The 72,089-nt window shown below is 38.2% G+C and overlaps 1 protein-coding gene across 3 annotated transcripts; it reads left to right on the top strand.

The window, feature by feature from the left end:
- Nucleotides 1–28,249: 28,249 nt before the first annotated feature.
- CXXC4 (CXXC finger protein 4) lies at nt 28,250–56,224 on the top strand. Of its 3 annotated transcripts, none has more exons than XR_008716794.1 (3): nt 28,250–28,675; nt 29,275–29,350; nt 52,449–56,224. XR_008716794.1 is itself a non-coding variant. In XM_055587864.1 (2 exons), the coding sequence occupies exons 1-2, from the start codon at nt 32,062–32,064 to the stop codon at nt 52,491–52,493; spliced, it is 1,119 nt and encodes a 372-aa protein (XP_055443839.1). In that variant the 3' UTR covers nt 52,494–56,224. The 3 variants fall into 3 exon arrangements, 1 of the variants encoding a protein (XP_055443839.1); XR_008716793.1 differs by lacking the exon at nt 28,250–28,675 and adding an exon at nt 28,741–29,151; XM_055587864.1 differs by lacking the exons at nt 28,250–28,675; nt 29,275–29,350 and adding an exon at nt 32,062–33,135.
- The last annotated feature ends 15,865 nt before the right edge of the window (nt 56,225–72,089 follow it).

Below are 72,089 nucleotides of genomic sequence, written 5' to 3'. Positions count from 1 at the left end.
TAAGTGGCAAGAAGCAAGAAAAGGAGAAAAAACAGATGAGAATTGAGAAGAAAGTAGTGGCTTGTTCTTAGAGGGTCTTCTATTTCACCTTCTGGCCTTTCTTCTCTTGATCTCTTCAATCAAGCCTCTTCAGTTTTCTTGTCATTTTCATTCCCTTCTTAACTAAGTTTATAGACCTTGTAGGTCATATTCACTGCTTCTACTTCCTCAGCCCACTTCAATCTAGAACCTAGCCCTATCACTCCACTGACATTATCATCATCAACATCACCAACCAATTCTAATAGTCACATCTAATGAACACTTGTCAGTCCACAGTCTTCTGGAACTCTTGGCATGATTTTGCTATATTACTAGCCTTTTGGAAAGTAACTTCCTTCTTGATTTTGATTATGTTTTTCACTTTCATGGCTTTATTTTTATCTCTCTGGACCTTCCTTTCCCATCTCTTTCAAGAGATTTTAATTCTTTGCTATCTCTTAAATATGTGATTCTGTCCTTGAATCTTTCCTTCCTTCATTCTGATTCTCTCATCTTCAAAAATAACAACAGGCATCCACTATGTACTTATGACTCTCGAATCTAAAATGTATCTGTCGACCACATCTCTCTACTTAAAACTTCCATCTCCCCACTGGACTAAGTTTTATAAGAGCCAAGTCATATCTTTCTTGTTCACTCCTTTAACAGCTGTCTAACTATGGTGGATAGCACTTCTCTCCTCAATTCTTGGCCCCTTGCTGTATTCACACCCATGTGACTTTACATTCCCTCCTATAGAGATAGGATTCTTTCCCCAACAGATTGATATAAGATTTGGCCAAATGACTTGGTTTGGTCAATGTAGTACAGGCCAGGTGACACTATGTCAGTTCCAAACCTAGTCATAAGAAATGCCATGCCATCATTAAGAAGTCCACAAACAATAAATACTGGGGGTGGTGTAGAAGAGGGAACCATCCTACACTGTTGGTGGGAATATAAGTTGATACAGCTGCTATGGAAAACAATATGAAGGTTCCTTAAAAAAACTAAAATTAGAGCTACCACATGAGGAGGGCATGGCAACCCACTCAGGTATTCTTGCCCGGAGAATCCCCTTTGACAGAGGAGCCTGGCAGGCCCTGGTCCATGGGGTCGCAATGAGTCAGACATGACTGAGCAACTAAGCACAGCACCACACAGAGCTACCATATGATCCTGCACTCCCACTCCTGGGCATATACCCAGACAAAACTATAATCTGAAAAGATACATGCACCCCTATGTTCATAGAAGCACTATTTGCAATAGTCAAGACATGGAAACAACCTAAATGTCCATAGACAGATGAATGGAAGCTGTGGTACATATATATATACAATGGAATATTACTCAGCTATTAACAGGAGTGAAGTAATGCCATTTGCAGCAATAGGGATGGATCTAGAGATTATCATACAAAGCAAAGTAAGTCAGAAAGAGAAAGACAAATGCCATATGATATTACTTCTATGTTGAATATAAAATATGACACAAATGAACTTATCTATGAAACAGAAACAGGTTCACAGACAGAGAACAGACATGCAGTTGCCAATGGGGGAGGGATGAATTGAGAGTTTGGGATTAGTAGATGCAAACTGTTACATGTAGAAGGTATAAACAAGGCCTTACTGTATAGCACAGGAAACTGTATTCAATATACTGTAATAGCCATAAATGGAAAAATTATGAAAAAAGGAGATGTATATGTGTGTGTATATATATATATATATATATATATGAATCACTTTGCTATGCATTAGAAATGAATTCAACATTATAAATCAACTATATTTCAATAAAATAGATTAAAAAAAGAAGTGTCATGTGTTCCTATCCTCCCCTCTGGAGGACTCTGTCATGAAAAGAGCTTCCACTGAGAAATTGGTGCCCCTTCAGCCTGAAGCCCAGAATAACTCTGATGGAAGAGAACCAGCCAAGCAATCCCTTAGGTTTGCCGAGTGAAACAGACCAGCTCCAATCAATCCACAGTTTTGTGAATGAGATGATAAAGGAATATTTTTAAGCTGCTGAATTTAAGTGACTTGTTATGTAGTATCTTTGTAATGATACCCAACAGATATACTAGCTACAATTCAACCCTTGTGATGGAAAGTTAGGGAACATAGGAATAGATGTAGATAGACTTACAGATTTAATGCTGTGGTATTGGAGTTTTTGCCATACTACTTTTATTTCCTTAATGGAGAATGAGATACAACTACTTGAGAAGTGGACTGGGTGCAGAAGGAAGAATGAGAAAAAACTGAAATTATAAAATAAAAATCTTAAGCATAGGGAAGTGGAATATGAGAAAAGGAAATTGGTTGGTTCTTCAGGCAGTCCAGCACTTTTATTCATAAGTTTACTAGCCATGCAAATTTTGACTTTTGTGACTCATATTTTTGTGTGAATTTCTACTTAGTCTTAAAAATATGAGTTTTAATTTTCTTTTGAATTTGTGTTTTTCATAAGCCAGGGTATGATGCTTTGGCATGTTTTTAATAAGTATTTTTCCATTCAGGAGGTCACCTTATAAATATTTTGTTTATAATTTGGGGCACAGAGAATATTTTATTTTTATGCCATAATGTTTTATTTGATTGGTGAAATCTGTCGGTCATTTCCTTGGTTTTAGTGTTCATGCTTCTATTGAAATTTTATAGAAAGTTCAAGAAAATAAAGTTTATTTATTTATTTTTTTTTTAGAGCCAGATGTCATCATTTTCATATGATGAATTTCATTCAGAAAGATGCGGTCTAGAAAGGTTAGAACACTGACTCAGCAAGTGGTACAGCCTAGGGCAGAGAGCAGTTCTGCTTGACTCGTGGGCAGCTTATGATATTAACTGATTGTTCCAATCCCATCTCTTTTGACCATTTATAACATTCCAAAGCTAGGGACCCTCAAATTTCACCTATGCTTCACATGACATTGAGATGATGAGAACAGAAATCTACTTTGCTCTCTGGATAATCTAGAGGAGTAGGCTTTTTGGGTCTTTTCTGGTGCTGCCAAACTTCAATTCTTGTTTATGACACCTGTGTCTCTACAAGTGTCTCATGGCTTTTTTAAAAGTTGAATTTCAAACTGCACCTAAGATACTGGGCTTTTGTTTGAACATGGGATGGGTTTCAAATACTATTAAAAGTTTAAAGCATAACAATATAGTTATCTGCTGTAACATGATTTAATATTTTTGGCAGTATTAATAAAATTCTATGCAGTTTCTGCTTTTGAAGGGAATCTTTCCTATACAATAGTATTTTACTTCAGTTGCTAGTGCAAAGAGGGAGCAAAAAGGAAAATAATTTTTGAGAATTTTAACATGTAAACACTATCACAGAGATGTTGGAACATGGTCCTAGGAACATAGAGGCACCTTATCTGTATGGATTTCAAAATAAGAAATTCCCCTCAATATCTTTCCTAGATAAAATTTATTCAGATATTAAGTAAAATTTCTAATAAGTAGTCACTTTGCATTAAGATCTTTAAAAGAACTGCTGAATCAGATGTTGTAAAGAAAAATTTTGTATTCAAATTTGGACATTGAAAAGATGAGGGAATCTTTCTAAATGTTATTTTCCACAAATCCGCCCCAATGCTAGTCAGCAAAATTATGTTGCAGCCATTAATCCAGACAGGTATAACTTTTTCCACATGATGATGTGAATGTCTAAACCACCACCCCACTAACAAGAGCACAGTAACACTTTTACAAAGACATAAAAATATTTTCAGCTGGCAGAAGTTCTTACCAGGTTAGGAGATTTTCACTAGTCCTGCTATTTACATTGTGATCATGACTATGCATCTCTTAGCCATCAGTATGGGCCATCCTAGTGGCTCAGTTGTAAAAGAATCTGCCTGCAATGGAGGACACCAAAGACTGAAAAATCCCCTGGGTCAGGAAAATCTCCTGGAGGAGGAAATGGCAACCCACTCCAGTATTCTTGCCTGAAAAAAATCCCATAGACAGAGGAGTCTGGTGGGCTACAGTCCATGGGGTCACAAAGAGCTGGACATGACTAAGTGACTAAGCCACCACCAGCAGCAGCTATCAGTATCTGTAGCTTGAGAATACTCAATATCATCCCCGTGGATTATATCTTTTTATTAAAACTCTCCTCAGAGAATTTGTCTTTTAGTAAACATAGCCTGTCTTAGTCTTTGCCAATTTGCATAATGAGTTGTGTGCAGGTATCTGTATGCTTGCGTGCATGTGTAGACCTGTGGCCCAGTGAGCTTTGTGCTCTGAGTCTGAGCAGCTTGTTTTTCTTGGTTGTGTATATTTTCTAGGAAACAAGAGTCCTTGGCTGATGAGAACTATATCTTAGAAGGGAGCAAGTCCCTATCAGCTAGGTTTTTGGTTTTATGTGCGGTTTTTGTTTTGTTTTGTTTTGTTTTTTTTTGTCCAATTTTCCATAGCAAGGAAGAGTTGTGGCTTTCCATTTCTGATATTGAATAGAACAGCTGAAACACTTCAGAATGTACTTATGTAGCCAGAGTTAGAGGTTATGGGTGAAGGAATCACTGCTATGTTATGGATTAAGTCCAGCCAGGTAACATGTAAAGCAGTGAGGCTATAATTAGCTTGGCAGCATATCTGCATCTATATTATCATATTTCTCAGCTGGGGTGTCAATAACATTGCATGTAAACAGATTCTTTATTGGACTGGATTTTTAGGAATACACACAGGATAGTTACATCCTTGGTCACTGCCAACAATATGCAAGTTATGCACCTCAGTCACTCTGATGATCTGAAATGCCCGCCCCCCATCTTAACTCACACACCTTTTCAGACGTTTCAAAGAGCAACAGGTGACACCCTAGACTGCAAACCACTAAATAAAAGATTTCATATAGATGTTATCGATACATTTAATACAATTTTCTAAATTTTCCTAAAATGTTATATTTTCTATTCTTCCTGAAGTGTAGGGCAGTTTTTGGTCCATAATGTTTCACAAAGCACTGTATCCAAATGGGCTTTTGTTGTTTGCTCAACAAAAAAAAAGTGTGGATTCCATCTAGGATTCTCTTTCTGCTGCCACAAACTTTGGGTAGAGATTTAGAGAGACATCTCTAAAAGAGAATTCTTTGTGCCTCTCTTGAGTTTCTCTTGGAGATTCTCTGCTTCCTCCACTCTCTCAACTGCTTTGCAACTCAGGGTTTAAATGCCTAGTCTCCAACAGGTGAGAGACTAGTTGAGTTGAGTCACCTTTCACCTGAGGAAGAGATGAAAGGTCCTGAGTGATGTTCTGTGTACCTGGATTAGTAGTGTTGCTAGGCAGGGTGGAAGAAATAATCCATGGAGAAGTAAAAAACAGAGGAAATAAAAATCAAGAATAAAATGTTGCTAAGTAGAGAATATGTAGCCCAGTGGGAGGGGAGGTGGATTTGAACTATTTGCACTACGTAGCAGAGCTGCATATTACCTGTAAGGCAAATCAGGGTCATCTGGGATGAAAAGAAGTATCCTGCTCTCTGTACAGTACTGAGGAAGGCTCACAGGCACCCCCAGCTAAGGAAAACAGCACTGATGCAGGGAACACAGGGGGAATTACATGGATTGATTCCATGCTGAGGCTTCTGCAATGGCTCTAGTTCAGGTCTGACCTGACTTCTTGAACCCATAGTGGATTTTGTTTTTATTTCTGTTTTGAAACTGTCTGACTCAGTTTAGCAAGTCCATAAACTTGTTCTATCCACTTCTGCTTTTGCATATGGGCAATGAACTACACTCATGACTTGAGACAGACAGGGAACCTGAAGTTTTAGAATAATGTGTGTATGTTAGTCGCTTAGTCATGTCTGACTGAGCCATCCCATTGACTGTAGACCACCAGGCTCCTCTGCCCATTAGAAAAATGTAAATGCATCTAATTAGATATCACAAAGGTCATATGAAATAGTATTCTTTAGTTTCATACAACAGAATAAAGCTGTACTTCTTTCAGAATAAATAACTTTAAGAAAAAATATGAGTATAGCATTTCAACACACACACACCTGCATGGAAATCCAAAAATATGAAGAAAACAAGTATAATGACTTATAGACCATCTTCTCTGTGTCAAGTACTTTATCAGACAATGAACTTATAGAATCTTTAGTTCTGTAAAGATTCAGTTCAGTTCAGTCGCTCAGTCATGTCCAACTCTTTGTGACCCCATGAATCGCAGCACGCCAGGCCTCCCTGTCCATCACCAACTCCTGGAGTTCACTCAAACTCACGTCCATTGAGTTGGTGATGCCATCCAGCCATCTCATCCTTTGTCGTCCCCTTTTCCTCCTGCCCCCAGTCCCTCCCAGCATCAGAGTCTTTTCCAATGAGTCAACTCTTCGCATGAGGTGGCCAAAGTACTGGAGTTTCAGCTTTATCATTCCTTCCTTAAGCATCATTCCTTCCAAAGAACACCCAGGGCTGATCTCCTTTAAAATGGACTGGTTGGATCTCCTTGCAGTCCAAGGGACTCTCAGGAGTCTTCTCCAACACCACAGTTCAAAAGCATCAATTCTTCAGCACTCAGCTTTCTTCACAGTCCAACTCTCACATCCATACATGACCACTGGAAAAACCATAGCCTTGACTAGACGGACCTTTGTTGGCAAAGTAATGTCTCTGCTTTTGAATATGCTATCTAGGTTGGTCATAACTTTCCTTCCAAGGAGTAAGCGTCTTTTAATTTCATGGTTGCAGTCACCATCTGCAGTGATTTTGGAGCCCCAAAAAATAAAGTCTGACACTGTTTCCACTATTTCCCCATCTATTTCCCATGAAGTGGTGGGACCGGATGCCATGATCTTCGTTTTCTGAATGTTGAGCTTTAAGCCAACTTATTCACTCTCCTCTTTCACTTTCATCAAGAGGCTTTTTAGTTCCTCTTCCCTTTCTGCCATAAGGGTGGTGTCATCTGCATATCTGAGGTTATTGATATTTCTCCCGGAAATCTTGATTCCAGCTTGTGCTTCTTCCAGCCCAGCGTTTCTCATGATGTACTCTGCATATAAGTTAAATACAGATCACTAAAGTCCCGTAAGGTGAGTACATTTTACAAATGAGGAAACTGAATTGGAGAGAGTTTGAGTTACTTGGATATTGGACATGCAATATTTTGTACAGCCAAGATTTCAACCTAGTCTGTAATTTCAAAATTTATAGATTTTGATATTATTTTCAGTGCATGAGATTAGATTACTACAGGAGTAAAGGCAGTATTGTTACTTTTTGGGAAGTGATTTATCCCAGCCAAAGAAGAATATTGATAGTACTGTTTTCAGACATTTTTCCAAGTTCAAAAAAGAATGACTGAGAAGTTATGGAGAACTTTGATTCCATAGCTATCAGCCATAAATTCTTTAAATTATTGATAATATTGGGCTCTGAGAAAATAGATAAAGACATAAGTAGACTACTGTGGGCTTCATTAAGCAAATAAAGGAGAGCTGATTAGTGAAAGAAAGCAATAGGAACTTTGCAAGTAGTCACATAATTTTGAGTTTAAATTGGTTTGTGACAAGGGCATTTATTTCAGAACTTATCATGTGGTTAAGAATAAACTTTGGAAACTAGAATGTTCCCTTTTATGGAAAGTTGAACAAATTGTGATACATGAAAACCCTGGAAAATTATATAGTCATTCAAAAGAAAGCATTAGATCTATGTCAATTGTCTGGGACAGAGTCCATGATTATAGTGAGGGAGAAAAGCAAGACACAGAGATGAATACATAATGTGATCCATGACTCAGGTTGGATTCTCCAGGAAGCAGAAACTGAGATGGACTTAATGACTCTAGGATATTTATTAGGGAGTGTTTTAGAATCCACACTCATCGGCATGGAAAAAACCAAGACTGGGCAGAGGGTGAAAATCAGCTGTGAAATGGGCCTGATGAGAATCTTGGCTGACCCAAGGAGATCGTCTAGGGATAAAGTGGGCCATTAGAATAATGTCCCTGATCTGGGACAAAATGGCCAGGAAGTCGTACTGTGACCTGGATCAGGCACTTACTTGATGTGGGCTGCTCAGAAAATAGTGTGATCTTGGGTGAGGTGTTCTCTGAAGCTAAGACAATCCCTGAAGACAAGGAGAGCTGAAGGCTGCTGACAGCACCCTGGGTTCTAGGGCTTCCCATCACAATACCTGAAGCAAATTATGCCCAGACTCAAAAGGGGCAAATGCATTTGTAAATGATTATATAAGCATGGGGAAAAGTAAACCTTGGTGATGGGGAAAGTAATTGGGCTGAGGGTAGTGTAAGGAATCAAAACAAAACAAAAGGTAAAAATATTAATAACAAAAAGGTAAATCTTATTTAGGTAAAATTAAAAATATATTCATATAGTTCTGAGAAAGAAATATTAAAGAATGGCCATTTGATAATGTTTATCTAGGTTGTAATATTACCTGTCCATTGTACATCTCTATACCATTTAAGTAAAATTATTTAGAAAATTTGAAAAATTATGACGCTATTAAAAATTGATAGCAAATTATATCATTACTAGATATTCTTTTTTTTTTTTTTAAGGAGTATTCTTAAAATTTGTATTATAAAAAGCAGAAAGGAATTTCAGAAAGCATTTTTTTTTATATAGCTAATAATAGAACCAACTTATAGGTACTCTAAAAGAAAATGCAGGCAGGCAATATCACTTTGGTATTTTTGTACTGCTATACCTATACAATGTATATTTTTAATTTAATGTTTGTATTTAAAAATAAGTTCTTTTCATGAAATGTAGAAGTTCTTTCTCTCTTCCCCCACATCCCACTCCTTTATTAAGTTATTTTTTCTGGCATTTGCATCTGCATATCTAAATATCAATAATATTCTTACATTGCTACTGCTACTTTTTCATTTTTCAGAAATTATCTATTGTCTTTTCATAGACAAGATATGGGAGGGAGGAGGGTTCAGGATGGGGAACACATGTATACCTGTGGCGGATTCATTTTGAAAAATAAAATAAAATTAAAAAATATATATATATATATACTAAAATGGGAGGGTCAAGGAAAGAGAACTTGGCATGCTTGTTATGGGCACAATACAGTCAGGGAGAAAGAGAACTAAATAGATATTCTTAAAATAAGATCTTAAATAGAGTTTGAGACTTTTAGGTCATGTAGAAAGATGTTCTAAAACAAGATGATTTTTGACACATCAAAATTATAAAACCAGTCATAACCTCCAAAAGTTAAAGTTAATAAATTAAATCTTCATATATAGCTTGCATTTATTCAAATATTTCTTGGGGACTTTCAATAAACCAGGATCTGTTCTAGGATATTGGATTATACCTGAAAAGAATGCAAACAAAAATTCCTGCTCATGTGGCTTTCACATTCTATAGGAGAGAAAGAAAAAAAAATAAGCAATAAGAACAATAAATGAGTAAATTCTATGATAGGTTTACAGTTGTTGAAGGCCAGTTCACAGGGAAACAGACTGTCAGACTTTGAAATTTGCATTCAGGAATGTTTTGGAGAATGCTCTTGGGAAGAACAGCTAAGATGAGAGGAAGGAAATAGACCCAAGTAACCCAAAGTGACCTATTGGCAGCCAGACTTTCACTCTCACTGTGACTCCTGCTGGAAGTGTTCCCATCTGGCAGCAAGTCCACTAGGCTAGTAGAAGCTATGGCTGAAGTCCCTTCAGACTCTATGTCTTGATTCAGAAAAGGAGAGTTATCACAGCGCTGAACCAAGACTGTGAGACTATCCTGTTGCCCATTTGAAGTGAATACAAGTGGTTTCCTGCTCGCTTTTCTGAGGAGGTGGGAATAAAAGCTCTCTGGCCAGACCACTTACTCTATATCATGTACCTGAGGCAATGTGACCCAGTTCTGGCAAATATACTACATCTAGCAAAGCAGATGCACTTGGTATTTCTAGGCTGAGTTTTCAATAAGTGGCCCACTCTAAACCAGGATCCATCTGGGTTTTGTAGGGACCCAGCTGGTGAATTAAATGGAACTATGAGATGGATCACTAATCCTGAATCCGTTATATCTTTAATAAAGGCAATAATATTTGCTTATTTTCCCCTGGTTTCAATATAATATATCCAGATACATCTGAAGGGCATGATTCAGAGACTTTGCCTTTGCATCGCCCACTTCGAATGTTCTTGACCTAAAAGTCAAACAGCCAGTACGAGGTATTTTCAAACGCTATGTATGTCCATTTCAACTGTGCGTTCAGAGGCCAAGTGAGTATGAAAACCCACTGGTCCCAGTGAACTCTGTGTGAGTCATGCCTGGGGCTTGTCTCCATTGATTAAGTCCCCTACTTCTGCCCTGAACTGAAGGGCCTTAATGATGCTGTGGGCCTCCAGGTAGCTATGTCAACTTGGAACCTGTGTCAAGAGATCTTGAAAGATTTGGACTTTCTTCCTCACTCCAGTGTAAAGTTACTCAAGCAAATGTCAAGGTCCCCTTGGAAGCTACTAGGATAATCATTACTATATGGGGACTGGGTACCCTTTCCATGGTGTTAACAGTTTCTTCCTTCTACAGTACATGTCTCTCCTTCAATTAAAAATTTCTAGGTCTATATTAATGCATATAGACTTCCCTGGTGGCTCAGATGGTAAAGCGTCTGTCTACAATGCAGGAGACTAGGGTTCAATTCCTGGGTCGGGAAGATCCCCTGGAGAAGGAAACGGCAATCCACTCCAGTACTATTGCCTGGAAAATCCCACGGACAGAGGAGCCTGGTAGGCTACAGTCCATGGGATTGCAAAGAGTCGGACACGACTGAGAGACTTCACTTTCACTTCATGGAATCTTGGGCTTCCCTGGTGGCTCAGTCAGTAAAGAATCTCCCTGCAATCCAGGGACACAGGTTCAATCCTTGGGTCAGGAAGATCCCCTGGAGAAGGAAATGACAACCCATTCCAGTATTCTTGCCTGGGAAATCCCATGGACACAGAAGCCTGGTGGGCTACAGTCCATGGAGTCTCAAGAGTTGGACACAACTTAGTGACTAAATCACCACCACCACCATGTGGAATCTTGAAAAATGGTACTGTGCTAAGTCACTCAATTGTGTCTGAATCTTTGCAACCCCATGGACTGTAGCCCTCTAGGATCCTCTGTCCATGGAGATTCTCCAGGAAAGGATACTGGAGTGGGTTTCAATGCCCTTCTCCAGGGGATCTTCCTGACGAACCCAGGTCTCTTGCATTGCAGGCAGATTCTTTACCATCTAAGCCACCAGGAAAAGCCAGGAAAAATGGTACAGACGAACTTATTTGTAGGGCAGGAATAGAGATGTAGACATAGAGAAAGAATGTGTGGTGGACATGGAGGGGAAGAGGAGGGTGGGATGAATGGGGAAATTGGGATTGACATATATACACTGCTGCTATTGCTGCTAAGTCGCTTCAGTCATGTCTGACTCTGTGCGACCCCATAGATGGCAGCCCACCAGGCTTCCTCGTCCCTGGGATTCTCCAGGCAAGACCACTGGAGTGGGTTGCCAAAATAGATAGCTAGTGGGAAGCTGCTATAAAGTACACGTGAACTCAGCTCAGTGCTTTCTGATGACCTACATGAGTGAAATTGAGGGGCAGGGGGAAGGAGGGAGATCCAAGAGAGAGGGGATATATGTACACATATAGCTGATTCACTTCATTGTACAGCAGCGACTAACACAACATTGTAAAACAATTATACTGCAATAAAAAGCAAAAATTTAATTAAAAATAAAAAAATTCTAGGTCTGAAAACTGAGTCACGTCTGGAATCTGGGTAGGAAAAAGATTGAAACTTTTTTTATTAGATTAACTGCCTACAGGCTTCTGATCATCCATCCTTTATTTTTATCGTGCAGCTTGAGCACAACCTTTGTTGGCTGCCCACATAGAACCATCTCTCTAGCTCTCTGCAGGTCCTCTTCTGGCCTCCGCTCCCATGTTTATGTTCATTACAGTAATTGCCCTAATGGGCACACTGCCACCTTGCCTCTATTAACTAGAGATCCTAGGAGTCCACTGCTGTCAGGGAGCCCAATTATTAGCGGTTATCTCCTAGTGTTATCCCTACCCTCTAGAGAACATCTCAGTAACGCTTATACTCCTCTCACTACCATATTGCTTATTCCTTTGGTAAGTGGAATTTTCTCTCTTGGAACATAGTAGTCTGGTAGGTTTTCTGACCTACTCAGTGTATCCACTCAGGCATGCCTATCTCTGTGAGCTCTTTGATCCCTCTGCAGCTCTAAGCCACAGCAGTTCTAGCACTTCTGCCTCACAGAGTATATAGTCCACCACCTTCTCTAAGCTGTGAGGCATGACCCTGTTTGCCCTCCTCCCAGGGTTTTGCATGGGTTTTAAGTCCTGTAACCTAAGAAAGTGCTCTCACATCAAAAAACTCTCATATCTGACATCCTTAGAATGCAATCCCATGTACACTCTCCTGGATCCAGCCAGTACAGATTGGCTAGCTCTTCCTTCAGCTTGCAGTCCCATTGATACCTTAGAATATTCAGCACTTCCCCAGATGAGTTAGTTGGTGATGTGACCACAGTTGTTGGCTTAGACCAGGAGAGAGGGAGGGAGAGAAATAGAGGCATATCTTGAGAAAAGCACATTGTCTTGCAGAAAAGACACCTCACGCAAAGGTAATCTAGCCTATTAATTAACAAGGAGAAGTGTCTTACTTTGATGGTCTCAGAGGGTTCAGGAGTATCTGGAGATTTAATGTGTAGAAGTTCTGCAACCCAGACATCACATCCCAGTTTTCAGAGTTCTACTACTTCCCAACCAGGGACCTGACTTTGCCACAGCAGACCTCCTAGAGTAGAGTATTATACTTTCTGAAGAGCTCTGTGTGTTCAGTTGCTTGGTCATGTCCAACTCTTTGTGACTCTGCAGACTGTAGCCCAGCAGGCTCCTCCATCCATGGAATTCTCCAAGCAAGAATACTGGAGTGGGTTTCCATGTCCTCCTCCAGGGGATCTACCTGACCCAGGGATCAAACCTGTATCTCTTACATCTGCTGCATTGGGAAGTGGATTCTTTACCAATAGTGCCACCTGGGAAGGCATCACCAACTCAATGGACATGAGTTTGGGTAGACTCCGGGAGTTGGTGATGGACAGGGAGGCCTGGCATGCTGCAGTCCATAGGGTCTCAAAGAGTTGGACACCACTGAGTGACTGAACTGAACTGAAGTGCCACCTGGGAAGCTCCCTGACCCCACCAAAAAAAAAGCTCTACTCCTTTTTAATGAAGATATAATACTGAGTCATCAGCTTTCACTCTCTGCTGGCTGCAGGGGATGAATTATAAATTGATAGTAGACTGCAAGAGAGAAGGAGGCAAGGAAAAGGCCAGTCATGAGGGTCTCTAGGTGAGACATGCTGATGGTATGAACCAGAGTGTTAGTGGTTAAGGTGCTAAGATCTGATTCTTGATATATTTTGATAATGGGGCAAATAGGATTGGCTAATGATTAGATGTGGATTGTGAGAGATAAAGAAGAGTCAAGAATGACACTAACATCTCTGACATGAGTAACTACAGTGATGTAATTGCCGTTAATTGAGGGTCAGTTTTGGCGGCGTTATGAAGAAAAGTGTTCAATTTAAAATAATTTCAATGCAATTTTCAGGTTGTTACATGTAACAGTTCAGATAGGAGATCTATATATTGGAGTCTTTAGAATACAGATGTAATTTAAAACCGTGAGATTATATATACTATCAGGTATATAGACAGCTAGTGGGAAGCCATTGCAGAGCACAGGGAGCTCAGCTCGGTGCTCTGTGATAACCTAGAGGAGAGGTATGGGGGGCTGGTGGGAGGGAGGTACTTGAGGGAGGGGACTTATATAATACATACAGCAGAAACTAACACAACATTGTAAAGAAATTACACTCCAATTTAAGAAAGAACATATTTAAAAAATAAAATCATAATATTGGGTGAGAACTGTAAGGGAGATGAACTTTGGATTACTGCAGTGTTAAGAGGTTAATAATGCAGGAGGTAAACCAGGAATATGGTTTCCTAAAAGCTGTGTGAAGAAAATGCCAAACGCTGCTGATGGGTCAAATAAAAGTAAAGCTGAAAACTTCGGATTTAACAAGGTGCAAGACATTAGAAATCTTGACAAGAGCCTAGTTGGATTGCAGTCAGTTCAGTAGATAAAAAGGATATTGTGACATTGCATATACACCATTCTTTCAAGAAATCTTTCTGTCAAAGGAAAGAATAAACTCCAGGTTGGCAGGGAGAGTGGAATTATATCTACAGATAGATATAGATGGATATCAATGAGTTCTGATAAGGAGATGAGTGTATGGACATACACAAAGGTTAGAATCTACGGACCGCTCTTCATCTTAATGGAAGTGTGGGGACCTTCATCAAGAGATGACCTAACTGCATAGTTATCCATGTAACCATAGAGTTTTTTATTTTTTCTTAATGGCCAAAAGTCCTTCCTACTAATTTATTGGCTTCTGTAAGGGGTAAACTCAAATACATAGCAGGCACCTCTAGTTTCTGTTTCTCCACATAAAATAAATGATAATTTCCCATAAATAATCAAATAACCAAAGTTTTGGCACATATATCGGCAGAAGTCGATCATGAGGTTGTACTCCGAGCAGTAATAGTAATGGAAGCATGCCATCTCTTCCCAAACCAATTAGTGGTGAAAATAAAACTGCTCTGACTACAACCCTAGGATTGCCCCTGGCAGCTTCTTTCAAGGCTTTCTGGACCTTTCAGCATCATTATTTCTGTGGACCACTCAGCAGTTTAGGAATACCCTTCCTTTTGGGAATTCCTGTCACTATCTCCCTTTCTGATATCTCTTTCTGAGTCACCTTCCTTGTCTTCTGAAGCTCATCTGTCCCTTAAATAGACTGTAGGCATCCCTAAAATTTTCTACTAGATCTCATTCCTATTTTATTCTGTGACAGGGATCTGAATCTTAAATGCCCTCAAGGGACAGAATGTGTCTCCTTCCTCCAAATCATCTTCTCCAACATACATCAGAGGGACTTCTTCAAAACCCAAAAAACTGATAGTAAACATCCCATATTCAAAACACCGAATGACCTCTTTTTACTACTAAGCAGTCTTTTTTTACTTAGCATAAGGTTGAACATTGTGTGCAAATTTGACTCTTTTTCTTCTTGGGTCTCATTTTCCATCACTTTTTGTCTTCTTAGGGAACCCTTAGCTGGAGCCACATTTATTAACACATCAACTGTGAGTTCTGATATATACTTGTGTTCCTTTGCTTCCCAATATTCTTTCTCCTCTTCTTCTAGTCAGTCCAGTTCAAAGAAGCCTTCTTTTGTGAGGTCTTTCTGAGAAGCATCTCAATCTTCAAATTGCCCAGTCTTCCCTGTTTGCTGTCATGACACGGTGTGTATGCGTGTTAGTAACTCAGTAGTGTCTGACTCTCTGCGACCCTATGGACTGTAGCCCACCAGGCTCCTCTGTCCATGGGATTTTTTTCAGGCAAGAATACTGGAGTGGGTTGCCATGCCCTCCTCCAGGGAATCTTCCTGACCCAGAGATTGAACCCACATCTCCTGTGTCCCCTGTGTTAGCAGGTGGATTCTTTACCAGCTTAGCCACTGGGACACTTTGTTTAACATACTTCCAATATAGATATTTTCATAGTCTGTTTTTGTGTTACACTTTACCTATTCATTTAAATTCTTCTTGTTAAAAAAGAAGTGAGATAATTGTCATTAAATCTGTGTGTGTATGTATGTGTATGTGTGTGTTTTCCCTGTCTGAGTACTCTCTATTAGATTATTAACTTCTCCAGGGCAGTTTTTTATTCTCTCAGTACTTCATACTGTGCTATGAATATATCTGGTGTTAAAGAAATGTTTACTCAATTAAAATATGACAGGGAATAATTGAGGCTAGAAAGGAAAAGTGAATGGCCATCAGCTCAATAAGGACATGCCGCTAGAATGTGAGTTCCAGAAAAATAGGAATTTAAAACTGCTTTGTCTTTTGGGAGTGCTGTTAAAATTCATTGAATAAAAAAGACTAATATAGGAGATTTTACACTTTTATTTCAACACTTAACCTTGAACAACATACAAGAGTTATATGAAAGGTAGGGTTTGCTACAGCCCAAATCAAATGCACTTTTCAGAAATGGTGACTATTTTCTAAAGTTTTTACAGTCAACCTTAAAAAAATCTGAATATATGTAAAGGAGAAAAATGTTTTCCCAAGCACAATATTACAATAAAATAGTCATTCTTCTTTTCATCAAACTTTTAGGTTTAAAGAATGCTCCTTAATTCTATTCAATTTTTATATCAATCACTCTTGTGCTGAATATTTTTAGATGAATATGGCACTTTTGCATGGATCCATAAATAAACAAAACGTGCACAGCTTTGTTTATGTTAGGAACCTTCTGCTAAGTGTTGCTTCTATTTATTTACTTTTAAATTATGCCAGATTTTTGCAAATTTGAGTCAGTCTGGGGATCAACTTGAAATTTTAAAGACTGGCTATTTACTTTGTTTCTCATACCTCGCAAATATATTAAAGTAATAGTTTTAAGGGCCAGCAGAAGTTACAAGAGGAAATTATTCATGATGGACTTAGTTATGGAAATAGACATGATATACCATTTCTCAATTTATTTTAACTTCCTCATTCTCTTTGCTTTCTCCTCTTATCCAGAGATTTTAGCCCCATCCCTTATCTTAAGCTCAAATATTGCCTAATTTGCATGTCTAAATGCTAAGTCATTTCAGTTGTGTTTGACTCTTTGTGACCCCATGGACTGTAGCCCTCCAGGCTCCTCTGTCCATGGGATTCTCCAGGAAAGAATACTGGAGTGAGTTGCCATTTCCTCTTCCAGGGTATCTTCCTGACCCATTGAAACTGCATCTCCTACAGCTCCTGCTTTGCAGGCTTATTTTTTACTGCTGAGCCAGCTGGGAAGCCCACCTGATTTGTGTTCAGTTCAGTTCAGTTCAGTCACTCAGTCGTGTCCGACTCTTTGCGACCCCATGAATTGCAGCACGCCAGGCCTCCCTGTCCATCAGCAACTCCCGGAGTTCACTGAAAACTCATGTCCATCGAATCAGTGATGCCATCCAGCCATCGCATCCTCTGTTGTCCCCTTCTCCTCCTGCCCCCAATCCCTCCCAGCATCAGAGTCTTTTCCAATGAGTCAACTCTTCGCATGAGGTGGCCAAAGTACTGGAGTTTCAGCTTTAGCATCATTCCTTCCAAAGAAATCCCAGGGCTGATCTCCTTCAGAATGGACTGGTTGGATCTCTTTGCAGTCCAAGGGACTCTCAAGAGTCTTCTCCAACACCACAGTTCAAAAGCATCAATTCTTGGGCGCTCAGCCTTCTTTCACTGTCCAACTCTCACATCCATACATGACCACAGGAAAAACCATAGCCTTGACTAGACGAACCTTTGCTGGCAAAGTAATGTCTCTGCTTTTGAATATGCTATCTAGGTTGGTCATAACTTTACTTCCAAGGAGTAAGCGTCTTTTAATTTCCTGGCTGCAGTCACCATCTGCAGTGATTTTGGAGCCCAAAACAATAAAATCTGACACTGTTTCCACTGTTTCCCCATCTATTTCCCATGAAGTGATGGGACCGGATGCCATGATCTTCATTTTCTGAATGTTGAGCTTTAAGCCAACTTTTTCACTCTCCTCTTTCACTTTCATCAACAGGCTTTTTCGTTCCTCTTCCCTTTCTGCCATAAGGGTGGTGTCATCTGCATATTTGAGGTGATTGATATTTCTCCCGGCAATCTTGATTCCAGCTTGTGCTTCTTCCAGTCCAGTGTTTCTCATGATGTACTCTGCATATAAGTTCAATAAGCAGGGTGACAATATACAACCTTGACATACTCCTTTTCCTACTTGGAACCAGTCTGTTGTTCCATGTCCAGTTCTAACTGTTGCTTTCTGACCTGCATACAAATTTCTCAAGAGGCAGATCATCTTGAGAAGAACCTGAAGGAGTCTATTAAGGATATGTTAATAAATCAAAGCTTTACCCAAAAAGCCATGTTGCTAAAAACAAGCTCTACTTATAGACATTCATAGCTGAAATTATAATTCACTAATTCACTCATCATAAAGAGCTGGTGTCCATGAACTGACTTCTTATCATGTGTAATTTGGCATGATTCATGAGATTTAGAGCTGGTTAGCTTTTCTTAGTGGAGAAGGAAATGTCAACCCACTCTAGTAGTCTTGCCTGGAGAATCCCATGGATGGAGGAGCTTTTCTTAGAGAGCAGAAATGAGGTGATGGAGTTGTGTAGGGTAACAATAAACACTGATACTGGTCTCACCAACATTCATCTAATCCTCCTACTTCCTTCTTCCTCTTTCGTAACTGAACTACAATTATGTTCAGGTATTTCCTATCCTTCACACTGGCATGTGCTTCAGGATGATCTCATCTCTAGCTTTATGGATTATTGTTATTATTTAGTCACTAAGTTGTGTCTGACTTTTTGAAGCCCTGTGGACTGTAGCCTGCCAGGGCCCTCTGTCCATGGGATTTCCCAGATAAGAATACTGGAGTTGGTTGCCATTTCCTTCTCCAGGGGATCTTCCTGACCCCGAGATCAAACCTGCATCTCCTGCATTAGCAGGTGAATTCTTTACCACTGAGCCACCTGGGAAGTCCAGCTCTATTACCTACAAAACAAGTCAATCTCACTCTCTTTGAGAGTGGTTGATTTAAGCGTGGGCATATGGCCTAATTTTGGCTAATGAGATCTTAGTGGAAGTCAACCTTAGTGTTTCTAGGAAATTTCATCACTAGAGATAGACACACAAAAAGACAGTCATTTTCTTTCCTTGATTGCTTTCTGTGCCTGGGTATGCTGACTGGACCTGCTGTAACAGTACCTGTGAGGGAAGGCTGCCTGAGGGAAGAGCCAAGAGGATGGGAATGGCGGAGTGAAAGAGTGGGAAGAACCTACACCACCCATGACACATCGAAGCCTCAGACTGTTCCTGCCTGGAGCCTGCCCAACCTGGGACCACCTCATTCAAGCCAGTTTTGAGCCGTTTTCTATTACCTGCAGTCGGTAGAAATCTGACAACTTTCCTTCTCTTTGTGGTTAAAGAAGAAAATTATGTTTTATATGTGAAAAAGACACAGATACCCAGATTCCTTTTGGAAGTACATTAGTGGCCATAACATAACTGGAGATTAGCTTTCAATGGACATTGTTCAAGTTTTGGACACTTGAACTTTGGTAAGGAAAGAAGTGTAATCAATTACTGCAGCCATTGGGTAACAGAATTATTTCGTTTTCCCTAATGTAAGGTAGCCAACATTACAGGAATAGAATAGCTTTAAAAATAGAAACACTCAAAAGGAAATGCCATCAAATCATCATGCATTTTAAAAGAGCTAAGTTACAAATAGATTTAAAAAAAAAAACAATTGCTCTTCCTAGCAGTTCAACCATTGCAAAGTGTTAACAGCTAGCAGAAAGACACTAGGGTGTGAACAGTGGCCTCCTCTTATAAAAAGCAGGTTTTCCCAAAGAAAGAAATATAACATTATTATGACTATCCAACATACATGACTGTTTGAGTCATTTTGTTAATTTTCAATTAAATACAGCTCCTGTTTTCTGTTGCAATGAGTTAACACAATTAAAATTTTCATATTATTTTCATCCTATTTGTAAAATAGTTTATATTAGAATGTGTTTTAGGATGAAAATAGGTCCACAAAAACGGGGTAAGGATAAACTTGAATATGATTTCAAGTTTAGTCTAGATATAGTGTTATAGGATATAATTTCAAAGATCGGATGCCAGATTTTAATGCTAATTAAAGTGGCTATGACATTCACTGCTCTATTTAATTGACTTATAGCTGGGATACTGACCAGGCCATTTCTGCTCCCTAGAATGCCTTTATGCAAATGAGACCAGGACATGGCTTGGCAAGCAGAGCAATGGGCTGGATTCCAGTCCCTACTTGTCCATTTGGCCAGGCATTGTTGTGTGGTGAACAGCCAGCACAAACGTACTCGGGGGCCCTGGGTTGCAAATTCCAATGTTTAGGCGGACAAGTGTTAGATAATAAGGAGTGCAGAGAATGGGCAGACTAGAGACCCCATTTCTAATCATAGCTCCAGCTACTGTTTACAGGAGGGAAAGCAGACACAGTGTTTTCAGACCTCCCAAGTTTTGAAAGAGGCTGGAAGTCTAATTCAGTTTATTTAACACCATGGACCCAAGCAACATGTGTGTGAGGCCCAAATTGAAATTATGGACTAGATGCTTGTGACTCTGATTTGAGCACATCACCACAGCTGCTTACTCAGATTCCATGGTTATTCTGATGCTGTTGGACTTGGGAATGTGTGCGCTCTTGGAGGTGATGGTGCAAGTGAGAGATGTGGGACAGAGGTGATTTGTCATCCAAGGTAAGATTCAGGTAGGAGAGGTCATAGATATAGATATGAAGGGTGGGGGGGAAAGGTAATAAATGTGATATTAACTCTGAAGAAGAAAGGAGTGTATAAGATTAAGTACTACATGGGGAGGGGGGAGTTGTGATTTTCAGGTAGTTTGCTTTTTATAGTACTGTCCTACTAAATAGCTCCAACACGTTGCTAACATTAATTAAACCTCACAAACCCTTGAGATACGTAATTACTATAATTAAACTGATATTCCAGATCAGTAAAATGAGACTTAGAATGCCCAAGGTCATAGTGAGATTGTGTGGCCCAGTTTGGCAGACAAACTGCATATTCTTATAATGTATTACTTTCCTGGAAAGGACTTTTCTAGCTCTCTCTTTCAATCTCTCTCTCTCTCTCTCCCTGTTTAGGTTAAGAAGATATAATGATAAGATAAATAAATTTGATCACTGAGAAGTTAAACCTGCAAGTTGATTAGGGAAGCTTAAGGACAATATAAAAAAAAAAAGCCTAGATGAATGAACAATTCATAGTTCTAAACATTTATAATATGCAAATTCCAATTAATTGCATTTGTTTAAAATATTTCCATTTAAATTGCTGGTTTAGCTAAATGCATCAATAAATCAAGACATCAGGGCATGTAAAGCTTTCTTTAGTTTAGAAAAGACTGTCATTAGTTTGGAAAAAGAATACAACAGACAGACAGAAGGAACTCTTCTTGTTGCTATAACTACAGCATAACAAAGGTCAGCACTGGGGAAAATAAAAAACAATACAAAACAACAAACCTTCCTGGATTGAACATTAATAACTCAGGGATATTATCCTGAATATTTCCTCCCAACAGAGAAAGATAATAATCCCTTATGTTGAGAATAGTTAAATGAAGATAAACCAGACAATGGAAACCTACATTTTAAAAAAACCAAGCATAAAAAAATTGGTTTTGATTTGAAATCTTGAGAGCAATGTCAGAAACTTGTGCTTTTGCAAATAGGGTCATTCAGGTTACACTGGAAGTCAAAAATCTCAGGTTCAGGAGAAAAAAATAAAAATCACATTTTATGAAAAATCTTTCTTGTATTTAAAATGGCAAATCAAAAAAATTCCATTAACATTATTTAATAGAGAATAGTTTACAATAAATTTAATTTCCAAGTTGTTCGACAGAGCTAAAAAAGTATGATTTTTATAAGCCTCATTTTATGTCTCTAGAAAGTTAATTTTAGAAAGAACTTCATTATTAAAATTCTTTGAGTTTTTTGTTTGTTTTGAATAACTGGGCAAGTCCTATCTGTTAATTTGAAGATTCAGAAGCCTATTTATAAGATGCCTAGTTTCTGCATATGAATTCAGTTTCTACCTTTGAGCTCAGGAGAAGAGTGATTACCTGAGTTACTGGGTTTGGGATTTTTCCTGAGAGTACGAGAGGGACTGAGAGAGGAGATTCTGTCACTTGCTTTCCAGCGTTCTGTAAATCCCTGTCAGATAACACTTGCGTGCAGAGAGAATACCTGAAAGCACATGGAATGCCGCTGCCCCGTTCTGGACCGCGCTCTGGGAAGCAAGGACACCGCGGCAGCGCTTGTTGCCGCAGCTATAGGAAGCGTTCTCTGGTCAACTCATAACGGCCAATTTCATCAGGTTCCTAAATTATCGGAAACAATCATCTCTTATCCACTTTAAGAGATACTAATAAATTTCAAGAAAGCATACAGATGGCTCCATGCCTAAGACAAATATTCCCAGGAGAAAGGTCAGTGAAGGGTGCCTGGATACTGCCAGGCAGAGGAAAGAGAGAACCCCGCAAGAAGGAAGTTGGGGCTCAAATTGCAAATTTGTGTTTATATCTTTGAGTGTCTGGAAGCTACTCACTGTGACTTGTTTTTTGTCTTTTTTAAACCAAAATTGACCTACTATTTCGTGTGAAAAAAATCTGGAATGTTATTGCTTGGGTTTTCTAATACTCCAGTGGACAAAACATACCAAATATTTATGGAAAAATACAAGGAATCTCATATATTACAAAGATCAAGCCAAATTAAGGAGTCTTATGGAAGAAATGTTCTTCTAGAGATTTTCATTTTTAGCCTATTGTTATTTCATCTGTGTGGGTTTCTGCATTTGGGTACAACTCCTATTATCCTGCTATGCAGTATCAACCCCGTGGACTATACAGTCCATGGAATTCTCCAGGCCAGAATCCTGGAGTGGGTAGCTGTTCCCTTCTCCAAGGGATCTTCTGAACCCAGGGATTGAACCCAGGTCTCCTGCATTGCAGGCGGATTCTTTACCAGTTGAGCCACCAGGGAAGCCCAATAGTTTTATAGAAATGAGAATTTATATAATGAGAAGGAGTGAAAAAATAAGAAATGGCCTAGACCAAATTAAGTTTTGCAAAGAACAATTCTAAAAATTAACGCCCAAGTTAGTGTTTGGTACAGACTGTCCAAATTGTATGTAAAAATATGTGAATGTGTGTCCTGATTAACAGAGTTGATTAGAATATGCTGCTAATGAGGCCAAGGTAATGGGTTTAACCCTGTGAACCCATTATTTTCATTATCCTCAACAGTCACAGATTTTATCCCTAACAGTGGTCAGCCATTCCATAAATGCATCCTGTTAGTCATTAGGAGGGCAGGGCAACAGAGTATAGATAGCTTAAGACAAATTTATTATTGCTAGAAAACAGCTCAAAGTACATGACCTGTGGTTGGCAGGTTAAGAGTGCCAGCTACGAATATGAAGGTCAACACTATGATAATGATGTATAGATATTTAATTAAAAGTGAAAGAAAATAACAAGTGTGCAGAATATTGATTTTAAGGATTAATTTCATCAAATTCCCCTTTGTTGAGTCACCAAGAAAATCTCAGAAAATTTTAGTTCATTTAAGAGATTTAAAAGCATTATTTCATTATAATAGTTCATTATAAGTAAAATATATCATATAAATAATAATAACTTCATCTTAGTTTATGGTTTTTTATCAAAGAGTTTGTATGATCATGGTAAGGTGATGAACATTTTCTGGGAGAAGTGGATCTGCTAGAGTAGGCAGTTCTTGCCAGGTGTAACATGAGATGAGATTCAAAACATGGGACAAATTAAAGAAGGGTTTTGGATGCCAGTTTATTAATTTTGCATTTTCATCCTACAGACCACGGGGGAACTTACTTCCACATATTTTGTATGCTACTTTCTTCAGTGTGCTTGGCACAGAATGTAAGAACCTTCTGTGGGCCAGGTGATGTATGAGGTGGACACAAAACTGATTGTGACATCAGACACAATCACTGATGTCAAGGATCTCCATTTCTGGCAAAGAAGACGGGTCGATAAAAATCCGAGGTAGCTATAGTCAGAGAAGAATTAAAGACATTATTCCCTATTGTTTTATTGGCCTAGTCCTCCTGTGAACGTGGCAGTTATTGTATTATTATTTGCAGTATTAATTACTATGGAAAGAGGCAGCCCTCAGAGACTGTATGAACAGGAATTGGGAAGCTGGGTTCTAAGATGGGTGAGAGAGTTTCAAGCACTTTACCTAACCTGAACACTGAGTAGATTTTGTGACTAACAGGGAACACATTATTGGTGGAGGGATTAAAGCTTACCTCTGGGTTTTGAAAATATCAGTAGACAAGCTGCTAATGCCTAAGATTTATCTCCAAGTCAGTTTATTTTAGATTTATGGCATTTCCTCTGCTTGTGTTACTTCTGTTTCTTTATTCTTTAGTAAATTTTTGTTTGACTATTTTATCCATAGCTTGGCTGTCCTACAGGTATTTAAGAAAACATAGTTTGTTCATAGTTGCCAAACTTTTCCCAAAATCATTAAGACTGCTTTTAATGATAATCTCTAAGGATGGTAATCAGCAAAAAATGCTCGCAAGGGAACTGAACTCTCATGGTCGATTGAGGGTTGTGTGGGCCAACTTAACCTCTCTGATGGGTTATTCTCCTTCCAGTGTTACTCTTCTGGGAAACTGCCAGCTGTCCACCAAACTGTTTTTCTACTCCACAGTAATAGAGTTGCATCTAGGAAGTGACTGTCCAGCCCATCTCTGCAGCTAGCTGCGGCATGTGACTGGTTCTTGACAATTGTCAATGAGCCATGGTGCTGTGGGTTACTTCAAGATGAAATGCTTAAGAAGGGATCATGCCCCATTCTTGGCCTTCTGCTCATTAGATGTAGTTGATTCGTAGTCTGTCAGGGATGACAAGGTCCTGTGATGGAAGGAAACTAGATCCATGAATCAGTCATAGAGGAGAGCCATCCTCTGATCTGCAATTCCCACCCTGGATTGTGACTTAAACAACAAATATACATCTATGGCTTTTGGATTGAAACATTTTGAAATCTATTTGTTACAACAGATTACCTTTTTAGAGATTCTGGATAATGATGACAATATTGACCATGATGAAAGCAGCCATGCTTTAAATATATTTCATAGTACAGCACAAAATTTCTGCAGAGTACAGGACACATTTTCAGGTGATATGCAAGTTAATTTTTTCCCATGAAGATATCAGTGAAACACCCAAACTTCTACTGCAGATCACAAAACATACAAAGCAGAGTAAAGGCACAAACCACTTCCAAAAAACTGGAAGCTGTAGCAGACATTTTGCAGAGAAGGAACCTTAAGTTTTAGTACTTTATAGAAATGTGAATTCCAAAGAAAAGTTAATAGAGGACTAAGTGTTCTCAACAATTTACCTAAAAACTCTGACACATTTTTCTGAAGAATACAAAAAAGAATGTGGAGTAATATGAGAAATGGCAGATACGCAAGTGCTAAAACTAGCGTATATAAACAATAAAGAATATAAGATATTCTAGACCAGAAGAGAAATGTTGCCCTTTATCACATTTGGCTAAAGTCGCTCAGTCATGTCTGACTCTTTGCGACCCCATGGACTATATATTCCATGGAAATCTCCAGGCCAGAATACTGGAGTGGGTAGCCTTTCCCTTCCAGGGGATATTTCCAACCCAGGGATCAAACCCAGATCCCACATTGCAGGTGGACATTTGGCTAAGGATGTCATCAATTCCCTCAATGCTTCCTGATGGCTGCTCAGCCGTAAAGAATCAGCCTGCAATACAGGAGACGCAGGTTCTATCCCCGGATCAGGAAGATCCCCTGAAGGAGAGCATGGCAAGCCATTCCAGTTCTCTTGCCTGGAGAATCCCACAGAAAGAGGAGCCTGGTAGACTATAGTCCTTGGGGTCACAAGGAGTCAGACTTGACTGAAGCGACTGAGCACACACATGCATGTAATCAATTCCCTAGCAGGAAGGAAATGGATGTTGTATCAGAGCTAGGAGATATACTGTTTAAAATATATTCTGTATGTCATATAAATGAGGGGCTTGTGATCATAATTAAAGCTAAGGTTCTAGGATGCAGAGAGGGCTATTGGTTAATTAATTGTTAATAGTGAGACTAGCGGAGAAGGCAATGGCACCCCACTCCAGTACTCTTGCCTGGAAAATCCATGGACAGAGGAGTCTGGTAGGCTGTAGTCCGTGGGGTCGCTAAGAGTCAGACACGACTGAGCGACTTCACTTTCACTTTTCACTTTCATGCATTGGAGAAGGAAATGGCAACCCACTCCAGTGTTCTTGCCTGGAGAATCCCAGGGACGGGGGAGCCTGGTGGGCTGCCGTCTATGGGATCGCACAGAGTCGGACACGACTGAAGTGACTTAGCAGCAGAGCAGAGGTTATAAGCACAAAACTTTGGAGATTCAGGATTGGGTACCAATTTCAGCCTTGTTGTTGTTGTTCAGTCACTAAGTTGTGTCCAACTCTCTGTGACTGCATGGACATACTAACCTTTTGACCTGAGTTATCTGATATCTACAGGCTTATTATTTCCACTGAAAATAATAATAACTACCTCAGGGTTATTTCAAGGACAAAGTAAACTGCAAATTACTCCCTACAGTGTCTGACACAGATGGGTCATTAATAGTCACTTGTATTAATGATAAAGGCTAAGCGTTCTGAGTTTTCCCATTATAATCTAGAAAGTAAAATTCTTTGGAATTTAGAGCTTATTTTCTCTCATTTGTTTTCATTTTGAAAGAGAGCTTGAGGCATTCTGAAAAGGAAAGCAAGTTTGGCATAAGAAAGCATGATATCTTTATTTGATTTTTGTATTTTTAATTTTAATAATGTGTTGGTTTCTGCCATACAACAATGGAATCAGTCATAATTATACATATATCCCCTGTCTCTGGAGCCTCCCTCCCACCCCGCATCTCTCCAGGTCATCACAGAGCACCAGACTGGGCTCCCTGTACTATACAGCAACTTCTCACCACCTATCCATCTTAAACACATGACACTGTATATATATATTGATGCTACTTTCTCCATTCATCCCACTCTCCCACCATGTCCAAAAGTCCATTCTTTGTGTCTTGTCTCCATTCCTTCCCTGCAAATAGGTTCATCAATACCATTGTTCCAGATTCCATATACATGCAAATATAGGATGTTAGTGCATATATATGGAATCTTTGATTTTAAAAATCGTTTATTTACAAATTTCAAAACATCGATATTTTAAATATTTTGAAAAGATGTCTGAGAATCTATCATTTTTCCAGTATAATGAGTATAGGTACTCATTAAAAAGTGCCTACATTTTGCTGATACACTTACCATGATGTTCAGTTCAAAAAAAAAATCAAATGCAAAATTCTCTTCTTTGCTTTCACAAAGCATCAATAAAAGTATAAAAATGTCAATTAACTTGAATAATAATTACTAATAACCATCTAGTTATTTTGTCTATAAATACCAAGTCACTGGTTTGATTGATTTTATAGCCAAATTTATTCTATCTTTTTAAATTACAAAACATACTTGTTAATGAGTCAGAAAATAAGCTGCCCCCATTTCAGTAGTTGTCCACTCTTGGTACAGCACCTTCATTTATGTACACCACAGTTGGTAACAACTTATCAATAATCAGTCTTCCAGAGTTGGCAGAATCTTTATATGGTCAAGGTCAATCTTGAAAATTCAAACACAAAGTGCTTTAAAATATCTTTTCAGCATTTTGTTATTGTAAAAGAAACAGCTCATTATCATACTTTTCGTCTTTCTCTGAAACTATATTATTGTATTCTAGAGTACAGTTTTAATTTTAAAAGAGAACTTTATAAGATCAATTTAAATAATCTGAACTTTTTTCTTTCCTACTTTTGTACCTTGTTATCAACCATTTTTCTTTAAAACTATCCAAAAGATTCATATTTTATATGTTTCATATAAATATGAACATACTTCAGTAGTGCGATAGCATGTAGCCAGGAATATCTCATGTGCTTTAAGGCAGCAGTGAAGAAGTTAATTCATAGCTGCATTTATGAGTGAGTTTTATTTATTTTTGACCTGTGGTAAAAAGATTTATCTTTCAATTACTAAACTATTTTCCCCAAGTGTCAAGAAGTCATACTAGATTAATGTAGCTATAAAAGTAGTTTTTGTTTAAGTAAAGTTTGGAATTAAAAATAGGATAAGTTACAAATCAGATTTAATCATTGGAACAGTCAGATGGAACAGTAAAAGAATGTGGGGGATGAGGAGAGAGAGATTGATTTTGAGCTCGGTCAAGCTCACTCTTTTTTTTTTTAAACATTCTGGCATACTAATATTTAGAAGAGCTGGACAACCAGAACACCGATCCATTTTCCCTTAAAGATTTAAATGATCATGATTTTTAAAGTCTTCTTGGGTACATCAGTAGTATTATTTAAAAGCCATGCGGCAGAGTGTGAAATAAGAGTATTTTTTCAAACAAACACGACCTTTTCTGTTTCTTGTACTGCTTTCTCTACCCAGCCAGAAAACCCAGACAAGTTTATTTACACACACACCCGCACATGCACACACACACACACACACCCCCACACACACGCAGAGTGAGAGAGAGAGAGTGGCGGAAACGCCCTCTTTCCATCCCTTCCAAACAATTATCTCCGAGAGTAAAAGAAAATAATCAACAGCCCTCTGTGCTGGGCGGCTGAGCCGGAGAGCCAGGCGCGAGGAGGAAGGGCGAGCAGCAGGCGAGCCGGGAAACGTGGCTCCTCCGGCGAGGAGAGGATTTGTGAAGGGGAGCGCCGGCCCGCGTGCGCCTCTTGTTCCCCGTGTAATTTGCAGCCAATCATCAGTAGGTGTCCGCGTCCCTGCGTCCTCCTCACCTCGGCGCCGACCACCCCCGCCCCCGCCTCCGCCCCCAGCCTCCCACCTCCTCCTTCGCCTTTCTTTCCCGCTCCCCTCCCCCAGCAGCCGCACACAGGCACACACACAAACAGAGAGAGAGAAGGGGGGGGAGACGGAGAGAGGAGAGAGAAGAGACTGAGAGGAGAGAGAGAGAGAGAGAGGGGAGAGAGAGGGGGAGAGAGAGGGAGAGAGAGGAGAGACTCCCCGGCTCCCTCCCTCCCTCGCACACAGCGACTGGAGACGGACGGAGAGCAACGCGCTGGGAGAGGAGAGACCACCGAGAACAGCCCCGCGCTCTCACACATACACTCACACTCGGCTCTTTCCTCCTCCCCCCCACCTCCTCCTCCTTCCACCCCCACCACTAACACCATCTCCTCCTCCTTCTCTCTTCAACAAGAAAAAAAAAAAAGCCATTTACAGGTATATATTTTTTTTGATCCGCATATTTATTTATCCCCCCCTCCCCAACAGTTTGTTTACAAGTATTAAAGTTGTAATTGGGAGCTGCCAAGACACATCTGGATTTGTGTTTCTTTGTGTTAGGGGGTGATGTGCAACTAATTAAAGGCAGACTGGCAGCGTCTGCAAATTCTAAGGCTCCCCAAATAAAAAGAGACTGGTAAGTGATTGTTCTTTCTCTTTCTCTGGCTTTTTGCTCTTAAATGTTTGCTGTCCGTTGGGATTGTAAAAGTAGATTATTAATGCTGGACTCCAGCGATGAAAGGCGTCGCTATATTAATTTATTAATTAATCTGCACCCGCCCCTCCTCCTGAATGTTAAATATGACCTTTGATCTCTGTGTCTCTGGTAGACCAGACATACAATATTAGGCATGTACAGTCACATTGTTTAAAGGCAAAACAGGATCATGAAGTATGATGTCTAATTTAGCTTTGGAATATGACTATAGTTATTTGTGTGTGTTTTATTTTGTTTTTTAAAGAAAATCCAAACAATAGCTGTGGCTTAGGTACCTTTTTCATGCTCCAGAGATGCATTGATTAAACAATAATGACCTGGATACTGGGCACAATCATTTTCTACAGTTTCTGGTGGCATTAAACCTTGAGGGAGGAAGGGAGGGGGGTGATGGTAATAAGGAAAGCTTCTGTTTGGAGACACCACTCTAATACTCCGAAAAAGGGACATTAAATGATTTCTTTATTTGGAACAAGGTCAAAAGACTAAAATGTTGAAATTTTTCCCTCCACTCAATGCGCTGGTAGCTAATGCATGGTTGGCATAACTAGTTTTTACTGAGTAGCAGTTATTATGGTCTTGCAGTTACAATGTGATTCGCAGAAACTGAAGCTATATGCATATTCTTGCTGTGTCTTCCCCCATCACCTTCCCAGCATCAAGAATATTTAGCCAGGAGCATTTTGGGGGCACCCTTTGTATTGCCTTCAGACCTCTGAAGGGAGCAGTTTTCCCTAATGCGAAACCACAGAGGTGGTTCCTGAGTGATTAGGGACTTGCTGTGATTGAAAGATGCCTGCTAGCTTCTAATCCAGCCTGGGGTGAGGTTCCTTATCTTGATTTACTTTGCCTAATAGGGATTTGTTTACATAAACCTCTCTTTTTTTTAGGGCGCCTTCTCATCAGGACTTGAAGTTTTTGCACTTGGAGTTTGGGCATAAATGGCTCATTAATCTAATTATAAGCATAATTGCTATAATTGATATCCATTTTGAACTGAATATTTGAGACTGAGACTGCTGGGCCCCCATTTGATATTCCCTGAACTCCACATTCTAGACCAGTATGTGGGTTTCAGAAGATGTCACAAAAAGATATCTATGTCCCCCCACCTCCCCCCGCCAAAAAAAATATCTGGAAACAAAGAAACTGGTTTTTTAGGTTAATATACACTTTACATTTTTGCTTTACTTCTCAAAAGGCTCTGATGCACCTCACCCCCTGTAATAAACAACTAAAATACCTCTGCCTAAGCATAATAATGCCCTCTAAGCAAAGAGATGAATGCAAATACCCAGTTAATATTAAACTTTCCTCTTAAACAGAGCTAAAGAAAAAAACCATCTTAATGACTATTTCTTCATGGAACACCTTAAATGATGTCCTCCTACTTTTACTCAATGTAAAAATCAGTGACTGAAGACAGCCTCAAAGTCCATGCTTTCCTCTTGTCTTGGGAAGAGGCTGGAGTCTCCATTAGGAATTATTGGGAATATTCTTAAAGTGACTACAGGCACTTGGTTTGAAACCTAGGACACGGTTTGCATTATTTAAAAAAAAAATTTTTTTTTAATCTAGTCCATCTTTCTTTTCTTTCTTTCTTTTAAACAAGTAGAATACCACTCTCTTACCCCCTCCATGCCCCACCACCAAATGGCTTGTACAATTGAGACCTGTCCTTGGTCCATTGAATTAAGACCCTAACAGAGCCAGCTGTGCTGGGATTCAAACTAATGACCGCAGACACAGAAGGACACTGTGGCAGCTGGTAGTTCTTTTTTCCCTGCCTCTTTAGTTCAGATTGTATGTGGGCAGTCTCTTAGCTCTCAGTTGTATTGTGTTTGCTTACAGTTTATACTCGGATGTATTGTAGACTTTCTCAGTACTTCATTTGCTAATTTCCTGTTCCTCATAGGGCCATAGCTGTTTTCTACTTTAGAGCATTTGCATGCCCAGGCAGCACTTGTTCACACATTTCATAGTGTTTAAATGCCCTCTGCTTATAGGTAGTATCGCCCTCCCACCCCTGATTTGCATGTCTTTAGCACTCCAATTGCCCTTTTCCCTCGGCATTTGTCACCCCCGTCTTTCCTCTACCCTGGGTATCCTGGCTATTAATACATTTTCTCAGGAGGGTTATAAGAATAGGGGGGAGGAGCCGTGGTGTGCTTTGGGGAGGGAGGGATCGGGGTTGGGAGCGTGGGGGAAGGATGGGAATGAGGGGGGGGGTGTCACGTCTTGATGATTGTTATGCAAACGACCTGACGAAGAATGTGGGAGCTTTCTGTGTCGGCGGTGGGGTAGTGAGGGAGGCTGTTTATTTTTTTATCTTTTTCCTCGTGCAGCTCGTTGGAATGACTTTCTTTATTTTAGTTGTAACAGTTGGAGGATAATGCAAAGGAAGACGCTGCCTGGGAATTCACCGTCTGTGGAAATGCGCCCCAGAGAGGAATAAAGCAGTCCTCACCTTGCTCTCCCCACCTGGACCCACTTTCCCCTCCCGCCTCGGCCCCCACCCCAACATCACCATCACCCCCTTCCCTCCCCCCCACCTCCCCCCCTTCCCCACCCAGGTGTCGGACCAGACGGTCCCCACTTCCACCCTGCACCCCTTCTTTCCCCCTTGCACCATGAACACCAATGTCTGCGTGGAGCCCGGGCCGAGCCCGGAGGCCCCGGGCTTGCCCAAGGAAAGCCACCTGCCCGAGGGGTCCCTGAACAGCCTTGTGGATTACAACTCGGAGATGGAGCGCTACCGCTCCTTTGCCACCTCCTTCTACAAGACCAACGGGGGCGCCTTCCCGCAGGCCGCCAAGATCGCGCGCATCACCACCCCCATCTTCCCCAGCAGCGCCGCTGCTGCCGCGGCCGCCGCGCGCATCGGCATGTCCCCCTGGAACTGCGACAACGCGGCCACCGCCGCCGCCGCCACCGCCATGCTCTGGGGCAGCGGCGGGGGCGGGGGCGGCGGCGGGGGAGGCGGCGGCGGCGGTGGGGGCGGCGGCGGGGGCGGTGGGGGCGGCAGGAAATCCTCCGCCGCCGCTGCCTCCTCCTCCGCCTCCTCCTCGGCGATCCTCCCCGCCGGCGGTGGCGGTGGCGGTGGCGGCGGCGGTGGTGGCGGCAGCGGCGGCGGTGGCGGCGGCAGGACCAGCATGCACCACCGAAACGACTCCCAGAGGCTGGGGAAAGCTGGCTGCCCGCCAGAGCCATCGTTGCAAATGGCAAATACTAATTTCCTCTCCACCTTATCCCCTGAACACTGCAGACCTTTGGCGGGGGAATGCATGAACAAGCTCAAATGCGGCGCTGCTGAAGCAGAGATAATGAATCTCCCCGAGCGCGTGGGGACTTTTTCCGCTATCCCGGCTTTAGGGGGCATCTCATTACCTCCAGGGGTCATCGTCATGACAGCCCTTCACTCCCCCGCAGCAGCCTCAGCAGCCGTCACAGACAGTGCGTTTCAAATTGCCAACCTGGCAGACTGCCCGCAGAACCATTCCTCCTCCTCCTCGTCATCCTCAGGGGGAGCTGGCGGAGCCAACCCGGCCAAGAAGAAGAGGAAAAGGTGTGGGGTCTGCGTGCCCTGCAAGAGGCTCATCAACTGTGGCGTCTGCAGCAGTTGCAGGAACCGCAAAACGGGACACCAGATCTGCAAATTTAGGAAATGTGAAGAGCTAAAGAAAAAACCTGGCACTTCGCTAGAGGTCAGAGGAGATGATTTCTTGTTTCCCAGTCTCCCCCCTTCCCTCCTCACTCCCCTCTCCTCTCCCCTCCAGGGCTTCTTGTCTGGCTTCAAGATGCAGTCCCCTTTCCCTGAAGCTTCATTCAGGTTGTAAGATACAGTTGGTGGTGGTTTGCGGAGGGCATGGCCTCTCCTCGTCCCCTCCCCACCTGCACTTCGCCTGGAACCGCCCTCCAGATGCGGAAGGGCGCCCCCTCCTTTTTTTTTTTTTTTAGCTCTAGGAGGAAAACTAATGTAATTGGTTTCAAAAATTAGAAGTTTCACATTCAATATGGTCAAAAATTACCCTCAGTGGTTTAAAATGCCCCCTTCCCTCTTATTATTATTTTTAAAAGCATCTCTGCCCAAAGGGTCGGATACATCACATTCTATATACTTATACTGGGCAAGAGAGACCTATTAGTGACCCAGTTGTAACTGAGGACACAGTTTGTGGCACACAAGCCTACATTCCCTTTTACACTCACACACACACACACACACACACACAAACACACACAGAGTGATCATTGAAACTAACATGCATGAATTCAAAAGGGGATTTTCTACACTCTTCTAATTTTTTTTCCTTACCATGACAAAATTTTTCTGTTTTCCATTTTATTTTCTGCATAGTTGGTATTTTTTCAGAAAGGGGAAATAGTAGAGAAAACTGAACACCACTTGCAGTTTTTTTAAGGAGAGATGACAATTTGTAGCAGGTGAGATGGTAATTTTATTTAAGAATTATTTTATTTACATAGTTTAGAAACTAAGGATTCCTAAAACTCAGTTACAAAAAATATAAACTTGGGGTTCTGTGTTTAACAAAGTAACCACTATGTGGTCACAAAATCGTTCTACACATCAAGCACTGTTTTGGTTGATACACTATATGGTCAATGACAGTTTCTTTTCCTATGTGTGCTTAAAACAATGTACAGATAATCACTAAAGTACTTGTTAAATTAGGCTTTCGGTTATGTTAAACAAAAAGATTGATGTATTTGGTGGAAATTTCATACAGTGACCTGATCACAACAAAAGGGAGAAAACGGAAAATCAGAAGTAAATGGCTTTGGTGATATACTTAGTAATGAAATATGGACAGATAATCATATTTAGCCTCTTGATATAATGCACAGAGTTGATGGCTAAATGCTCATATATAGGTGATGGATTTAGCATTAGGGAATATTCTATGGGCTGGACTGTAGGCTGAGAGTGGTTCTCACAAGTTCTCATCAGAGGGAAACCTGCATAGGAGTTTTCTCCAAGAAGGACTGGCCTTTGAAAGGAGACTTAAAGATCTTTGCAGGTTTGGATGTAAATAAGATACAGATTTTTTTAAGTTTTATTGATATAAATCAAAGCAAATAGCACTTTGTAATTCTCCTCAAACAAATATATGTTGATATCATCATTGATTATGATCAATTCCATCAAAATATTGCATTTATTCCTCCTTATAAGAGAACCCATGTCTGCTGAAAGTTTGACTTTATTCTAGGGTGGTTTATTACATTGCCTTTGGCAACTCTTCTTAAGCAAAGATAGTAGCAATCATAAAGACATGGATCATGTGTTTTCTTAGGTGGAAAAAATTTGTTTTTAGCTTTGAAATATCTTCTCTGGATTAATTTATTATAACTTCTTAAGGTCTCCAAGGCCCATGGGAAATTAAAATTCAGTTCATACTTAAATCTTCTGTTAATGCTTAGTCGATGAGCACTACCTGGCTTTAATTTTTTTACCCTTGAACTATAGCATCTAGAGTTATAGAATCTAGAATTATAGATTTGCTGTGGTTAAGTGGACTTCATCTTTAGCTAGACCTATGTACTGCCTGCATTCCAATTTATTGTATGTAGTAGGTAGGACCACTGAATAATTCTGATTTATTTAGGAAGCAACCTCTCTGAACAAGTTTAATGTGAATACCGGTAGGTTTTCTGCACAAGTTTCTATACTGGTTTATTAGTCTAAACAAACTTCGTAAGTTTCTTTTTTCTTCCTTTTGATAGCTTTCGCAAAAACTTCTTGTGATCTTTACGTTCCTTAGCTTTTTTTTTAATCACAAAATTCCATAGTATTACCTTTTCTTCTTTTTAAAAATTCACATGGAAAAAGTTTCTATTGATCTTCGGAAAGTGGGAGGTAGTTGAGAGGGGAAACATACTTCTCTCTTTGTAGAGCTCTCTGAAGATGTTCTCCTACCTATATACCCTTTCCTACCAGAGAATTGTTCTTGGTTCAAGGCTAAGATTATTAGTGGAATGCAATTTGGCAGAAAGAAAGCAAAAAAAAAAATTAATGGGCTAAGATTCTATCTAGGTCACTTTTAAAAGGAAAGGCAGCATGATTGCCTCAAGCACATGTGTAACCACACAGTTACGGTTGTAGGAAACCAGCTGGAAGCATGTCAGAGTGGCAGGGTTTACAGGACTGAACCAGAGCTGAAACAGTGGTTGCAGGATGGTGCAAAGTCCCCCTGCTGACCTGCCTCCCTCTCTAATTTGGTTTCTGTAACTTATCATCATCTGTGGAGATGTTTTAGATGTCAGATAGACTCCGGAGCTGAGGATAGTAATTTGGAGATTCATTATGGATATTACCTGTGGATTTCAGGTGTAAGTTCAGTAGCTAATATTTATTGGCTTTAAATTAATATCTGGACTATAGTCATTGCTGATACTAGTACTTATCACTTCAAGTCCCACATGCTCTTCTTTCCTTTGACTTATTCTCATGCCAAGGACTGGAGGCATAATCAGATTTTCAGGGTGAGTAAACTGAAATTAAGACAGATTCACATGGGTGTGTTGGGCCTCTTGCCCACATTTTTTAAAGCCTCCTCTCTGGCATTCCTTTTAAAATTGCTTTACTTATTTCCACATTTTCCTGATAAGTCTCAGGTGAAGGGCATCTTAATTCCTTAAAAATTTATTTACAAAATCACTGCTTTATAGTATTTCATATGATAAAAATGCACATAAAATAAATTTAGCTTTTTGGTGTTATTGTGATCTATATAGTTGCGTATAACACTCTTCGTTCAATCAATTGCTGTACTAAAAAATTATCACTGATTATTCAAAGCAGTCATGCTGTATGCCCTTGTGTGGCAAAACTTCTCTTAAAAGCTTGTATCCTAAATGGTTAATATTAAGTTCTCAAATATTTTTTAAAACTTATATATCATGATAAGTTCTATGATAGACCTTTGTCTCATACAAAAGTAATCTCATACAAAGGTATTCCTTTAGTTTTCATATTCACAGCAGTTACATTTCTTATACTAAGATCTAACTTTTAAAAATCTCTCAGCCTAATCTTACTCAAGGGAGAAAGTCGTCCCGTGGGCCACCCCAGCCTCTCTTAGTCCCTGAACATTGTTCAGGTGACATGATTGATCTCCGTGGGACAGCATTAGAGACCACACAGATCTGGTTTCTCTCCCATTAGCTGATTTATGGAATTACATTAGTCAGCAGGGCCTCAGGAGTGTTCCCTGCCCCCACTCCTGGCTGCTGGGTACACAGCACCAAGGCCACCGCCACGGATGCTTTCCCTGAGCTGGACAAGGGACTTAGAAGAGGCATGTTAGAGTGAAAGAAGCTGGAAAGTCAGGAGCAAGACAGTCTTTTTTCCCTCTCTTTTCTTTTATCTATTTTCAATTATCTGCTGAATGTACAGGCCCTAAATTATTTCCCACAAGTCAGGTCAAGCTCCTAAGGTGGAACCCATGAACTGTAACACGCCAGGCCTGTAGGCACACACATAAAATAGTTGTGTTACTCAGATTCAGAATCTGTATGGTTAAATAGTGAAACTGGTCACCGATTAAACATGTCGTATAAGTTCTTGAAGTTGATGACCAAACAAAAACTAGAGATAAAATATGAATGTTTCATATCTTAAATTGTGATACATAGTGGTTTATCATTTTATATCATAATTCAAAAATGGGTTTTCAGATTGAAGAGTCAGAACCATGCCAGTATAAAAACAAAAATTTTTTTGATTGGAAAATGTAAATATATAACTATTAAAAGGAAAGAAGAAATTTTTCAATAAATTCAAACAAAATGATAATATATTAACACTGGAATGTAGTATAGAAACAACATAGAGAAAAGATCCAGAATTTCATAAATGTTAAGAAAAAAGCACAGAAAAGTTCAGCTTTGGCTGAAGTCAGAAAATAGATTTGTAGCCCAGGCAGCAAAGTATTATACAAGTCCAATGAGATTCTCTTTCCATCACTAGATTTAATACAAGGTAGTCAAAGTTGTTTTTAAAAGAATCACACATTTTTAAATAATTCCTAAATGAAAATAATTCCCTTTCCTATCCAAGCATCATGTAAATTCTAAGCAATCTTTTGGATGGCAATTAGGAATAGTAAAATGAAAAAAATTAAAAGCATTTGTAAATTATCCTATAAGAATGTTTGAAATTCAGTCAGCACCAAGCAAAATTTTTTAAAAATCAGAAGCCGATAAGAACAAAAACAAACTTTAGACTTTAATCATATAAAAATATTTGGATATTTTAAACAAGAATGGAAAGTGTATCTGGTGATGAAGTAGATAAAAATTACTTGATTTTTAAACTTTTTAATTAATTGATTACTGAAGCATTGTTGCATATTTTTGTTAGTCAACTGTTTTTCTGGGTGAATAGTTAAGATTTTGGCACAGTTCAGACTTACAGATTGACAAATACAGGACAATTTATAAAATAGTCTGTAAGACTGAAAATTGAAAGGTGTGTCAGAAGTGATGGGTGTTTCATCCGTATTTACTCTAGAGTACACAGTTGGAGACTGAAGATCTATGTCGGGGTGACTGTGAAGACGCTGGTAGAATATTCCTTCTGGATATAAACATAAAACATTATTGGAGTTTTCCCCAGGAATAGGTTTTAGTGTGTCTTTAAAACATCTCTTCTGAAGTAGTTGGTGCTCCTAGAACTTACTGTTCAATCTGAGTTGGTCAGATTGGTCTTGTATTAGTTTACTTTTACTAGAAAACAATTCAGTTTTTATTTTTGCTTTGGAAAAACATAACAAAATGTCCTGCTATCCAAACATTTCACAAGCTTGGATATGCTCAGTTTCTTATGTTTATTTTTATTCAAATTATACAAAATTTTAAAATAAATTCATTCATCATATATAAAAATCACTACTTAAATCAATAGGTTAAATTCAGGATTTATTGAAAGGCCCATGTAAATATGCAAGTTGGAGAAAGGACTACTTCTCTTTTAGTTTTCTCTTATTTTTAGATTAGTTTTTAAAAACTAATAATGAACCCAAAGTAATGGTAAAGTCATTTTATAAGTGTGATTTTTTTAGTCACTGATTAAAATATCAGATGATCTTGGCTGGGAAAGTAGAGCACCCTAGAAAAAGTGTTTGTTTGTTTTTTTTTTAAAACTTGTTTTTAAGAAAGTACTTTTTTGGTGGGATTGGTATAAGTTGTGAGGATTTTGTGTATATATAATTTAATTTCTTTATCTGTCCTGCAGTGCTTCTGTTCATTCTTAACATACTTTTTTCATTGAGCATTTATGCTGTTATCCTTAGCAGTTTCAAATTATTGGAGGAGGGGCACATGGGTGGTTTTATCCCTCAGTCACATCTTGTTCCATCACATGCAAACACCTGTCCTGAAATTGAATTATTCTGCAGGGTAATCGAAAAGCCTGCCTCCATCCGGCATCATATGTTTTCTGTTGTTTATTGAGTTATGTTGCACCATGCTTCAGATGCGACAGCCATTTAATAATGTTGAAGACTTAGCTCTGCAGGGGCTAAAAGGATCCCAGCAGGCTTGTTAACTTCTACTCTAAAACATTAGGAAAAATATTTTTTCCTCTGTGAAACTTTAGGGGTTTCTCTTAATTTATTTCAAGAACATGAGCATCCAAAGCCAGATATGAGAGTGAGCCTGTGAAATCTGTTTCTGTTTTTTTATATTTAACCTCTTTATTTCATGGTATGTTTCTCATTCAAAAGAAAGTGGCAAAGCAAACAACTGCTTTTTCAGAGAACTAATGACTAAAGATAAATTTCTTTGGCTGATATAAAACCAAATATAAATTCTATTTAGAAAATATACTACTAGTTTCTTGGCTTTTCATTTCTTTCATAATTAAATTTGTATTTGGGCCACATGGCCACATTTAGATGATAGGTGGTGGCAGGAGCTACCAGTTTCAGGTAACTTACCAGTGGAACAATGTTAGCTCCATCAGCATAACTTCTCTGAACATTTCCTCAACTGTGAAATGGACATAACAATATCAACCTTCATTACAACTCTTTGATACTGTATGTAGGTTCATATTCTCTGCATCCTGAAAGATGCTATATGATTTCTCATTCCTAATTTAAAGTCATCAATAAAAAGTAGAGAAGATGATTATATTTACAGATAATTCCATACACCAGCAAGTTATTTGTAGTTATCAGCAATTAAAGCCTAGATAGATTATTTTGTGATTTTGAGTTTTCTGAATATTTGTTTTAATCATGCAGTTCACCAAAGCTCTGGCTTGATTTCACTTGGAAGGGGATAAACCTGATAGACAAGTTTCCCTTGTTCTTGTACCTGTATTGTCAAAAGCCTGGGAAATCTGCACAGGTTACCTAGTGACCTTTGTCACCATGGTGACAAAGGTGAGCCAATTTAGATAATTTAGTGCTCTTCCTCCTTTCTCACCAAAGGTACACTACTACCATTAATTTCTATATCTTTTAATAAGATTGTGTGTGTGTGTGAGTGAATGTGTGTTTCACTTTACCAACTCAGTACCTTTGTTCAGCTATTATTTTCTTTATTTGGGCACACACAGGGAGATGTTCTAAATGTGCATTAGTGAGTTTAGGAAAATCATTGTAAGAAATGGTTAAATGCTTATCACAAATTCTGATTGGAGATTGTATTTAACAAATACTGAAAAATTGTAGAGTTACTCTTGTTCGGAAGATAGGGGCATGTGTGTATGTATGTGTGTGAGTGTAGGAAATTAAACAGGTAGATAAACATTTTGAGATTAAAAAATAAACTGACTGTAGAGCTTTTTCTCATATTAAGAAGAGAGCATTTATGAAATGAAAAAGTGAGCAATAATAGAAAAGCCTGGTGGTTTTCTGGGAGAAAATAATGTTAAATCCTAGAGTATTTGAAATACTATCCAAGAAAGCTTTAAAAACAAGAGAGAAAGAAATATGCAAGCAGGCTGCAATGCAGTATCTAGAAGGAGTTTTGTAAAGACAGGATATGGATGTCTGCTTTGCTTCAGCAGTTATAGAAGTTTCGCGGAGAATGGAAACTATAAAGAGGGGAAGATAATGTTTTCATATTTGACTTAGTATATTTAGTTTGGAAGTCAGAGCTAAGTCTCAAGTTCAGTGGAGTGGCAGCTGACTCAGAGACAAGGAAAAACAGATTGTGTTTTAGATGATGTTATTATATTTACTTATGCCTTTGAAACATTTGGTAGAATAATTTCAGAGTGTAAGTGAAAGAAGACATCCAAGATGGGTGGAAAATGGGATCCTATTTGGGTGTCATTTTCATCTAAATTCATGTTTCAGAGGACATTCTGGAGCAAATGAACAAAAGTGTCAAACTATCGGGGAAACTGGGCTGAAAGTGCTGTTTCTTGCTCAAGGACTTAAAAAAAAAACATAAAACCAAAAACCTCTGAATGATTGATTGTATCAAAAGGATAGAGATCAAGTAGGATGAGAGAAGAAAGGGATAAATTTATAGATCAGGAAGAGTCATGGGCATTTCTGTATAGTTCAGCAAATCTGGCAAGTTCCAGAGAAGATACATTTTCTCCAAAACTTTACAGAGTGAAAGGAGATGAAATGAATTTTTTAAAGAATAATAGACTCTATAAGTTTAATTGTGTGGAAATGATGATTTATGAGTGACAGTGAATCAGTGGCAGAAAAATAACTGCTGGGGGAAGACTTCTCTATGGTAAATGTCTTATTTATAGGTTAAATGAGATCAAGGTTGGTTTTAATGGAGTCAAAAACAAGTAAAAGAGATAAAATTCTCAGTTCTACATAGATGGATGCGAAGTGAGATGTGGAATCTTCTAACAAACCCTAAATATGTTGTATGCTCTAATTTTCACTCCTGAATAGCAAAATGGAGAACACCAGCCTTTAAAATTCCAAAGGCTATAAATATTGGATCTTCTATATAAGGCTGCTATCTATCTGTTGTTAAATGTGTTATGATGTGGAGTGGTTTTCAGTTTTCCTCATGTGATGCTCTTCACATGTATGTGTTATTTGTATGGCATGAACTTGTAGATAGCACATTGGTGGTATATGAGACCAATGTGTTGGCTTATGGCCAGGATTTTTAGAAAGTAGAATAGATTAGAGTGGAGGAGAAAATATATGAGTACATCACATGTAGTAAGAGCACATATTGTTAAGCTTCTGTTTTAATTATGTATGTACACATAAATGTGTGTGCATGTTCTAGGCTGCTGTGTGAAATGTATTTCTAACTTGGTTGCAGTCAAAAAAGTTTGAAAAACACTAGTTTAGTGACAGCAACAAGTCTACTGAACAGATATGTAGTGAAGAAAGAAATTATATTTGTAAATGGAATGATGTTAACAAGATAAAGAGTAAAATTTAAATGTGTTTCTGTAAGTAGCGTGTCTTCTCTCAGGCAGGTCTGTACATATGAGGTAGATTTATAAATTCATGGTGTATGCTTAACATATGGTAAACACTTGATAAGTTCCATTCAAAATATCTTTAGGTAGCATGAGATTGTTGGATGGCATCATCAACTCGATGGACATGAATTTGAGCAAGCTCTGGGGATTGGTGATGAACAGGGAAGCCTGGCGTGCTACAGTCCATGGGGTCACAGAGTCAGACGTGACTGAGTGACTGAACTGAACTGAGGAACTATTATTTTCTAAGATTTGTAAGCAAGCGCTGTGAAACACGTATACACATACATACACCTTGGCGTAAAGAACTCAAACTTTTCTTTGTTTCTAATTACCTTCTTAAAATACCCATGTAACTCCATAACTCTACTTCTTACTCTTTCATCCAAGACACTTAGCTTCCTAATTACGTTCTTTATTCTACGGCCACAAAATGGACACATTTCAAAGATATGATTGTACTTTTAGAAAACTCTGAATGCCATCTCACACCTATCTAAAAGCCTTGAATTCCTTGCTTCATCCTTGGCTTAGTTCTTCCCAGATCTAGATAAGAAACACACAGTGCAGTTGTGATTTCTATTTAGCTGCCTCATGTGGTTATGTGGTATAGTATTGTCTTCTATTAGTACTCCAGAATTTTTCAAGGAGTAAGAAAAGAAAAGAAATACTGGCCTTGAATATTTGAACACAGCGAGAATCTACAGTATGACTTGTTATTTCAAGTGTATTTTATAGAGTGCTGGAAACCTTTGTATGAGCTGAATAAGGGAAAGGGCCACATTGAAAGGAAGAAGTAAAGGAAGGAAGAAAAGAAGGAAGGGAGGGAGGCAGGCAGACTGTAGTGTTACAGTTTAAAGGGAACTAAGAAAGGAGCATTCTGGCAGAAAGGACTGTCATGTTCAAGGTCATCTTCTTGAGTCTGGTTTAAATAAGAAATTAGTAGAAATGGTTAATGCCTCAAACTTTTTTGAAAGATTCCACGAATTTGGCTTGGATTCACTAGAAACACTCAGCATCATTTCATTTACCTTAGTGGAAAAAATAGTTTCCTGTAAACTGACTAGATTTTTTTTTCTTCTAATTTCTCTTTAAGAGTTACTTGTTCAAGTCTGCAATTGGAAACACTGAAATGACAGGATGGGAAAACTAATGCTCAAATTGATGAAGGAGTTTAGGGAGATAGAGGCCATTCAGCATCTATAAACAACTAACTGTTCAAATTGGCAGGGTAATTTTTAAGTGATAATTCAGAGAACTTCCTGGAAAATACAGAATTGCGCATATAGAAAAGACTCCAGAAAATTGATGAAAGAATATTAATTATGTCTTATGAATCCTATGCCTGAAAAATGTTAGGCTTGTTAATTTACTCTGCTAGTTAGTTAACTATGCAATTGTGACTGTGTGCATGAAGGTGGAGCATACATGATACCATAGAAAAAGAAGTAGTACATGGAAAACCCCTGAGGAGAAATTTGACTTTTAAGGACTTGCTCAGCACAAGATGTGCTGGTACCCTGTTAGGAGAGGATGCTTAAGAGTGTGTGTCCTCTTAATGATGGAGATGACTAACTAAAATGCATTTCCAAAGAGGTAACATGTAATAAATTGATTAAATTATAATTGTTGATTATGTACCTCTTAATTTTATTATTTAAAAAGAAAATTAAGGAAAGAAACCAAAAAATTAATGTAATGTCAACTGCAGTTATTAAAAAAACTTTTTTTTAAAAGAAAAACTCCAAAAGCAACATGTGATTCTCAGAAGTATAGTTTTAACCAAGTACATTTTTTTTTGTTTATGATAACATCTAATGACTATGAAATGTTTGGCATTTTCCCTAAATTCCTCCAAGTAATTAATGGACATAAAACCTGCTTTGATTTCTAGGCTGGGTCTATCTCAGGAGTTGGGTTTTTGTCATAGAAGATTCTGAACCAAGTGAAGTTAAGTGGCTGCATTCAAAACACTACAGAAGTTAGTCTAAGCGAAAATTTCTATTAAACTTCTTTTTGGACTTTATGTAATACAGAAAAAATAATATTTCTCAAATTCCTAGATCTATAATAATCAAAGAAAGGAACTATAATTTGAATTCTTTATAGAGATTAAGTATAACTGTTGTATTTTACTTGAATGTAAGTTAGAGGCTGTCCAAATCATAACTTTTGAATTTTAAAAATCACCTCTTAATTTTTTAAGTGACCTCCCGTTTCTTCACATTTCACATGAATATTTCTTCTTTTCAGTATGAGGAGACAGTTCACTGTCTGCTTTAAAAGGAAAAACAGAATTTTTAAAAATTGCCCCAACAACTTGATCATGAAGAGAATATTGGTGGTTTTTCAATAATTAATTAGCAGTGATCTCACCTTAAACGTATTGTTGCAGTCAACAGTAATTAGTAGAGTGATTTTGAGGGCAGATAGAATCATTTAACTTGTGGCTTTGCCATATATATGAATTCATATATTCATATGTATATTCAGATTCATTTATTATATAACCATATCTATTTGGATATATATTTTTCATAAAGATGTGTCATTCTTGACAATATTGATTTTATTAACCTAATTTTCACTTTTCAAATATCAATTTTATTTTCATTTCCTTTCGTACTTCCCCCTATACGTAAGTGAAAAATAGTATCTAAAATAAATTTTCAAAAACTTCTTTTAAATTTTTGGATTTTTGAAAACGTTGCATCTTTCTGCTTATCCTGATATCATCCTATTATATTTTATTTTTATAAATCCAAGTATATTTTAATCACTAAACTACCTATGTGTAATACAATAATTTACTTATTATTGGAAGGATGTGGTTTGAAGTGTTTTTATCAAAAGTAATTGAAATATGATCCTTTACAGCTTTAATCAAGACACTTGCCTGAAGTAGTTATGTTAGATACTAGGACCAAAAGTGGGTGCATTTTTGGCCACTTGTAGGCCAGTTTGAGGAGAAGGCAATGGCACCCCACTCCAGTGCTTTTGCCTGGAAAATCCCATGGATGGAGGAGCCTGGTAGGCTGCAGTCCATGGGGTCACTAGAGTCGGACACGACTGAGGGACTTCACTTTCACTTTTCACTTTCATGCACTGGAGAAGGAAATGGCAACCCACTCCAGTGTTCTTGCCTGGAGAATCCCAGGGACAGGGGAGCCTGGTGGTCTGCCGTCTGTGGGGTCGCACAGAGTCGGACATGACTGAAGCGACTTAGCAGCAGCAGCAGCAGCAAGCCAGTTTGAATCTTGGTGTCAAACTGTTACTATTCTTCCTACCAACCCACTCTTTTCCCATACACACATCTCCCTTTCGACAGTTGTCTTTCTTACTGGTTTAACTACCAGGTTGATTTGATTTAGCACTTTTCCAACCTAGTATACAATCTCATCTTTCCATTTACAAAAGTTAGCTTAGTTTAAAGTCATGCCATTGCAGTGGTGATGGGGAGGGTGTGGTGGTCTTGTAGAAGGAAGGAAAAGGAAGAGCCCTCACATTTGCCAGGCATAGGGAGTAGCAGGAGCAATAGACCACACAGAATCAATACTAATGAAAAAGCCATCTCTGGGTTCCACCATTAATCAGAGAAATCCTAGCCACAGATGTCAATTTGGAAACCAGTAGTTTGGAATGCTCCTTATAATCATGATTAAGACCTCCAAAAATTTGGGTCATAAAAGTTATGCAGTTACTTATTTGGTGCTTTTCTCCCTTTTAAAGAGGGGTCTAATACTCCAGTTAATGGCATGTGATAGGTGTTTTAAATTTATATCTGGATCATGGCCAAGATAAGCTGTGAGTATACCAAAGATTTATACAGTTATAAGTGAATCTGAATTATAAGAAAAATTAATCTGATAGATATCACATACATTTTATAACAGGAGAAAAAGAGAAAGTAAGGAAGATGTGCTTTAAAAAATGGAAACATTGTGTACTTATATTAATCCATATATCCTAAAACATTGGAATTATTATTGAAATATTGGTATTATTATTAAGATATAAAGTTGCTTTTATTACAGTAACAGTGAATTACTGGACTGTGAGCTTATCATTTATCATAAATTACTTGTTCTCTCAAACTAACTGACCTATGCTATACTTGTGCTTGCTAATAATTCTTATAGTTATTGGATTATGATGTTTAAAATATACTATTTATAAATAGGATATAGAATAATAGTTTTGCCTAAAATGTTTGAAAGTCTCTAACATTTACTAGGTATAATTTTAGACCATATTTATTAATCATACAAATTTGTAATCACATACATGTGCATGTGTTTTCACATTCACAATATTGTACATATAAAATATATATATATGTATATATAAAACAATTTTACATTTCTCCAGTTAGGTTTTGAAATTTTGTCAGCACAAAAATTAAGAACCTATATAATTTAATATTTTAGCATTCTCTGTGAATCAAATCAGAAAAAGTAGTGTTTTTTCTTTTTTTTTTTTACCATCAGGATTTTTCCTTTTGTTCATCCATAATGCTCCAAAGTTTGTTTCATATGAAGCCAAAACAAAATATAATCAAATATCTAAAGGCAAACCATGAGCCTTAGTATTCTTTATCAAATTTATTTATGTGTTTCCTATTGCAAAATTGCAGTGATTCATTAAGGCTTTCAAGTTCTATTGCAAAGAGACAAATCGAATGCAGTAAGAGGTTCCGGCTTCAAGGACTTAGATGCTCAGAAGTTTAATAAACTTATAGTGGGGCTTCTCACAGTGAAAACGACACTTCGAAAGAGTTTAGAAGAGGCTGTGTTGGCTAACTGCAGTTCGAGATTGCTTTGTTTTTGGGTGGAAAAAGCATACTTCCCATTATTATATGGGGATCAGAAAATGATTGGATGATTTATGCTTCTTCAATTAATAATAAATGGGGAAATAGGACATTTTTGATGAATATAAGAGTAATGGTACCCCAAAATACTGACTTCAGCTTAGAATGTATTGTATTAAAGCCATCCTGTTTCACAGCAGAGTTTTGAAGGCCTGGGTGAACCACTGAGTCTTTGGATTAGAAACTACATGAATACATATTGGAAGGATATATTTAACTTTAGTTATAGAATTTGCTAATGTCTTAATTATATCTCAGTTTATAACTTTCAAGCATTATGAAGCTAATTTCAACATCGAGTTGTCTTTTATATGGTCTTTGAAAACATGTGTCTAGCTTTATTAAAAATGATTAGTTTTGTTTGGTGTCCTGAATACTGCAACAAATTTTACATACGTATCTGGCTAGACATGAATAGCCAATCCCATAAAACTCATATGTATGAATATACAGATACTCAATTTCAGCTTTTAGGAGATGAAGTTTTTATTAGAGTGAACATATTTTAAACAAGAATATGTAGATGTGTGGGGCTTCCCAAGTGGCGCTAGTAGTAAAGAACCCACCTGCCAATGCAGGTAGATGCCAGAGACAAAAGTTCAATCCCTGGGTGGGGCAGATCCCCTCGATGAGGGCATGGCAACCCATTTCAGTATTCCTGCCTGGAGAATCCCATGGACAGAGGAGCCTGGAGAGCTACAGTCCATAGGGCCACACAGAGTAGACACGCCTGAAGCGACCTCACACACTTGCTTGTACATAGATGTGTGCCCAACCTAAAGACACAACAGTTCATGTGACTGCCTCGCAAGCACCAAAAGAGAAAATTATGCTCAAATTCTTAAGGTAGCAGATTTGGGGATGTCTCTTGGTTTTTAGGTCATTTAATAGTTTTTTCATTGCTGATTTAATGAGAATCAAACTGAAATACATTTCTGCCAGAGACATATTGATAATTTTTTGTATTCAGTTTTTTAAAAGAAGTAAATGTAAAATGTACTTAGGCATGGATTACACAGTTATGTTATTCAACAATTTGCTTTTTAAAGTTACTTAGGAGGAGAACAGAAGGCATTCCTTTTTTTTTTTTAATTTCCCTGATGATCAGTGAGGAGCATCTTTTCTTCCTTTTTTTTTAAATTAATTCATTTATTTTAATTGGAGGCTAATTACTTTACAATATTGTAGTGGTTTTTGCCATACATTGACCTGAATCAGCCACGGGCGCACATGTGTTCCCCATCCTGAACCCCCCCTCCCATGTCCCTCCCCATCCCATCCCTCAGCGTCATCCCAGTGCACCAGCCCTGAACATCCTGTCTCATGCATCAAACCTGGACCGGCGATCCGCTTCACATGTGATAATATATACGATTCAACGCTACCCTCTCAAATTATCCCACTCTCGCCTTCTCCCACAGAGTCCAAAAAAGACTGTTTTTTACATCTATGTCTCTTTTGCTGTCTCGCATATAGGGTCATCGTTACCATCTTTCCTTTAAACCTGAAGGTTGTCCTGGTGTGGCGCGTGTAGGGATGAATTCCCCTTGACATACTTCACAGCAGTCCCAGAAGGAGAACTAGGGGCTGCAGGTTTCTCCCCAGGCCTCCTGGGAGCAAGGCTGCTGTTTGTCAGTGTTGGCACCTGTGTGAGCCGTGAAGGCTGCTGATCAACTCAATTCTATTTGTTACCTCCCTGCTCCCTTCTCTTCCTGGGGAATCTGGCTTCTCTGTTACTCCCAATAAGGGATAACGATTTCCTGCAAGCATCACTGAGATCCAGAAAGTCACTGTAATCTCATCAACTGTCTGACTCCCCCACTGGGACTCTTGAATTTATATAACCCGATGGGAGCTGGTCAGGGTGCTTAATCGCCCACATTGCTGTGCTGAGTCCCCCAGTCATTTAAAATAGAAATCCTCTCATAAAGATGACCTCATTATGGCCCCAAATTAGGACAGACTTCATCAGAACCCATAGTTAAACCCAGTATTTTACCTGTGAAAACAGTTTACTACCCTGTCCTGGCTGAAAAAAATTCAGCCCAGGCCATAAGGAATTTTCCAATGATCCCAGTGAAGATTGGGTAGGAGGCTGGATATACATCCAGTCTTTTTGCATGGCCTGTGGGACGCTGAAGAGTTTTGTTACCTTTTTTAACCTGAAATAAAACAGAGAAGCCTCACCTCGAGTTTCTGGTGAATGCCTTGAAGATTTATTCCAATTAACGCACCTGTGGTTTTCCTAAATTTTCTCAAACATTTTAGGGGATTTCCCAACTTATCATTTGTAGGGTTCAACCGCAAAGATTTTAATATAAGGGAGAAATAATTTTTAAAAGAAGCATCTCTGCTTACCTTCTCCCTTCCTCTTTAGCAACAAATTGTTTGGAGATACATATCAGTCTCAAAATTGTATACATACTAATATATACACATCAGTCCTATGGACTGTAACCCTCCAGGCTCCTCTGTCCATGGAATTTTCCAAACAAGAATACTGGAGTGAGTTGCCATTTCTTACTCCAGGGGATCTTCCCAACCCAGGGATAGAACCCACACCTCTTGAGTCTCCTGTATTGGCAGGCAGATTCTTTACCACCATGCCACCTGGAAAGCCCTTCTCACATTTGCATTATCTAATTTTTAGTGCTAACAAGCATTGAGAAGTGATTATCTTTTTCTTTACAACCATGACCTTTGATTGCAGGTGGCGTCTTATAAAGCTTGCTTTTTCTAAATATTGCAAATAAAATTGAGTGGTGGAGAGGGGCACAGGAAGAGCCAAGAGTTGGAAGAAGGATTTAAAAATGAAACTAAGGCATAAGGAGTTCATCTTATTTAAAAAATGTGCTCCATATATATTTCTTCTGTTTATCTTCATGAACATATATGTTTATCATGATACAAGATATATAAGTATATACTTAGAGTCCTGTTTCCAGTTGGCATCTGAAAGCAAGTTGGCATCTCTATGTCATATACTGTACACATAAATGTGAATATATATGAATATATATGCACATGTTTATTTTTCATATGTGATTCTGCAATGCATGGATATGCTTGGATCTAACTTATCTTGTTAAAAATGACTACATTTATATAAGTATGCATACTTATATAAAATGTATTCTTAGTTGGCATCAGGCAGCAAGTTAGCATCTGGTGTAAACTAAGTTTTCATTTACTGCTTATATATGTGTGTTGTAAATTATGAATATTAGGATGAATGAATATGTTTTCTTATAATTTCATAAGTACCTTTAATAATGATTAAATATGTGTCATGAGAATGTATAATTACATTTATCATTTAAAAGGTAATTGTAAAAAGTAGTAAAGGGGTTTTTCTCCTCAGCCAAGTCAAATGATGGGATCCAGGTATGCATAGTGAACTGGAAAGAGGAAGACATATTAAACTATGAGGAATATGGATTACAATATTAATAAGTACTATTTTTATGGGACCAATGGGCCTTTTTTTAAAATTTATTTATTTTAATTGGAGGCTAATTACTTTACAATATTGTAGTGGTTTGTGCCATACATTGATATAAATCAGCCATGGGTGTATATGTGTTCCCCATCCTGAACCCCCCTCCCACCCTCCTCCCCATCTCATCCCTTTGGGTCATCCCAGTGCACCAGCCCTGAGCACCCTGTCTCATGCATTGAACCTGGGCTGACAATCTGTTTCACATATGATAATATACATGTTTCAATGCTATTCTCTTAAATCATCCCACCCTTGCCTTCTCCCGCAGAGTCCAAAAGACTGTTCTATATATCTGTGATTCTTTTGCTGTCTCGCATATAGGGTCATCGTTACCATCTTTCTAAATTCCATATATATGCGTTAGTATACAGTATTGGTGTTTTTCTTTATGACTGACTTCATTCTGTATAATAGGCTCCAGTTTCACCCACCTCATTAGAACTGATTCAAATGCATTCTTTTTAATGGCTGAGTAATACTCCATTGTGTATATGTACCACAGCTTTCTTATCCATTCATCTGCTGATGGACATCTAAGTTGCTTCCATGTCCTGGCTATTATAAACAGTGCTGCGATGAACACTGGGGAACACGTGTCTTTTTCAACTCTGGTTTCCTTGGTGTGTATGCCCAGCAGTGGGATTGCTAGGTCATAAGGCAGTTCTATTTCCAGTTTTTTAAGGAATCTCCACACTGTTCTCCATAGTGGCTGTACCAGTTTGCATTCCCACCAACAGTGTAAGAGGGTTCCCTTTTCTCCACACCTGGACCTTTTTGTTTGTGCTTTTAGAAAATACTTTACAAGCTAAATATTTTTTGTATACTTATATGCAAATTTGAATTAGATAGTGTTTGTTCTTAACACATTCATTGTGATGTATATGGTATTGATTATGAGAACAGTTTTTTAAAATCCTTTTTAGTGCAGATAGCCAGCATGGTTATTTTATTCATTTAAAATTTCATTTGAAGCTTAATCAATTAATAACAGTTAAAATTTTAGATGACATTTCTATGGTAGGATTGTGTCAACCTAATGAGTCATATATGAAAAGTAAATAAAAGCTAACCTCGATTATTAAAGAGTATTTGTAGTAGAATTTTTATATATTTTCTGAAAATTCAGGTGCTGTTAACACTGTCTTAAGATGTGTTTATGAGGAGTGTGTGTGTGTATGAGTGCATTCTTTTATACCTCCTATATATTTTGGTAATATTCAACTTTCCAATTTATATACTTATTCATCTTGAGCAGCTATCTTATAGGCTCCATAGGTTTGTTGGACAGGTCTAAGGAAGAAAAGGAAGTTTTTCATTTGCCCCATATCAAGATTTACTCTTAGCTAGTTCTTCCTCATGTACCTTCAACATATACTCATGTGATCCTGTTTTATAAAGAAGGGTATGGAATGATGAACTACTGTAATGTTAATATATAAAGGAAAATTTGACAGCTTAACTACTGTTTAGCAAAATCCCCATAGTAACTGTAAACTTCTTGTTAAAAGAATTACTCATATGTTTAGTGTTGCCTGTTACTCCATTGGAAAACTATAGTATTTTTCTGGTGCAAAAAGATATTTTTGCTCTATTGAGTATCATTGGTTAGTTGTAAGTTTGTTTTGTGTATATGATATTAATTTGCTGCAAATGCAGACATTTTAAAATAGAGGTATATTTTTCAGTATAGCTCATATCAAATTATATGTAGGAATGTTTAGCATTAGTAGTTAAATATAGAAGCAGTGTTGATGTTACATTTATTGTTGTCCTGTCATAAAAGAAATTCTCCAGAATGAAGAAACTATTTCACTAAATTTGAAACATCAGCCTTACATAGGCTGCGTATGTAGCGGATACAGATTTTTTAAGTACACTTGGTGGCTGATCTTCCTACTACTGGTTAGTAGTCTGTACATTCCCCTTTCTTCTGATTGCCATCCATGTTCTAAGCTGTGTTTCTTCTATTTTTTAGATCAGTGTATTTTAATCATTATATTTAGTAAATTAGCGTTAAATTCAATATTCTAATTTTTGTAATATTCTAAGATTAAACATTTATTTTTTAATTAAATGTTGAAATATGCAAGTCATTATTTGTGTATTGCTGACTAGAAATATTGTTGAAGTGTAAAGGAGAAAATCTAATTTTATATTGGCATAGAAAGAAAGCTTAACTTGTTTTCTTGCTCTTTTTTTATAGAGAACACCTGTTCCCAGCGCTGAAGCATTCCGATGGTTCTTTTAAAGCAGTAGTATATCTTATTTTCAAGGCATTTGGAAGTGAAGGGCAAACTAATGTCTTGTTTTAAGAAACTGCTTAGTCCACCACTGAAGAAAATATCCAGATATTATTTTCATTTTATGTATAGGGGTTTCTTCAAAAAAAAAAAAAAGTGGGGGAAAAGAAAAAAAAAAGACATATAAAAATAATCTGGGAGCTTGGGGAATTGGCCAGTCTATTTACTTTCAATACACTGATTCTTTCTTTGATGTAATTTAGCTATCCTAGTGAAGTTGTTGTCTATTTTGAAAGTGGCTGTAAAAAATAAGTCTGGGTAAACCCCTGCTGTAAAATCATGTATCTTTGCAAAGTACATATCTATACTTCATTTTCAAATATATGTGTTTCAGGACTGTAAACTGTACAGATAGCAGCTTGTATTTTGTGTGTTTAGACAAAAGAAGACAATCATGTCTGAGCATCTATGGAGATTAACAGTTTGTTCACAACACTCCGGTTCTGCGAGTTAAATCTGGAGCAATAAATTTTAGCTTTAAATATTTTTTTGCCAGTTGTTTCTAGGAGCAGCAACAGCAGTGGCGTGTTTTGCCATGCATCTTTTCGTAGAGACTTGATGCCAAGTTTTACAAGACTAAAAGATGATGATGCATCCAGCAGTTACCTTCCGTTGTATTGTTCTAAGAGGGGAAGATATTAGGAAAGTTTCAATTAATCTTTTGAGCACTATATTAGAGTAGTGGTTATGCACTTGCATTGCTTACAAACGAGCTGTACAGAAGGGTATACCTCCCAAATCCTTAGTGTAGTTGACTTGTCTTGGGTGGCACTGTAAGACGGAGTACTCAGAGTAGTTGAAACATGCAGAATCTGTTGTATAACTTTTTTTTTTTTCTTTCTTTAAACAGTGTTTTCTAGGATACAGGCTAGAGTATCATATCTTAGGGGAGAAATTCATGACTGACTTTTTTTTCCCCCCAGCCCAACATGGGCTTTTTTTGTTTGTATGTATTTTTTTGTTTGCCTGTTTTTCTGCTTCTTTTTTGGTAGAAAAAAATAAACACTTAAAAAACATATCCAATGTTTAAATTCCATGTATGATATTAAAAGTGTAGTTTTGTTTTAAAATTTGATTACATAAAGGCCTCCTGCATCGAGACATGGCTGGGTACATTTTTAAGTTCAAAAGAGTGAAACACATTCATGGAAGTGAGGCTGTTAAATCTCTTTTGATCTTCCTTTCTCACAGCCTCCCAGTTAAAACCATGGCCTTCTAGTAGCCCTCCGTGAAATGCTCCATGTTTCCCATTCCTGTTCTCATCACCATCACCGGATGCTTCCATTCCTGAGAAGGCAGGGCCACAGTCTATGGAATTCCATAAATCCAAACAGCCCCCAAACAAAAGGAGCTAATGCTTCTTAGGACCTGAGCTACCTTTTCTCATAATGTTTGGTTTTCTTCTGCAGTCGGTGTTCTTTAGGCTAACCCATTAGGATGAATGTTTATGATGGCATGATCCCTAAGAGTTTTAGTTCTCCTTTCTCTCTCTCTTTTTTTTCCCCCCAAATTATAAAGACTGTTCTCAGCTTCAGAAATAAGACAGAGTTTAGCAAAAACACATAGAGTATGCAAGTTTCCATATTACTGCATCTTTTTGTTCTCTAGTCACTAGCCAGCTATTTTAGCCTGTGACATCCATTGACCTGCTGACAACTTAGCAACATGGATCAGGTGAAGAAAAATAACTTGAGAAGAGAGAGGGTGATGAAAGGAACTGTAAAGTTTTAGAAAGACTAGCAGATGAATAATTTTAAAAGGCTAGTTGTAGTTATGAATGGGAAAAAATATAGACAGAGGAGGTTTTTTTTAAAAGCAGAAGGAGCACTTCATTGCTAGAGTGCTGGCAAGGGGGGGAGAAGGTACTTACAAATGCCAATGTGAAAAACAATATGACTTAATTTGCCTAGAGTATGGATACAAGATCTACAGTTACTGTCAAATAGCCTTTTTGAAGAAAATTCACGATGTATTACACTTATCCATGTTTAGAGAAGAAAATTATCGCAAATTAAAACGTGCTGTATATTAATTTTGAGATAGCTTTCTACTTGGTGTATATTCCGTTGAAGGTTCTAGTTAGAATTTCTATTTCTGCTGTGGGACCAATAAGAGCTATATGAGTTCTTTCTTGTTCCATTTTTAATTTTATTTGACTTTTTTTAACCGATGTGCTAATGAATTACGAGTAAGTGAAAACTTACTTTCACTGGTAAGCTTGCCTTGCTTTTTGGAAAGTGATCATTGTTATTACAGAATTGAAACAAACTTTTATTCAGGCTGCATTAGGCATACAATAACATGAAGATCTCATCGCAATGTACTGTGAGTCTAAAATACATGCTGGTATTGCATGTCTTGATGTGTTTTTATTTGTTTTCTTAAAGAATTAATGAGTTTGTATATTGTAAAATGTGATTTTTTACATGTGAATTCAATTTTTTAATGAAATAATCTGTTAATTATTGATATGGAGGAGTGCAGCTTTTCTTGAATTCCTTATGTGTTTTTATTCCTGATGTTGTTCTTTTTTAAACCACCCATTTTTTAATGTTTTGGGTTAAGCTATTTATGTAATGGAGGGTGCATATAAGGTTCCCTTTGGTGATGCTGAAGAAAGGTATCACTCCTCTGGCCTCCCCTCAGTTTTCTCCCTTGTAAGTTCATGTATTGAGAACTTGTAAAGCACATCATAGCAGCACTGAGGGAGTGATTGAAAGATTTACACTTTTCTTGATTCTAAAATACCAATGAAGTGTAACTTTTAAAAATTCCTTGCTGTATGTTTCATATTCAGAATCAAGAAAATTCAGAAGATAGCAGTCAGCTGTAAATCACATGGGGTATCTTTACAACTTAAAAATTACATCTCAGATAAGCCAAATAAAAAACTTCGTGTGAGAGGTCACGTACAGAGGTGTAGGTGAGGCGGTGCCATCATGCGTCAGCGTTTGGGAAGACTATGGAAAGTACTCGGGCTGCTGCCGTGTAGAGCAGAGGGCCCATCCCTTTCCAGCTCTCACTCAGCACCCTTATATCACAAGAGCATCAGAGTGCAAATCTCTCTCTTTCCAGGCCTTCAACCCGAAGTGGCTTTCTGATGGATTCCGCCTGTCTGTGCACAAGTTGGGGGCATATTTACAAACTAGAAATGTGTCCATTCTTGGGAGGGAGAACAGTAATAGGCTTCCCCCAGGGTAAGAGTATATAAAAGTGTCTCCTGTTGCTTAATTCCCAACACCCAACTTTCTTCTTCTAAACACATTCATAGGGAGCAAGAGATGGAAGACTTCCTATGAATTAATATTAAGCAGTCACTAAAAGAAAGGAATATTCCCTTCCTTTCATTCAGAACCCCTGGCATATAAGTTGTACAATTAATACTAATGCATATAAAGTCTTTAAGCTGATAGTCTCTGTAATCAAATAATGAAAACAAGAAAGCAGTTAAATGAACACACTATTCAGGGTCAAATATGTTCAGCAAAAAACCGTTGTGGGTCTTTGATCATGGCTAGATTCACAGTGATATCACACAGTTGGTTCTCATGTAACAGCTAAATGTTTCAAATTTTGTTTTTATTAAATTTGGCAGTTTCACACTGAGATCTGTATTCCTAGTGAATAAAAGACAGTTACTATGTTAAGAGGGATTTCATTTTCACAATTGCAAGGAAGTCAGAGATATTTCAGGAACATGAGCCACAAAATGTACTCCTTTCACAGTGTTCTCCTATTCTGAACTGTGCAGTTATCTATTAAATTTTCTAATAGATATTTGTGTAAGGTGTATGTATGCTTGTGCAATTATTAAAAAAGCAGTTTTGGAAAACAGTGTATTTATTAAAGAAAATTACTTATGGGGCATGTACAAAACTGTAAAAAAAAAAAAAAAACTAAAAAAAAAAACACATTCAATTTGCCCAGTAAAGTTGTTTTTGTGAAATTTCTGTGTTGTTGAATAAAGGACTTTAGTATTCAAAGATCTCTTTTTCCATGAACAAATTTTTATTTGTGAGATTTTAAATAATCAGCATATGATCCTGAAAGTCTAATTTTTTTTACGATAAAAACATTTTTCGTTCTAAACTTGCTCCTACATCAGCAGAATGAATACTGTTTATAAAATTTTCATAAAATATTCCCGTTTTGTTCATCTTTTTTCTTCATATATTTTGTCTTTCTTATATATTTAAAGGAAAGAAAGAACATGATGCCTTTTATATTTCTAAAGGCTATATTCTTGTTGAAAGCTTTAAAAGTTCCCCAAAATAGAGGAAGAAATGAGTATATCCAAACTTTCTTCCTTCATTCATTATAAGAGTGCCGCGAGAAAGCTTTCCATGAACTCCTTGTGCTGTGAATGAAAAGTCTTGGTGATAGTACTTAAAACCATTAAGGTACATGAAGAAATACACAATACTGGAATTGTATCTTCAGCCACTCCCAGCAATACTCTGAGATTACCTTTTTATTGTGTTACTTTTTTATTGTAGAATATTGTGGTCCACCCTGCTTATTATTTGGTGGTGAAGGCACTTAACTATTACTTCACTGCTTCCCAGAACAAAGAGCTAATTTTTTTTTTGCTGCTTCATAAACTACAAGAAACTACTGTAGAACACAGTATTATATCTTGGAAATCATTAATATGGTTTCAAACATGGAGCATTAGACAATTGAAAGAGTTCATGTTCACAGAAAAAAAGACCACATGAGAAGATTTTTGTCAATGTTATAAATTTCAAGATGTGTTCTGTTAGAATATCACTAGTATAAAATATCTTGGCCTTGGCAACCAAACTGGATTATATAGTGTGAGAAAGATGAATTAGGTAACTGGAATCATGAGAGTTTCTGGGTATTCAGCAATTTTGCAGGTGAGTTGCTATTCTTCTTTATTATATTTTGGTGTAAGCAACAATATGGCAAAACCAGATTTTCATGATAATACTTTCCTTACTTGACATCTTCAAGGATACAAATGCTTTGAGGTTTATACGTAATGATAAGAGAATAATTCTTAAAAATAGCTTGAATTAACTAAAAAGGGAAAGACAGGGGAACTCTATAACTTATTTAGACATTGAACCAGATAATTTCATATGGTTTCTGGAAAATAATACACATTTTTAAGTGTCTTTATTGGTATCAGTTGTTTTAGTTGACATATTTTAGCAGAAGTTATTCCCCATTTTATTTCTACTTTTTTTGATGGAGAAAAAAAATGTTATTTGAAATAAACACAGTGAACACAAATTTGAGATTTTATTTGCATGCATATCATAAGTATCATAGGTATAAGGACATTTTTGCTTATTTGTAACTTTTGTTTCTAATCTTTTAATAACTTGGTTTAAGATCTATCTTTATGTCCTTTGCAATTCAGATTTTTTTGGCCATTTTTAAGTCAATATTTCTTATTTTCCATGTATTTATGTAAAATGGAATGTCAACTGAACTGTCTTTTCATTCTAAGTCTGTGCTTTGTTTACAATATGTTTCTTATGACAAAATCATTCTGGTTAGCAGGTGTTGTAATTTCACAAATTGGAAGCAATGTCCATGTCTCTTTCCAAGAACAGTACTTTTAAAAGCCATTCTAATCGTGTACAAAACTACATGTAAAGCATTCTTAATATGGGACTGAATTACTGACTTCTTTAATAATTAGATGTTAGGAGAATCTGGTTGCTTGGTTTGAATTATGATCTGCTTACGACTTTTCTGAAAAGTGATCTTCTGTTTCAAATTATATGGCTTCAGGAAAATTGCACAGTTGGAAGGGAGGTTAGAAAAGAAAAACATTTAAATGGCACTGTTTAACCTTTGATACCATCATGAAACATATGTAACTGAAAATTCTTATTCATTATGCCCATCAAAACCTTTTCTCACTTTTCATGACTTACCATGTAATTTCATTCATACTTTTAATTATTTATAAATATTTACAGTTGTATTAATATTGAATTAATGTGGGGGGGATGGAAATAGATTAATCTGTGTGTGCATATGTGTGTGTTGTTTTTAGCTGACACAATTCATTTTTCCAATAGCTAAGGGTCAGTGTAGATTATTAAACATCTTTCATGTAAAAGATTCTGCCACCATTCAATTACAGTTGCAATTGAACTTAATGATTCAACATCTTATAATACTTCATATCTTCTCTGGGAATCAGGGAATTTGGGGAAGTCTACATGAAATCTTTTGAACATTTTAGGGGTGTTTTAATAATTTAACATTTCACTGTGTCCCACTTGCAGTCATTTGGAACTGTTTTGAAAATTATTTACACAAATTGCTCCCCAAATGTGTTATTTTCTTCATATAATTTGGACATTTTAGGTATATTTATGTATTATTGAGATATCTATTTATACACATGTATATTTGAGCTTCAAGTGCACATGCAAACACTAATAGATTATTTAATCTGTAGCTTGTATACTTTGACCATAGGAAAAGACCTCTATCCTTCTAAAATTTGTGATGTCTATGGAGCAGCAGCAAGAAGAATATTGTGAATAATTTTTGTGTTTGCAAACCAGCAATTGATTTAATTTTTCATTTATTCAATAAGAATTATTGTGATCTTCAATATGCCAACTACTGGAGATATCAAAATAAATAAAATGTTCCTCCTGACACATTTACCATCATCATGAAAGTCAACTGAGTGATTGAAATAAATACACAAATAAAATCAGTGGAAAGTGTTTGTGTTGAATGGAACAGGCATCATGTGAATGCATCACAAGAGATGGTGGAGTGAAGCTTTTTCATTTAAAATTTTTCCCTGTTGAAAGAAGAGGGCAAGGCTCAAGTAAATACTCTGGGGTTGTAAAACCTGAGGTTAAAGTAGTGAACCAAAGAGACTGGAATGGCAGAAGAAAGAAAGAGGAAGGTTCAAAAGACCTGAGACATGCCATCGTCCTAGTCCAAGTTGCTGTCATTTCTCATGGGGGCCACTTGAATCGCTACCATAGTATTCTCTTTCCATTCATTCCTATCAATTTTCAAACATTTTCTATGTTGCAGCCTAAGCAGTTCTTTTAAAACACATACACACAAGTTCTTGGGATTCCATGCTCATTGTCAGCGATCTCCCGTTGCTCTTAGAATAAGATCCTAAATGTGGTTGCAAGGATCTTGCAGTTTAGCTCTGCAGTCTCATCCCATTTCATGTCATCCCTTTCTCCATGCTCCAGCCATTTAGACTTTCTTCCGTCCTCATAGTTGCAAGATGGGTTTTGCCTCTCACCTCAGGACATTTTGTTCATTTTGTTATTAATATCTGGAATCTTTGTTCCTTCTCTATTTTCCTGGATAATGCCTCTTTATTCTTCAGAAATTAGCTAATACACTTTTACAAGAAACTTCTCAACTTTTATGACTTTGTTAAATTCACCTATTATAGGCGCTAAAGTAACTTGTACCTCTTCATGCTGCTGCTGCTGCTATGTCGCTTCAGTCGTGTCCGACTCTGTGCGACCCCAAAGACGGCAGCCCACCAGGCTCCCCCGTCCCTGGGGTTCTCCAGGCAAGAACACTGGAGTGGGCTGCCATTTCCTTCTCCAATGCATGAAAGTGAAAAGTGAAAATGAAGTCGCTCAGTTGTGTCCGACCCTTAGCGACCCCGTTGACTGCAGCCTACCAGACTCCTCCATCCATGGGATTTTCCAGGCAAGAGTACTGGAGTGGGGTGCCACTGCCTTCTCTGGTACCTCTTCATAGCCCTTATTAATGAATTAATTCATTCAATAAAGAGATATTACACATTTATCATGTGCTCTTCTCTCTTCTAGGCAGCTACAATATGTTCATAAGCACATAGGACAGAAATTTCTGCCCTCATAGCGTTCATATTCTAGTGGAAAAAATAAGTCATAAACAAAGAAGTAAATATAAATGTCATATAGTAATATATAATTTAGATACAAATAAGGAGAGAAAATGAGATTAGATATGCCAAATGGGGTGAGAGAATGTGGAAGAGAGTTGGAATTTTAAATGAGTAAATTTTAAATGAGTTAGGGAAAGCTTAACAGAGAAGGTAACATTTGAGGTACAGCCTGAAGGAGGCAAGGGGCTACCCAGGTGGAGCTAGTGGTAAAGAACCCGCCCACCAATGTAGGAGATCTAAGAGACCCAGGTACTATTCCTGGGTTGGGAAGATCCCCTGGAGAAGGAAATGGCGACCCCCTGCAGTATTCTTGCCTGGAGAATCCCATGGACAGAGGAACCTGGCAGGCTACAGTACACAGGGTTGCAAAGAGTCAGGCATGAAAAGTGAGTTAGCACACATGCTGAAGGAGGCAATTAAGTAGGTGAGTAAGCAATGTGGAGATCTTGGAAACAGCCTACCTGGCAAAGGGAATACCAAGTAACAAGACCTTGTGACAAGAAAGAGCCTGGAGTTTTCAAAGACCAGCAAAGTTTTCAAGTCCTGGTGTCTGGGGTGCAATGGGTAAGAGAGAGAATAGTAGGCAATATTAGAGGAGGAACAGAGACAAGACTGTGCTGTGTCACATGAGGACTTTGACCTTTACTCAGAGTGAGGGGAAATATTTGGAGGGTTTAATTGGAGAGAGACATGATCCAACTTATAAAAGGACTACTTTGGCTACTGGGTTGGATTAAGAAAAAGACTACAGAAGGTCAGGAATGGAAGAAGGGAGACCAGTCTGGGGAGACCATTGCCATATCCAAGTAAAAGAAAGTGGTGGAACTAGAGTGGCAGACTTGGAGGTTGTAAAAAGGTTGAATTCAGCACATAGTTGGAAATGAAGGAAATAGAATTTGAATAGACAGGTAGAGCTTTTAGGTATGTAAGAATGAGAGAAATTACTAATAACTCCAAGGCCTTTGACGTGAATAACTGGAAAAGTGAAGTTGCCCTTCCCTTAACTGAGAAGCAAAGGCTGAATTTTGGGTTTGCTGCTGCTAAGTCACTTCAGTTGTCTCCGACTCTGTGCAACCCCATAGACGGCAGCCCACTAGGCTCCCCCATCCCTGGGATTCTCCAGGCAAGAACACTGGAGTGGGTTGCCATTTCCTTCTCCAATGCATGACAGTGAAAAGTGAAAGTGAAGTCGATCAGTCGTGTCCGACTCTTAGTGACCCCATGGACCGCACCCATCAGGCTCCTCCGTCCATGGGATTTTCCAAGCAAGAGTACTGGAGTGGGGTGGAATTTTGGGTTTAGATGTGCTAAATTTGAGCTGCTTCTCAAACATTCAAGATGTCAAGCATACAATTGGATCTATGGACTTGGAGTTCAAGGTAGATTTATGGGCTGGTGATATAAATTTTAAAATAATGAGCCTGGATGAGATTGTCAAAGCGAGTGTAGATAAATAAAAGAGAGGAAGGGCAAAGACTGAGATCTGGGACTCACCTGCCACAGTTGTATGTTCACCTTCATTCTAATCATCATTTAATTAGCGCCCTTCTTCCATACTGACAAAAGTACAGAAGAAATGGAAAGTGAAGTCACTCAGTCATGTCCAACTCTTTGCGACCCTGTGGACTGTACCCCACCAGACTCCTCCATCCATGGGATTTCCCAGGCAAGAATACTGGAGTAGGTTGCCATTTCCTTCTCCAGGGGATCTTCCCAACCCAGGGATCAAACCCAGGCCTCCCGCATTGCAAGCAGACTCCTTACTGTCTGAGCCACCAGGAAAGTCCAGAGAAGAAATGGAAACCCAGGAAAAACTACAGGTGAATTCTTCCATTTCCCCCTCTTCCCAGTGACCCATATTCTTTTGACCTTTTGTTACCTCAATCCTTACCCTTCATCCACAAGTGACTGATTATTCATCCCCCTCAATTTATCCCATCTCCACTGCATGCAAAAGCTTACATTCATTATTTGTATTTTTTCACAAACATTCTAATGCAATAATTATATACAACAATCTTTTCTACTAAAATACATGTATATACATGAAGTTCAATGTTTAATGCTGACCAAAATTAGTGCATTAAAAAAATTAAGCATAATTCTGTACTCAGTATAATTTATCTGTCTGTTAGAAATTCCATCAAAGGGTATAAAATCATTTCTCTTATTTAACATCTCTGGGAACCTAAATGTATGAGCAGAAAGTGGATAGATATTAAAACTACAAATTGAGAATGAAGATTGTTTAGTTGAATCCCAGTCATAAGAAAGGAATGAAGTTTTCAAACTTGTCTAAACTTTCCTTCATGAAGAGCAAGCTGGCTCATGACTATAAAAGTGAGAGTGAAAATTTCTTAGTATTTGTTGTTTTTCTTCTTTGCCCTTGATTCTTTACAGAGATAGTCATGCCTATTTTCATTAATAGCCTAAATGCACTTCAGAGAGTGTGACTAGAAGTATTCCTTCATTATTGTATACAAGAGAAAGCATTTTGTACCCGAATTTCCTTAGACCTGAGTTTCCATTCCAAACCTACCATTTGACAGAAATCTCTGTCTGTCACAAGTTTCCCGCTGAATCCTTATCACCAGAGTTCTGAGGATTAAACAATCAGTTCAGTTCAGTCGCTCAGTCGTGTCTGACTCTTTGTGAGTCCATGGGCTGCAGCATGCCAGGCCTCCATCACCAACTCCCAGAGTTTACTCAAACTCATCTCCATTGAGTTAGTGATACCACCCAACCATCACATCCTCGGTCATCCCCTTCTCCTCCCACCTTCAATCTTTCCCAGCATCAGGGTCTTTTCAAATGAGTCAGTTCTTCCTATCAGGTGGCTTAAGTATTGGAGCTTCAGCTTCAGGACTGATCTCCTTTAGGATGAACTGGTTGGATCTCCTTGCAGTCCAAGGGACTCTCAAGAGTCTTCAACACCACGGTTCAAAAGCATCACTTCTTCAGTACTCAGCTTTCTTTATAGTCCAATTCTCACATCCATACCTGACTACTGGAAATACCATAGCTTTGACTAGATGGACCTTTGTTGCCTAAGTAATGTCTCTGCTTTTTAATATGCTGTCTAGGTTGGTCATAACTTTCCTGGCAAGGAGCAAGAGTCTTTTAATTTCATGGCCGCAGTCACCATCTGCAGTGATTTTGGAGCCCCGAAAAATAAAATTTGTCACTGTTTCCATTGTTTCCCCATCTATTTGCCATAAAGTGATGGGACGGGACCAGATGCCATGATCTTAGTTTTCTGAATACTGAGCTTTAAGCCAACTTTTTCACTCTCCTCTTTCACTTTCATCAAGAGGCTCTTTAGTTCTTCTTCACTTTCTGCCATACGGGTGGTGTCATCTGCATATCTGAGGTTTTCTCCTGGCAGTCTTGATTCCAGCTTGTGCTTCATCCAACTTGGCATTTCACATGATGTAGTCTGCATATAAGTTAAATAAGCAGGGTGACATTATGCAGCCTTGATGTACTCCTTTCCTGATTTGCAACCAATCTGTTATTCCATGTCCAGTTCTAACTGTTGCTTCTTGACCTGCATACAGATTTCCCAGGAGGCAGGTAAGGTGGTCTGGTATTCCCATCTCTTTAAGAATTTTTCTCAGTTTGTTGTGATCCACACAGTCAAAGGCTTTGGCATAGTCAATAGAGCAGAAGTAGATGTTTTTCTGGAACTCTCTTGCTTTTTCAATGATCCAGTGGATGTTGGCAATTTGATCTCTCGTTCCTCTGCCTTTTCTAAAACCAGCTTGAACATCTGGAAGTTCTTGTTTCACATACTGTTGAGGCCTGACTTGGAGAATTTTGAGCATTACTAGCGTGTGAGATGAGTGCAATTGTGCAGTAGTTTGAACATTCTTTGGCATTGCCTTTCTTTGGGATTGGAATGAAAACTGACCTTTTCCAGTCCTGTGACCACTGCTGAGTTTTCCAAATTTGCTGGCCTATTGAGTTAAACACTTTCACAGTATCATCTTTTACGATTTGAAATAGCTCAACTGGAATTCCATCACCTCCACTAGCTTTCTTCTTATTGATGCTTCCTAAGACCCACTTGACTTCACATTCCAGGATGTCTGGCTCTAGGTGAGTGATCACACCATTGTGGTTATCTGGGTTATGAAGATCTTTTTTGTATAGTTCTGTGTGTTCTTGCTGCCTCTTCTTAATATCTTCTGCTTCTGTTAGGTCCATACCATTTCTGTCCTTTATCGAGCCCCTCTTTGCGTGAAATGTTCCCTTGGTATCTCTAATTTTCTTGAAGAGATCTCTAGTCTTTCCCATTCTATTGTTTTCCTCTATTTCTTTGCACTGATCACTGAGAAAGGCTTACTTATTTCTCCTTACTATTCTTTGGAACTCCGCATTCAAATGGGTATAGCTTTCCTTTTCTCCTTTCATTTCTCTTCTTTTCACCGCTATTTGTAAGGTCTCCTCAGACAACTATTCTGCCTTTTTGCATCTCTTTTAAACAATGATTAAACAATGAGTAGTTCCAAATCTGAAAGAAACAAATGGTAATTATTTCAGTCCTTTAAAATCTCAAGGACCCTCAATATATTCAAAACAAGAAAACAAGGAATGACTACAACAAAAACTGAAATGCTTGATTTCACAGTTTGACGGAAAATGTTGAGACCCATATGAAACGTGAAGAATAAAAAACCTGAAAAAAATTTAGTGGTAAAGCTACTACAATTGACATGTTCTTTGGCAGTTTGAGCAACTTTGTCCCCATGGATAGCTGTAGAACTTCTGAGGGTTATCGACAGATTCATCATTAAGAAAAACATTACATAAGTTTCCACTCTATCTGTTGCATCAAGTAAGGGTTAATTTATACCCTGAATTATTAAATGCACTCCCATACTATGACAAAATTGTAAACCTGAGAAAACGCAGTACTTTCCAGTTTTATAAAGTCTGTCAGAGACTTTCTTAAGTGGCTAATTTAGAGGAAGCTGGCACACAATTTGAAGATGTAATTTGAGTCATGGCTGATGATATACTTTTACTTGTTTAGCCTTTTATGCAGCTTGTTTGCATTACTTGAACAGATTTGCTGTTTCTATTCTAACTGCATTGTGTATGGCATGAGGAATGCTGATTAATTCTTGTCCGTAATCATCACAACTCTGCCAATGTTGAACATTTATATCCTTCATTACATAATCTATGTATGCATTCCTTATGTTATTAGTGGGAGTAGCATGTAATAGGTAAACAAACCTGTTCTTGATTTAAATTAAAAATCACTGTTGATCCTTTTCCATCTTTAACAGAAACTGCCTTAGATGGAGGAATCTGGCATAGGTTTTATCTGTTTCAAGTAGCTTTAATTAGAATTCTTTAATTGTCCCTACAGCTGCCACCAATAGTAAACTCTAAAATATCAATTGTAATTGGAAGATAAATTTGCATTTTATTCATGACATAAAGTTAATATGTCTTACTTTGTGAATTTTGAGACAGTGAGGCTATTCATTGCCGTTGGAGTGTCTCTGAATAGCCCTTTTCAATCATTTTGATACTTACACTGTAGGTGACTGTCTCATCTACTTACCTTTAAAAAGAGAATTAAGTAAACAATGACTCCTAGGTGAGCCTTATTTAATAAATTACTTACTGGTTTATTCAGAGACTCCTGAGGAAGTAGGTTCTTAAATGATGGGTTATAGTTTGAAAAAGGCATTTCACTAGAAGTCCTAAAGCATTTAAAAAGAAATAAAGTATGTCACTCTTTATGTGTGCATGCTAAGTCCCTTCAGTCATGTTTGACTCTTTGCGACCCTATGGACTGTAGCCTGCCAGGCTCCTCTGTCCATGGGATTCTCCAGGCAAGAGTACTGGAGTGGGGTGCCATGCCCTCCTCCAGGCAGTCTTCCCAACGCAGGGATAATTCCATGTCACTTAAGTCTTCTGCATTGGCAGGCAGGTTCTTTACCACTAGCGCCACCTGGGAAGCCCACTCTTTATGCCCCTAGTCAAATTACAACTGCAGAGTTGTATAAAGGATGAAAAAATAAATAGATAACAAAAAATCTAGTGTATCCATATCTTCATAAGTTTATTTCCAAATTTCTCAGACTTTTCTTGAGTTGCTAAGTTGGAACCACAAATCAGATGGTTAGATTCAATATAATTAGCTTCCTGTTTTCTAGAAGAGTAAAGGAAGTACTGGTTTGTAGGAAAATCATTCTGTTGAGAATTTTTTATTTCAGCAAGTCACTTTAAGGTAAAAACTGTAACTACTCACAATGGTAGGAATGAAAGGAAACAATGAAAGGAGTTTATTATGTCAGGTAATTGAAAAGTCCTAAGGAAAGACTCAGACCTCTCTGCCTGTAGCACTGTAAGTTGATTTTATTTTGAGGCCTTATTGGTGTATGTTTTGGCCACTACTGCCTGTAAATGTTTACCTTCCATTGCTAGGAATTTGTGTAAAGGGAAAACTTTTCTTTCCTGACAAATTTAGCAAAAATCCTGGAGCTAATTCTTGGTGGATCCAATTGGCCTATACTGGATTCTGTGCCCAACACTTAGCTAGTCCCTGTAAAGAGTGAAGCGCTGGTTTATCTTATACAAATGTAATATGAAAAAATTTGTTTAATCTTGGCCTGTCCTTAAGATCTGGGTAGAGATCAGCCTCTCCCTACCACATTTACTGAGAAGGAATTAATAGTAGTTTCCAGGGAAAATCAGGGTAATGACAGAAACAAAAAGGGAAATAGGTACCGAGGGCAGAAAAGAAAAATGAATGAAAGGGAGGAAGAAAGGAACGATTGAAGAAGGAAAAAAAGAAGAAGGAGAGAAAGTACAAGAGAGAAAAGAGAGATAAGGAAAGAGGGAAGAAAGGGAGGAAGAGAAGGGGGAAGGAGGGAAGAAAGAAGGAAGGGGAGATGATGATAAATACCTACTACATCATGTTTTATTGAAGGGTTAATGGACAAGGAAGCAGCAGGAGGGAGGAGGCAGAGAAACATCTTCACTGGAATTCTAATAGGATAATTAATTTCTGTATAATTGTATGATAACTCTATTTAGTTAACTTGAAAGATCCATTTTTATTAATTAGTCATGTATATGCATAAACACACACAACACACAGGTGCACACAATACCATTATGTCTCTGATTGGATCTACATGAGCACAACACTATTTCTGGGATAAAGAAGACAATTTACAACAAGTTTGATAGACTTACCAGCAAAATTCCATTCCTTACGGTTAACCCGTTACTTTATAGAAATGTGTACAAATGTTGATTATGAGGAAGATTAGCTGTAGGATTATACACGAGAGGATTTGTTTCAGGGAACTAAGGTCATAAAATCTCAAAATAGAGACTAGATTTTCACCACCAACTTTAATGCATTTCCCACAGATTGTTCAGTTGTATTTGTTACCTCATGGTTGAACCTTCATTCAACTGGATTCAGCCCAATGAGTATGATGGAAGCCAAGGGTCTATCCAGTTTCAGCACACTTAATTTTTTTCATCTTGATCTCAATTACTTTATGCTCATGAGAAAATTCTTATTTGTTATTCTTAGGAATAGCAAAGTTGCATTTCCCATTTATTATCAAATGTATATAATGTGTATATAATAGAAGACTTAAATGATTACCCTGAAGACAAAGATGGTGCAATTGAAGAAGCTGAACTATGGGTAGAAGTGATAGCTTAATATATTTGTTGTTTGGTGGAAAAGAAAGTCTAAATCCTGTACACCAGACTTTCACTTAGGAATACAGGGAGCTCAAAAGTGTACTACCCTCAACTCTACTAAAGGAGTGGAGAATCAGTATAGGAGGAAGAGCAGAGTCAAACCATAATAAGGGGGAGTGGATGCAGTGCAGGTAAATGCAGTAATTTTCCACTGCATGGGGAAATGGACACTCTCATCATTGCCAGCACTTAAATCTCTTACTAGACAAGGAAGAAGTGGAGCCTGTTATACTGTTGGAGAAACAAGGCAGTAAGTAATTGAATCCATACTCTTTCTGTGGCCAACATGAGGGAGACCACCCTCTTCTCTCTGTCCCTGTAGCTAAGGTGGATTGATTTCACATCCTTCACACTGAAGAGGAGGAGGGAGCCCATTTTGATTAATAAATGTATAGACCAGTGATTCAGGGGTGAGTACAAGATCTTGAGAAGCCAAATCAGATTAAAATACATTTGTATAAAAATAAAACACCTAAAATAGGTAATGCTAAGAAAGAATAATTTGTAAACTCCTGAATTAAGATTCTAATTATATTTGAATAGTAAGAGGCAACTGTTTTTCATTAAAATAGAACTTTACTACAGATATCAACATGAAAAGTTTGATCCAGGGACACTGCTGTGAAATCTAAGTATGACATTTAAATATGCTTATCAGAAGTATAATTATGCTTGCTTTTATTTATGACAATGAATGCTTTCAATCTATATGGAATATATTATTTATAATAAATGGTTAGACAATAATGACTCTCTATCGATATTTATGAATTTTCAATTTATTTGTCATTCCTGAGTCATTAATAGAATTTATACACATACGTATTAACACTAGATTTCTTTTTTAAAAGAGATGGTTGTCATCCTAAAAACAAGGCATTTATGTTTACAACATTGATATTGATAAATTCACTGTAAATTCAATGTAAAAGCCTAAATGACAGTTGACAAAAAGAATTCTCATGTAATTTGATATTAGATAATTCAAATATAATTACTGCTGTAATTTTTCTGTAACATTTCACAAAAGTAAATGTTTAGTTATTTATTTGCATGTTTCTTCTTTAGGGTAAGGAAGTCACCTAAGTGGATCCAGTACTGTGTTCATTCCTAAAAAGATAGCTCTTCAGAATTAATATCACAAATAGCTCACAAACTTAAATAATTACATGAATATTATATATTTCTCAAAATCTTCCACTAAAACTTGCATGTGTGCTAAGTCACTTCAGTCATGTCTGACTGTGCAAAGCTATGGACAATAGCCTTCAGGCTCCCCTGCCCATGGACTTCTCTAGGCAAGAATACTAGAGTGGGTTGCCATGCCCTCCTCCAGGGGATCTTCCTGACCCAGGGATCAGACCCACCTCCGTTAAGTCTCCTGCATTGGCAGGCAGGTTCTTTACCACTTGCACCACCTGGAAAGCCCTTCCACTGAAACAAGTATACAAATAATGTTGTGCTAAGTCACTTCAGTTGTGTCTGACTCTTTGTGACCCCATGGACCACCAGGCTCCTCTGTCCATGGGGATTCTCTAGGCCAGAATACTGGAGTGTGTAGCCTTTCCCTTCTCCAGGGGATCTTCCCGACTCAGGGATCGAAGCCAGGTCTCCAGCATTGCAGACGGATTCTTTACCAGCTGAGCTATCAGGGAAGCCCTTTAAAGTAGACTCCAAATAAACACATTTTAATAAGCTTCATGTATATTCAATGTCTGTAGCAGCATGACATTAATTTTCATTTATATTACTTTTTTAAAGGAATGATTGATATCCTTCCATATTTTTATTATTTTGGAAGCAAAAACATATGTAAAGCAATGGACATAACTGAAAAGCAATCACCAAACAAAGGCAACTTTGAAAGAAGCCTGCACTGTTGAGGTCTCTTCTCTTACCCTGCCTTCAGCCGTGGAAGCGCTCTTTGATCCAATGACAAATAGTTCCTTCTTAATTGTTAGTTAATGATTTTTTACTGGACATCAACACTGTGGTGTTTCATTTTTAAATGAATGAATTCATTTGTAAATGTATTAACTTTTCATATCTGATCAGGTAACACTTTCTTAACTTCTGTGAATGCCTGGTCCCTCTCTTACTTCACCAAAGCTCTGCTCATGGTGAATGAAGGACCTCCTAACTGGGCCTTGGAGTTCTGGAGACTTCTACAAGGCAAGTTGAAAAAGAGAATTGCTGACCTCCTCTTATTTGCCCTTGGTTAGTCATTTTAATATAACTGTATCACCTACCCACATAAAGGATATATCCATTATTATCTCAAGTTTTTAAAAAGTTAAAATGATTTTCAATTGTTTGATTCCTAATCCCTTTTTTCTCACCCTGAATCCCCAATTATGATACTCCCAGCAACCTTTGTTTATGTTAATTACTTGCTATAAATAAACAGTTATCTCACTACAACACCTCACCGAGCAGGTGGATATACGATTTTAAGGTGTGTTATCAGATCTAGACCTTAGTTTCCAATCTCACGTCCTCTTTTTGCTTCTATGAAACCTTTGACTGGGTGTGTTTACTGCTTGTGCCAGTATAAAACAATCCACACCAATATTCTTCTCTGGGAAACCCCATGGCCAGATGAGCCTGGTGGCGACATGACTGAGCTACTAAACAACAACACCATGCGTCCACCTAGAAGCAGAAAATATAATAGGATTAGAGGTGAAAGAAATTTATTCTGGGAAGGATTAGGAGAAGGAGGGGAGGACTTGCAGATGGAAAAGTTGTGTGGAAGGAGCATGCAGGATTGAAGTTTGGGTAGCATGCATGTTGTCATGTAGAACCCTTTCAAAAAAGATCTTAGGCTGATCAATCAAGTTGTGAATTTGCCCACTCCCTGAGGGCTTTTGTCAGGAAGCTAAATTTGGAGAAATTGCCCCTTTCATCCAAGTCAATGAATTTTTCCTTACCTAGTCTTATATTCCAACCCTCTTGATTAAGCACTTTCTAAATGCAAATGCTGGGCTACTTTCCAGGCTCGTGCTGGTACAGGCGAGCTAATTCTCACAAGTACATTCACATGCAGTCTCCATCCTCCCTTATTAAGCCCAACAACAACCAGCTGGGTTTTCCCAGGATTTAGCTTTAGTTAGGTCCTGGAATCCAGGAGAGGAGATGGAGGTTGGTCCTTTAAGGCAGGAGTCCCCAGCCTCTGGGATCGATGCCTAATGATCTGAAGTGGAGCTGATGCAGTAATAATAGAAATAAAGTACACAATAAATGTGATGTGCTTCAATCATCCCCAAAGCATCCCCCCTTCCCAGGTCCATGGAAAAAATTTCTTCCATGAAATTGGACCCTGATGCCAAAAAGTTTGGGGACCACTGATTTAAGGGCTATCAGTTGCCATGCAGAATAGTAGCTTTTGCGGCATCTTCTAACCCGTGGGGGTGAAGCTATAGGCCACCTCTGAGTGGTCAGTGCACGTTTTGAGGGGTCAGTGCAGAGCAAACACCTTCAGGAGCAACTGTCTGCATGTCCCCACCTCATATTTTAAGATCTCAGGTTTTCCCAAACAAACCCCTGCGTTTTGTGTAATATATCTTCCTCTTCTGAGCATTCTCAGGTCTCTGGAACTCTGTGACTTATTGGATCTTTGGTCTGCTATTTATCTGATCTGTTCTTCATTCAAGTAGATAAGGGCTTTTTGTAGCTTACTGAGAATCTCCCTGGGCTTCCCAGTTGGCACAGTGGTAAAGAGTCCACCTTCTAATATAGGAGATGCAAGAGTTGTGGGTTCCATCTCTGGGTTGGGACAATCCTCTGGAGTAGGCAACCCACTTTGGTATTCTTGCCTGGAAAATTCCATGGACAGAGGAGCCTGGTGGGCTACAATTGATGGGGTCACAAAGAGTTAGACAAGACTGAGCGA

This window comes from Bubalus kerabau, chromosome 7 (genome assembly GCF_029407905.1).
Source record: "Bubalus kerabau isolate K-KA32 ecotype Philippines breed swamp buffalo chromosome 7, PCC_UOA_SB_1v2, whole genome shotgun sequence".
In the NCBI taxonomy this organism is placed as follows: domain Eukaryota; kingdom Metazoa; phylum Chordata; class Mammalia; order Artiodactyla; family Bovidae; genus Bubalus; species Bubalus kerabau.
Note: the sequence above shows the minus strand (reverse complement) of the source record. Positions and strands in the feature narration are given on the sequence as shown.

What these genes read in the sequence shown, in the direction of transcription:
- CXXC4 (XM_055587864.1), top strand. Translation starts at nt 32,062, where the DNA reads ATGAACACCAATGTCTGCGTGGAGCCCGGGCCGAGCCCGGAGGCCCCG. An exon ending in AACCTGGCACTTCGCTAGAG is followed by an intron (nt 33,136 to 52,448) that starts GTCAGAGGAGAT and finishes CTTTTTTTATAG; the next exon opens with AGAACACCTGTTCCCAGCGC.